General features: G+C 53.4%; 5 protein-coding genes across 7 annotated transcripts; 1 reads left to right on the plus strand and 4 right to left on the minus strand.

Annotated features, from left to right (window-relative positions):
* Positions 1-5,267: 5,267 nt before the first annotated feature.
* PDXP (pyridoxal phosphatase) lies at positions 5,268-7,664 on the minus strand. The gene is made up of 2 exons (XM_040062196.2): positions 7,052-7,664; positions 5,268-6,798 (listed from the first exon to the last, which is right to left on the minus strand). Exons 1-2 carry the CDS (start codon positions 7,626-7,628, stop codon positions 6,473-6,475), a joined length of 903 nt encoding a protein of 300 aa, XP_039918130.1. The 5' UTR covers positions 7,629-7,664; the 3' UTR covers positions 5,268-6,472.
* Positions 7,665-9,012: 1,348 nt separating this feature from the next.
* On the minus strand, positions 9,013-18,487 carry SH3BP1 (SH3 domain binding protein 1). The gene is made up of 18 exons (XM_040062620.2): positions 18,230-18,487; positions 16,421-16,463; positions 14,861-14,965; positions 14,415-14,491; positions 14,024-14,135; positions 13,850-13,926; positions 13,333-13,468; positions 12,791-12,859; positions 12,303-12,393; positions 11,920-12,062; positions 11,710-11,821; positions 11,533-11,614; positions 11,163-11,243; positions 10,939-11,055; positions 10,391-10,482; positions 10,087-10,216; positions 9,806-9,921; positions 9,013-9,397 (listed from the first exon to the last, which is right to left on the minus strand). The coding sequence occupies exons 1-18, from the start codon at positions 18,289-18,291 to the stop codon at positions 9,066-9,068; spliced, it is 1,977 nt and encodes a 658-aa protein (XP_039918554.1). The 5' UTR covers positions 18,292-18,487; the 3' UTR covers positions 9,013-9,065.
* Positions 18,488-21,921: 3,434 nt separating this feature from the next.
* Positions 21,922-30,808, minus strand: GGA1 (golgi associated, gamma adaptin ear containing, ARF binding protein 1). 2 transcript variants are annotated; one of them, XM_040062408.2, is made up of 17 exons: positions 30,662-30,808; positions 30,198-30,282; positions 29,817-29,892; positions 29,107-29,205; positions 27,773-27,896; positions 27,185-27,285; positions 26,031-26,111; positions 25,501-25,638; positions 25,272-25,353; positions 24,966-25,073; positions 24,544-24,699; positions 23,712-23,776; positions 23,397-23,575; positions 23,001-23,284; positions 22,617-22,786; positions 22,267-22,377; positions 21,922-22,094 (listed from the first exon to the last, which is right to left on the minus strand). In XM_040062408.2, exons 1-17 carry the CDS (start codon positions 30,690-30,692, stop codon positions 21,984-21,986), a joined length of 2,001 nt encoding a protein of 666 aa, XP_039918342.1. In that variant the 5' UTR covers positions 30,693-30,808; the 3' UTR covers positions 21,922-21,983. The 2 variants fall into 2 exon arrangements, with proteins under 2 accessions (XP_039918342.1, XP_039918343.1); XM_040062409.2 differs by lacking the exon at positions 29,817-29,892 and having other exon boundaries at positions 30,662-30,715.
* Positions 30,809-30,870: 62 nt separating this feature from the next.
* On the plus strand, positions 30,871-50,489 carry LGALS2 (galectin 2). Of its 2 annotated transcripts, none has more exons than XM_058420319.1 (4): positions 30,871-31,060; positions 48,688-48,770; positions 48,982-49,141; positions 50,289-50,489. In XM_058420319.1, the coding sequence occupies exons 2-4, from the start codon at positions 48,715-48,717 to the stop codon at positions 50,433-50,435; spliced, it is 363 nt and encodes a 120-aa protein (XP_058276302.1). In that variant the 5' UTR covers positions 30,871-31,060; positions 48,688-48,714; the 3' UTR covers positions 50,436-50,489. The 2 variants fall into 2 exon arrangements, with proteins under 2 accessions (XP_058276302.1, XP_039918344.1); XM_040062410.1 differs by lacking the exon at positions 30,871-31,060 and adding an exon at positions 44,518-44,620.
* Positions 50,490-51,204: 715 nt separating this feature from the next.
* CDC42EP1 (CDC42 effector protein 1) lies at positions 51,205-59,342 on the minus strand. Its single transcript, XM_040063278.1, has 3 exons — positions 59,068-59,342; positions 54,691-55,543; positions 51,205-53,651 (listed from the first exon to the last, which is right to left on the minus strand). Exons 2-3 carry the CDS (start codon positions 55,133-55,135, stop codon positions 52,858-52,860), a joined length of 1,239 nt encoding a protein of 412 aa, XP_039919212.1. The 5' UTR covers positions 55,136-55,543; positions 59,068-59,342; the 3' UTR covers positions 51,205-52,857.
* Between the last annotated feature and the right edge of the window lie 1,910 nt (positions 59,343-61,252).

Consider the following 61,252-nt stretch of genomic DNA (forward strand, 5'->3'; position numbering starts at 1 on the left):
TTGCTGGACATGCTGTCCTGGAAAACTTATAACACACCCAAAGGAGTAATGACAGAGATTTGAATTGCATCAGCAAGCAGTACTATGGGGTCTGCCTCAGAACCTGTGACTTAAAGGATGTGCCAGCCAAGACCATGTGCTACTTGCAACGGACTTGCTACAGCCCCCTCAGTCCCTGGGTTGACCTGAGGATCAGACATGCTCCTGTAGGACTGTTCTGCTACAGGGTCATCAGCAAGTGACAAGTGACCAAGGGGAAGACTACTTCTGTAGGAAGCTCTTCTGAGAATCCTTAATACCGGGCTGCCCCCACACATGACTGACAAGAAAGCAGCTCAAAAACCTGAACCAACAGGCAGATTTCCAGCAACATTGGCTCAAGGGGATTCAAGTTGCTTATGGCCAAACAGGAGTCAAACAGTGTGGGATTGCTCAATGACATAAGTCCTTTCAGCCCTGAAATTGTTGTGGGAAGGCAGCTAATGAGACTGTGATGAATTGCAAGGGAGTGAGCATCATGAAACAACCTAAACACAGCCTACACTCTCCACTGGAGGAGTTTGGCCACCCTGTCTCATGAGCTGTGTCAGTTTCCAGGTAACCAAGGCTTTGGCAGGCACACGGTCCTCTAGCTGTACCTGAGTGCCGAACAGCAGCGTATTGCCATTCTTCACACATCTACCCCCAGCCTTGGCAAGTGCACAAATAGGGTCTGGCACTGCTCTGTGCCACTCTCAGGCTCTGCCCAAACCCAGCTGAATCAAAAGCCTCCAAACATGAGGCCAGAGAAGGACACCAAGTCAGGAACACTTCTGTTTCATGAAGAAAGCCTTGCCAGGGCCACAATCCTGTTGCTCCAGCAGGTGGGAGATCTCTAATCTATAGACCACAAAGACTCAGCTTCCTCTGGCTTCTGTGCTGTAGGAATAAACTAACATGCACATAGGCAGCTGTAGTATGACAGTGGAGCATACCTGGAGGAAACAGAAACATGGATCTGAGTTGTTTCATCTTGCTTGAAACAGATAAAGTACAGAAGCAATTCCTGCCATAAATTTTACGCAGGTACCACTTTCTGTCCATCTTCTGTGGAAGCCAGGCTAGAGGTTCAGTGAGGGCAGAAAGGCTGGCACAGGACTTTCGAGTGACCTGATGGACAACCATGTCCATTTAAAGGAAAGGTTTCACTCATGCACAACGCCTGAAGAGAGCATTCCAGTGCTCAGCAATATCCTATACAGACTGGAAACTGCTAGTTGCTGGAGCTGCACATCCAGCAGGCTAAATCACAGGGCAGAACAACCTGGATCATTACAGGCAGCTGCCCTGTGATCTGGGAATGTTTCTGGCATCATATCTCCCTTGTCTCCACGCTTATAGAGCTGACAGTGCTTTGCTGCAGTGATGTACTGAAGCTACAAAGACCGGTATAATTCTGAAAGCTGGTGGAGGCTTTAACAGTTTTTAATGGCCCTCAGCAAGTTCAGCATCTCCCAGGGAGTATAAGGAACACCGAAACAGCTTCTCTGCCAGGGGCACTTCCAATACATTATACACACACAATTCCCAGGCAGAGTCCAACAACAGCAGCAGTTCCTAGATGTGCATAGCCACATAATTGTCCTGGGCTGCCTGGTGAGTTTTCTGGGGTCAGAGTCCCTAGAGTAAATGAGGCAGCAGTAAGGAAGGAAAAAAAAAATGGATAATGATAGAGAGATGGCAAAGGGGAACCTGAAAACCCACATTATGGTGAGGAGGGGACAATGCCTTGAGTAAAGAGTGAGGAGAGGGAAGCTGTGCTACAGAGGAGGTACTTCTAAACACCCTGCTGCTGGAGGAAGAGTAAATGCTGGTTGGTTCACTTGGGCAGGCAGTAACAGGCTGCGTCTCCTCACCTTCTCCTTCTCCTCCTCCCTGCTTCAGCTGCTGCAGGACAGGGTGGTGCCAGAGCTGCCTGCCTTGGCAGAGGGGGACTCTCACATAAGGTTAGACAAGTATTGAGTGAATTCCTAGGATCATGATCCTTTCTTGGCTCTGGAGGCACTTTTCCATGCAAAAATCCTCCTCTGTCCTGTCAGTCTCAACACCTTCCAAATTCTCCCATTTCTATTACCATGTCATGTGGCTGAACATTAACAATCTCCCAGCCAGGATGATCTCTAGTTCCTCATGTTAAAGGCATCTACTCACTTAGTATTTTTGGGCCCATTTGTTGTCTTCCTGAAGTGTCAGTCACTTGATGAACTCGACAATCTTCCATGATGAAATGGCTGGCTTGGCTGATGAGAGGAAAGCAGTGGACATATATCCTGACTTCAGTAAGGTGTTTGACATTGCCTCACACAAAATTCCCGTAGGGGAGATAATGGAAGTATGTGCTGGCTGAAGTAACAGTGAAGTGGACAGTGCGATCAGCTGAGCCCAAGGAATGCTGATCAGTGGCATAAAGTCTAGCTGGAGGCTTGTAATTAGGGGTGTCCCCTGGGGGTCAGTACTGGGTATTCTGTTTAGCATCTTCATTAATGAATTGTAAGACGAGGCATCAGTAGAGTGTACCCTCAGCAAGTTTGCTGGTGACACTGGGAGGGGCAGCTGACACACCAGAGGGTTTTGATCCCATCCAGAGTGACCTTGATAGTCTGGGAAAATGAGCTGGCAAGAGCCTCAAAAAAATTCAGTGAGGAGAAGTGCAAAGTCCTTCACCTGGGAAACAATAATCCCAGGGACCAGTAAATATTGGGGACCACCCAGCTGGAAAGCAGCATGACAGAAAAGGACCTGGGGTCCAGTGCTGGGTCAGTTCTGGGCTCCCTAGTACAGGAGAGGCAGAGACATACTGGAGAGAATCCAGAGAAGGGGCACAAAGATGACTAAGGGACTGAAGCCATGCCCAGAGCAGGCAATGCTCAGCAGGTTGGAGCTGACATCATCCAACCAGCAAGTCAGTTGCCACAGTAACTGCACTTATAGATGAAGGATAGGAGTTTTCTGGTGTAATGGAATGACTGCCACCTGTCTGGGTGTTGTCTCTGTTGCACAGCAGGAAAGGGCAATGCAGTTTCCTGAGGATGAGAAAATAAATACCTTTTCCTACATTACACCAAGTAGGGCTTCCCATCTGCTTCACCCTCATGCGTGCTGCCACAGCTCTACACTTCACAGCCCTGTCCTCCCTGGAAACTGCACTCCTTCCTTAAACACTCAACCCAAGAAAAAAAAGCTTAGTTAGATAAGAAGAAAGCAGCTGATGTAGGCAAGAACCATTGCTTTTTTCAGTTCAACAGCAGATGCTATCTGCGTCGCTACTAGACCTATCCCAGGGGGAACCAAAGCCTGAATCCCATGAGGCTCACAGACCCCCTACTGTGAGCGGCTGAATGGATGTCTGACAGGCTTGGGTAGGGAGCTCATCACCACCAGGGGTGCTCTCAGTCTAGTTTCCTAACAAGATCTGCTCACACGCACATTCATTGCATGCAGGAGAGACAGCAGCAGGTGGAAGCCACACAAAACCAAAGCATGGCAGACCTGATGGACCCCTACAGTGTTGCTCCATCCCTTCAGAGCAGAAGCAGCTGCACTGATGTTTACAGGACAGAAGTCACCCCTGCCTAATGTCCTCACCTACATGATGAACCAAGGGAAGGACATATAAACCCTTCTGTTTCAAGCCCACCTCTGCTTCATAGGAAAGCCCTCATGGAGAGACACACCAGATGCAAAGCAGCTACATAGTCACAAGAGATAGGGATCAGCCATCACCTCTGCTGAGCTCTGTTTTCACATGAAGAAACCCTACTCTGCAGGCTCACCATTTGGAATCTAAAGGACAAACTCCAAAGTATCTTTGGGGAGGGCCCAAACACAGGCTGGAACACTCTGACCTGCTACTGGATTTCCTGTTCCGCTTCCAGTGTGCTAGCCTGGGAGACTACACCCTCCAGCATCCCATCTGCTGTCTAGGAGATCTGGAAAGAACAGAGCAGACAAACGTTCACCCTCAAAGCACCCTAGAAAAAAGGGGACTTGTCCTGGGGATGTTCTCACTGTGCACAGTCTCCTCTGTACACCCACATGTAACCAACTCAGCCTGGGAAATTTGCAGCCGTATTGAGCATTTCCAGCTGTGGCCCCAAAGTCACAACAGCGCTTCAAATTTCAGCCTGATACAAGAACTGAGAGCTCAGGGTCTGGGTATCTCTAGACTGGTAATCCAAGTTACATCTGGTCTCAATGATGCAAGTGTTGGTTAAGTACTCATTAAGGGAGTCCTCTAGTGGTCTAATTGGACATGGGACAGACAAAAGACAGAAATGGGCATATACAAAGGGGACTGATTAAGATGCTAGGCAATCCTCAGAAAGCTCTTTGGATCTTCTTTTATGTCAGAAGGCTGTTTCCTAAGTTGTTTTGGACAGAAAAAACAAAGAAGGAAAAGGCACTCAGCACCTGAAACAATCCTAGGGACAGTAAGTTGCATCCTATTCTCCCACGTGAGCTGATACCACACTACCTTACACAGAGCAGTTATCAAACATTAACTGCTGATCTCTCAAGCGAGAGACGTGATGCTTGGTTGCCATCAACAGCAGTTAAAGGGGTCTGACAGACAAAGGGGATGATTGGCTCCTGTATGAGGAATGGAGGCAAAGTACATTTGAGTCACTTCCAACTTTTCTTACCCAATCCGTTTTCTCCCTCTGGGCTGGGACTACAGACAAACCCAGGACACGGCAAGCTGTAGTCCAGCTAAGGTAACCCCAGGGTGACAGCCACCTTCCTGTCACTTAAAGCATAGCACAGTCAAGAAGGGTCACAGTGAAACTTTACCTGGGCAGTTCTCAGCCCCCTCTCAGCAAGCTCTATGCACATAACAGAGCTGGCATCTCACCCCTACCCCAGCAGGGCCACACTGATCATTGGTCCACCTGGCTAGCAGAGGGCAGCCTTCGGGTGCAGCACAAGAGGTCACTGTTCCCCAGCAATGAATCCCCCATGCTGTGAAACACAAAGACAGCTGGCAGGGGTTGCATCGATCAATGTTCCAGTTGACCTGGCTGGACCCCTCACCTCCACTCCGCTTCTGAGGCACCAGTGATCCAGCAAAGGGCTCAAAGACACTATCCACCAGACTACCCACCTGTCTTGTCTACCCAGCAGCACCCTCTTGAGTGAGTAAAGGTCCTGCCATGTCCTCACCTGTGAGGGCTCAAAGATACCTAGGACAGTTTCATCTTGATGGGATCATGAGTGAAAAAAAAGAGGTCATTTCCAGCCTATGCTCACACTTTATTATATACAGAGACACGGTGCGTGTAAGAACATCAACATGGGACTTGGACAGTAAGGGATGCCCAAAGGCACTGCCTTCTGTCCCCTTGGTGCAACCAGTCAGCATAATTTATACAAATAATACAATATTTGAACAATAAATAAGTTTGATAAATTAAATAAAGACATTAAAAATGTAGAAAGACAAAGCAGCAAGGAATGATTTTGGACTGTGACACATTCACAGCAGTGACACCATCACTATCTCACCTGCACACCAGCAGCTGGAGCACAGACCCCCACCAGCACTTTTCTCTCACTGTACTATGACAAAATCCAACTGAGAAGGGGCAACCAGGGAGAGTCGTACAGTTCACTAAGTGCTGCATTGTCATGGTTTATATCCTTTACAAGCCCCTTGAGAAAGGGTGCTTGAAAACAAGGTACAACTGCAGACCCACTGTGCACAGTCACAGCTTGTCTGTTTGGCACAGGAAAAAAAACCTCAAACCAGTCTCTTCTGTCCTTCAGATGGACACTGGCCCAGTAATTACCTGGCTCGGGGCAGGGGGGTAGTGGGGGAAACATATCTAAGGAGTAGGGGAGAGAAGAGATGAGGCAATGGTCTCTTTCACCTGTGGGAGGCAGAGATGCTCTCATTCATGATTCCAGAGCTCTGGCACACTCCTTCCACATACCCTGGCACTGACAGACACCAGGTGGGTGACAATGCCAGCCAATCCCCTGGCAAGGAGGGGGTTACCACAAGGACTGCAGGGATGCAGCTCAGAAGTCAAGAGCTACAAGTCAGAGAACAGCAGTAAAAGGCTGCCACTGGTTATCCAAGGGAAAAAACCAGCCAGTCCCGAACCCCTGCAGGGGGAGAGACCACATAGACACTGGTTTCACACTACCCCGCCCCCCCCAGCAGCCTTGAGGCCTCCAGCTCTCTCCCAAAGATGCTGGCAGCTGGCAATGAGGGAGACAAGGACTCTGTCCATCATGGATAGCTCTCAGCAGAAAGGAGACAACTTGAAACCTGTCCCCTCCTGCCAATCCCCTTCCCATATTGCCCCCAAAGAAGGATGTTGGCATGTGAAGAAACCAGGAATTGAGGGAATAGGGCAGTGAGAGAGAAATGGGAACAGATGGAGATCTGGGATGGGGAACGGGACCCCTCTGCCCTCACATGTACAAACTGTTACTCATCCAGGCCTGGTATCAAGTCTGCAATACTGTCCACATAGTAATTGGGCACCAGATCCTTGGCAGCAGCGTTGTCGCTGGCCATGTAGGCCTGCGCCTCTTCCAGGCGGGAAACGCCTGTCAGGGTGAGAATGGTGGCAAGGCCGCAGTTCTTGCCGAAGAGGATGTCTGTCTCCAGACGGTCTCCCACCATGAGGGTGCGGGACGGGTCGACACCGAAACGCTCCACGATGCAATCAAACATGTATGTGTTGGGCTTCCCCACCACCAGCGCCTTGCGGCCCGAAGCCGTTTCCACTGCGGCTGTGAGGCTGCCAGTCCCTGCAGGGAGGGAGGGAGGAGGAACAGAAGTAGCTGCGGGAAGCTCAGCATCCCGGGTCCCGCCGCAGGATAGGCAAGCGGGATGCTGGCAGCACTGCTTCGGGAGCTGGCAGGGACGCGCCAGGGCATCCCTGCTCGTCCTGCCGCTCAGGGAACCGCCTCGCCCGCACCAGGGACAGCGAAGCCCACCCGAGGCCACCCCCGCCAGCAGCCCCTTCCCCCCGGGGCGGCGCGGGACGGGGCGCGGGCTCACCGGGGGTGCGCTGGCCGTCGCTGAGCGGGTGCCAGGGGTCGGGGTCGGTGGCCACCAGCAGGCACTGCGGGTCGCGCAGGTAGCCGCAGGCCTGCGCCAGCTTGGCGAAGGTGAACTGGTCGTCGTAGCCCACCAGGACGGCGCGCACCGGCTCGCCGGGTGCCGGCTCGTCCTCGCCCGCCAGGCGCAGCCCGGCGTCGCGCACCTCGCCGCGCAGCCCCTCGCCGCCCAGCACGAAGACGCGGCCGGCCCCGCTCCCGTTCCCGCCGCCGCCGAGAAGGCGCTGGCGGAGGAAGAGCGCGGAGCAGAGCGCGGAGCTGAAGACGTGCTCGGCGCGCACGCCGCGGAAGCCCAGACGACTGAAGCGCCGCTCCAATTCGGCCACCGAGCGGCGGCTGTTATTGCTGACGAAAAGGGCGGCCTTGCCGCTGCGCCGCAGCCGCTCCAGAAGCTCGGGGGCGCCGGGCACGGCGCGCTCGCCCGCCCACAGGACACCGTCGCAGTCGAAGAGCAGCCCCTGCGCCGGGCCCAGCACCTCCCGCAGCCCCGCGCCGCTCAGCCGCCGGCAGCTCGCCATGCCGCTGCTGTTGCTGCTGGTGATGCTGCTGTTGCCGCTGCCGCTACCGCCGCCGCCGCCGCCGCCGCCGCAGCCCGCCCCGCCCCACTGCGCAGCCAATCACCGCCCCCCGCCGCGACCCGCCCCGCCGCACAACCAATCGGCGCTCCCCGCCTCTCCGCCGCCACCAATGGGAGACCTCGACGCTCCGAGGGGCAGGGCCGGGCCGAGGCCCGGCCCCCAAAGTAACCACGGCACGGAGGGGGCGGGAACAGGCCCGGGCGCGCTGCCCATTGGCTGGAGCCGCCGTGCTCGGCCGGCGCCCCCTGCCGTGCCCGCGCAGCCGCGGAGCGCCCCCTGCCGGCCGGCGGGGCCTGTGGCAGCGCGGTCGCCATTACCGCCCGGCTCCGCGTCTCCGCGTCTCCGCCTCCTTCCCTCCCCGCTGCGGTCCCCCCGCTGCACCCGTCAGCACTTGAGACGGCCAAGTGTGCCCCGCTCATACCAGCTTGCGACTTTGACGCCAGGTTTTCAAATATTGGCAAAATATCACAGAACCCCTTAGGCTGGAAAAACTTTCTAACATCATCGAGTCCGGCCTAAGACCGACCACCACAGCGTCAACTAGACCATGGCAGTAAGTGCCACATCTTTCCTTAATCACCTCCAGGGACTGTCTGCACCAGCTCCCTGGGCAGCATCCCAGCGTCTAATCACTTTCTGTGAAAAAGTTCCTCCTGCTGTCCCACCTAAACCTTCCCTGGTGCAGCTTCTGACCTATGCCCTCTTGTTGCCTGGGAGAAGAGGTCGATCTCCACCTGGCTACAGCCTCCATTCAGGGAGTTGTAGGGGGTGATCAGGTTACTCCTGAGCCTCCTTTTCTACAGGCCAAACAACCCCAGCTCCCTCAGCCACTCCTAATAGAACATGCACTCCAAATCAATCAATCAATCAATCAATCAATCAGTCTATATCTATCTATCTATCATCTATCTATCTATCTTTATCTATCTATCTATCTATCTATCTATCTATCTATCTATCTTTATATATATATATCCATCTGTGTATTCCTGAGGCAATTCATTTTGAGGGAAAATGGGGCTGGGATCATGGCTAGACGTCTACAAATGGCCCCATGGGGCCAAGCTGCCTGTGCTGGCCCGAAAGCTGCAGGCAGTGTCTGGGCCTGCAGTGGGAGATCTGGGCAGGGATCTGGGCCCTCACTCACGGCTGGGCTCTGGCATGGACATAGTAGTGTGGGGAGGTGGAGACTGAGACAGGAGAGTGAGAGAAGGCAGGCAAAGCATGCCAGGTGTTGTGAGCCAAAGGAACAAGGTGGAGGACCAAGAGATGCTGTCCCTCAGGCCACCCTGGCATTTCCACGGCACCTGCTGTGTCCCAGGGAGGTTCCAGATCCCATCTCCTCGACCTGTGATTTCCCCATGCCCCTCACTCTGTTCATTTCTCTGTGGGGTGACCTTCTGGGGCGGATGTGGCCAGGGGGCTTCCTCCTGCAGGCAGCGGCTGTCCCTGCTCTGTGGTTCCGGGCACACAGTCCATGGCACTCGCTGTGTCAGCCTCACCAGTGGAAGGCTTGGGGGATGGCGGGGCATCTCGGCTGTGGCGGGGTGCTGGCTGCGGAGGGAGCGGTGGTGGGATGGAGGGGGCTCGGCCGGGCGCCATCCGTCGTGGCAGAGCTTTGGGGCTGGCTGCCTGGGCAGGAGCCATGCTCCAGGGCTGCGTCACAGGAGGTGGTGGCATTGTGGGTCGGGCTGGAGCTGGGCGTTTGCCTGAAAAGAGAGGTGAGGTGAGCTGGGGTCCTCTCCACTGGGATCTTTGCAGAGGGCAGAGGGAGCTGCAGACAGGTGGTCAGCCAAATTGCCCCTTGCCCAGCTTCTGTCCCGAAGACACGAGCGCACACCAGCTTTTCTGGGGAGTCTTCCCTCTTCCCTTCACAAACGGTCATGAGCTTTGACACCTCTTTACCGGAGGTGTTCAGTTCAACATTGGAGGACATACTGTGTCCATCCCATGGTCCCATCTTGGCTGTATTCTGGCCGTGCTGCCCTGGCCAGAGGCCTTTCCCTTCATTTGGTGGCAAGGACATCCCCAGTGCCCACTTGTGTGGGGCATAGCAGGATGATGACTAAACTGCAGGAGGTGGCATTGAGGGGGGGTAATTTCCCAAGCATCCTAACCTTTGCGGGTGGTGTTGTCAGTCATCGTCGGAGCTGGTGGCCCTGCAGCTTCTGGAGATGGCCTGGGCAGTGCTGGGGATGCTGGCTGGGACCTGGCCTCAGGGTCCCTGGAGGTGCTGTGCAGAGAATGGGGCAAGTCAGGCTTTGGTTGGGCATGGTGATCCTGGCTGCGAGGCACCTTGCAGCCGCCTGTGAGGGTACAGTCCTGATGTGGGATGGGAGGGAGGGAGGACATGGGGAGAGCTGGGACAGCCAGAGCCTGTAGCTCCCACCAGACTTACGCCTCTCCATCCAAAAGGGTGGGGGTGCTAGCTGGAGGGGTCATAGGAGTTGGCTCTTCCACTGGAGCAGCCTTGCAAAGTCCGGTGTTTGTGGGTGGCATGAACATGCCTGAGACATTGAAATCTACCTCTGGGTGAAGAGAAAGGAGGAGATCCTGTGAGTAAGCCACCCAGAGCAATGAGCCCACAGCAGGGAGCCAGAGCAGCCTCCCACTTCTCTCCTCCTGGAGGTGGAGAAATAGTCCTTTCCCTTCCTCTCCCTGTCACTCTCTGCTGTGGCCCACCAAGTGATGCCTGGCCCTACCTCCGGGGAAGAGAGTGTCCACGTTCTGGATGAGGGCTTCCACCACAGCCTGGATGGAGGAGACCGAGGCCAAGTCCAGTTGCAAGGGGTCTCTGAGAGACAGGAGTGGGAGAGGCATCAGAGAAAGGGTTTGGGGGCATTAACCCCAAATGGAGTTTTGTGTTCATTCCACAGGGGTCAGGGTCTGAAGGGAAGGCAGTCCAGCCAAGGGCCATGGCAGTGTGGGTGATTGGCCTTATTCCCTGTCCTGGGAACACTGGTTTGGTGTTGGAGGCCAGTAGCGTTGAAAGCCACCTATGTCACAAGTGCTTTGGGGCTCAGTCCATTCCTCTGCTACATTGCAGAGTGGCTAAGAGGACATGTGCTTGGTGAGGGAACATGCAACTTGGGGAGATGGGAACAAGGGATAGGACGTGAGGATGGAAGAAGTGTAAGTGTTTTAGACTAGCCTGATGGCTGCTGGATCAGCCTTCACTGTGGCATTTGCCTTCTGGGCACCCCAGCTGGGGCTAGGGAGCTGCCTCCCACCCCATCAAACTAGATCTTACCCTGTGCTCTGCTGCGACCACAGCAGGTTTGGGCCCAGCACAATGGCAATGTTGCTGGGGGTCATTTTATTCACCTCCTGGTGTTCAGCCAGCTTGGCTAAAAACTTGATCAGATACCTGTGGGGTGAAAGGAGGGCAAGTGTTTAGTAGGTAGGGATTTGAGGAGGGAATGGCTACCTCTAGTGATCGCTTGGGGCTGAAGAAGCCCTGTTCTGACAAAACACCTCAGATTGTTGTAGCTGTCTTGGGGCAGGCGGCTGCAGGTGTCTCGTAGGCTCTGTATGCGGCTATCAATGTCCTTTAAGCTGCAAGGGAGAAGGAGGAGCAGAGAGTTCAGCCTGTTCCCTGTGGCAGAGAGGGACACAGTGGACAATGAGGAAGGCCAGTGTTGGCTGCCCTGTGCAGGCCATAGCCCTGGAGATGGATATGTCCTGCTTTACTGGTTAGTGGAAGCAGGCTTCCATGGAGGCACTGTGTTTGTATCTCCCCAAATGAGACAGAGCACCCCTGCTCCAAGTGCCAGGAAGGATGGAGTGGGTTGCTGTGGCCTCTTTGAGACCTGCCAGGGATTTCCACCCCAGTGTCTGGACCCACCTGGCCACTTTGACCCATTCATCGTAGAGGTCGAAGGTCATCAAAGGCTGGGGCAGCTCCCGCAGGTAGGATTTCAGTGCACCTGGGAGGAGAGGGGGAGCAGTGGAGCTGAAGGCAGCTGAGGGATGGCAGGGACTGCCCGACCATGTCCCCCCACCCTGCCTTGCTGGCACTCACCAGCCACAGCATGGGGGTCTGAATAAAACTCCTCCAGGGCATTGGAGCCGCTGGCCAAGCTGCTCTTCAGCTTCCTCAGCACTGAGGCGCCCGCTGCCAGCCGGAAGAGTCCCTAGGGATGGGATGAAGAGGGGAGGGATGCATTTTGAGTTTTGGAGGGGTGCATCTAGGGGCAAGAAAGGAGATGAGGGGGTCTGGAACATGCCCTACCTCCTCCTTCATGCCGGAAGCCAAGAGCATCATGACGCAGGCTTCGATGGGAAGCGCAATCTCCCGGCCCAAGTTCTTGAGGTGTGTCTCTAGGGACACACCATAGTACCCTGCCACTGGGGTTTCTGTCGTGAAGGCAGGCTCTGGAAGAGGAAGGAAAATGTCAAGAGGGATGGTGGACACTAGGACCATCCAGCATTTGGCCATGGCAACATCCTGCTCTAAGCCAAACTTGGCTGGCTACCCAACCTACCAGCCCAACATGATAGGCAGCAGCAGGTACAAGGAGGGGAAATGTGCCTTTTCCAGCTTTGCTGGCCACACTTGTATCCTCCAGGCTCAGCTGCAGCCCTTGCCAGGCTGCATGGAGAACCAGAGGGTACCTGTCTGTCTGTGGCTTTCCCTCAGCTCTGCTAGAGCTGAGTCCAGAGATTCCAGTGACTGCCGGTGGTACTGGGCTTGGATTTCCAATAGCTGCCAGACAGGGAACAGGAAAACAGCATTCAGTTGGCACCAGCCCCTCTTGGAGAGGTGCCCATTCCCAGGACATTGCACTCACATGAAGACAGGGCAAGGAGGGAGCTACAGGGGGAGCCCACCTGGGGTCCCTGGGACTATGTTTTTAGTAAGGGGGAGAGGGCAAATTGAAGAGGGGTATCATCAGGACAAGCTGCTTGTTTGCACTTGGTGCTAGTGGTGGCATTAATTAACCTGTAGTGCATGGAGCAAGGCCAACTATAGGCACCTGCTGATGCCTTGATCTGTCCCCTGCCCTGCCCGGCGGCACTTGGTGTGGAGGGGGACAAAGCTGGGCTCAGACATGTTGCAGTCAATGTTCACACACTGGGGAGAGGTAAGACAGAGGACTTACTTTGGTGAAGTAGCTGGCATAGATGTCCTCTTTGGTGGAGAAATGGTAGAGGTCAGCCATGTACTCATCCTGGGAAGGGAGACACAAAGAAGAGCAATCTTCCATCCCCTCCCTGCACCCGAGGAAGAGGAAGACACCTTCATGAACCCCTTTCTTCTGGTCTGTGAGTGGTCTAGACAGGGTCTCTGGGTGCAGTGGGGCTTTCTCCTTGCCTCCATTAGTTGTGTTTGGGTAGTGGCAGCAACCTGCCCCATGATCAAGGTCCTGGCATAAGTGGCTCAGGAACAAGACGTCTCTGCGCCTTCACCTCCAATGAGCTCATGAGCTCTGCCGGATGAGGTGCTGGGCTTTTCAGAGAAACAGGGCAGAAGTGGAGAAAGTTGATGTGAAACTTCCCTGCCACCCATGACAGATCCTATCTCAGCTGGTTCCCAGCCTGAGGGGACCCCATATGCTCCCTGATTTAGCCCCTGGAGCCTCCAGGGGAGCAGGTCTGCAGCCCTGGAGCCTGGTCTGTAGGGGAGAGCAAGTGACCATCTCACCTTGCACTGCTCCACCTTCCTCTTTACCTCCTCCTCTTCTTCCTTCAAGATCTCCAGTTTGTTGGCAGCAGAAGATGCCCCTGGGCCAGCACCAGCTCCAGTGCTGTTACTGGAACTCTTGGCAGCTTGGTTCAGCCTTTCAGGTGGGAAAGAAGAGGCACATTTATGGTCTTGGTGCTAAGAATGCTGGGTAGAACAAGTGTGCAGACTTCCAGAGAAATCTGGCATGACAAGGGCTACCGCTGGCACGAGTTGGAATGAGGTGATCTCAGTGTACCAAGCAGCACTGGGGCACTTTGCTGCCTTTAGCAGCAGAACTGCCTGTCTCTCTGGTGCTATGGAATCAGCATCTGAGCCCAGAACAAGATGCACCTACAGACAGGAGCTAGCTGTGTGTTCCTGAAGAGCTATTGGAAATTGACTCCCAGGGCAATTATTCTCCTCTCTCCCCCAACCTGTCTGGGGGCTGCTGTGCTCTGTATATCCTGGCCCTCCAGGGCTGCATTGTGGCCCATACCGGCTCTTGATTGCGTTCCAGTCAGAAATCAACTTCTGGAGGGTCTTCTTGCGCTTCAGGATGGTGGGGAGCTCTTCCTGGGGGAGAGAGGGCCAGAGTGAGTGGGGGAGGCCTGGGAACACAGGAAGGACTGGTGAGGTTGGAGAGTGGAGCCAGTAGGGCTGCCAGGATTACCTCACTGAGCTTGTTGAGTGGCTGCAGGACATAGTGCTCCAGGGAAATCTCAAACTCAGCCACGATTTTGGCTAGTGAGCTCTGTATGCAGCAACCCATCTCCAGGACTTTCCTGCGTGGGACAGAGATGAAATGACTGTGAGCTGGAGGCATGCCCCTCTCTGACCCAACATCCCCACTGTACTTGTACCCACGTGGGACCCTGAGCCAGTCCCTGTCCCTGCTCTGCAATGGGAGGCTGAAGGTGCTGGCTGTGCCTTCTCCCAGTGCAACACCGCTGTTTGCTCTGGGGAGATGGTTTGAGCCATAGCAGCCCGAGCCAAGACAGTGTCACTACCAGGATCTGGCATCTTTTGGGGTCACCCTGGCACTTTCTCCGACCAGTACTTACCCAAGGCTGGACTCTGTGTCCAGTTCCTTGAAGCTCTCAGCCATTGCCGTGGACAGAGCCATCAGGGGCAGCTTCTTCTGCACAGAGCCAAGGATTTGGGATACAAGTGGTGACACCACTGTGCCTGGTCACACTGTGGTGCTCCTCACCACATGGCACCATGGGTGCCAGAGTTCACAGGGATTTGGAAAAGAACATAGACAACAGGGGCTTTGGAGGGTTATTCAATGCAAAGACACTGTCTCTTTTTCAGGAGTGTCCCCAGTTAGTGATGGTTGAGAGGGTTGCCCTGCTCTGCTCATCCCAGGCACATGCTGGGACCTGGGCTTGGCATAGCTTTGGGCCACTCTTCAGCAAAGCTGGCAAAGCAGGGGCCTGGCATCCCTATTGCTGGCAAGGAACAGAACTGGGGTGAGCACAGGCTGCGGTGGGATGATTTTTCTCACCACTCGTTTGTCCATCTCGGAGCCACATTGTCCCTGCAGGCAGGCTTGGAGCCTCTTGGACACACTGTGAGCTGCTCGCTTGGCCGGCTCAATCCTCTGCTCAATCTGGGGGCAGAAAAGTGGGACCGGGGAAGCCGTTTTGTGAACCATGGGTACTTTGAGGCCATTTCCCCACTGCCCAGCCCTGGGTGACAATGGCCTGCTGTGTTGGTTTTGCACAGGCTGGTTTTTGGTAGCAGGGGTCGTCGTGGAGGTGGCTTCTCTGAGAAGCTGCCAGAAGCTTCCACCATGTCTGGCAGAGCCAATTCCTGATGGCTCTGAAGATGGACATGCTGCTGGGCAAGCCTGGGCCAATTAGAGACAGAGGTAATGCCTCAGTGAAAACATATTTAAGAAGAAAATCAAAACAAAGTAGGGACAGTTTTTTCCTAGCCAGAGAAGGGAAGGAGGTGAGAACATGTGAGGGAAACAACATGAAGACACCTAGGTCAGTGGAGAAGAAGGGAGAGGAGGTTCTCCAGGCACCAGAGCCAAGATTCCTCTGCAGGCTGTGGTGGTGACCATGGTGAAACAGCTGTTCCCCTGCAGCCCATGGGGATCCACACCACAAGAGATGCAGAGATCCACCTGCAGCCCATAGGGGAGGTACCCACGCTGGAGCAGGTGGATGCCTGGAGGAGGCTGTGATCCAGTGGGAGACTCGATGGAGAGAGGGGGCCCTTGCTTCCAGGCTGGAGCAGCCTGTCCTTGGAGGACTGCACCCCGTGGAAAAGTGAGCCATGCTGCAGCAGTTTTGGAAGGATTGTTGCCTGTGGGAGGGTCTCATGTTGCAGCAGTTTTGGGAGAACTGCTGCTCATGAGATTTGGAGCCACACTGGAGAAGTTCATAGAGAACTGTCTTGTGTGGGAGGGACCCTGTGGTGCAGCAGAGCAGTGGAAGGACTCCTCTCCCTGAGCAGCAGCAGATCTCGGGTGATGAACTGACCAAACCCCCCATGTCTGTCCCCAGTGTTGGTGGTGGGAAGGAGGGAAGGGTTGGGGGAAGAAAAGGTGTTTTTAAGGGCTTATTTTACTTCTCATTATTCTCCTCTGATTTTGTTAGTAATAAATTAATAATAATTTGTACCTCTAAGTTGAGCCTGTTTTGCCCTTGGAGTATTTTCTCCTGGTCCTGATCTCAACTCATGGAGCCTTCATTAAATTTTTCTCTCCTCTGCCCAGCTGTGGCAGGGGAGGGTGAGTGAGCAACTTTCGTGGGTGCGTGGTGCTTGGCCAGTGTCAAACTACGACATCCTGCCACAGCCTGGAGCATCTGGTCCAGTGAAAAGGGAGCACATCTCCTGGTCAGGATTTTTGTGAGCAGCTGGGAAAGACCTTCCTGGTAGCAGGAGCCTGCCAATCCCTTAACACCATGGTCCTGAAATCACCCTCTGGCACGCGGGCAGATCCCAGCCCCATGACTTGGACGTGCTGGCAGGGTGAATGGCTGGCAGGAGCGGGGCAGGTTCCCACACCCAGGCACAAGCAGACACACGCCTGCCAACCCAGCCCATGCCTCACCTGCAGCAAATCTTCTGACAGGAGCTCAGTTGCTTCTTGGGCTCTGCAGAGGAAGGAGAAGGAACCATCAGCAAATGGGGACGACCTCCACCCAGCTTCTTTGGGAAGGCAGGTCCTTATGCATCCTACCCGCCTCTCTTTGGGCTCCTGGGAGCAGGAGACACAGACTATAGCCTGGACCATCAGCTACAAAGCTGTAAGTAGAATGAGCCTGGGAGGACAAGAACAGCAGGAGCAGGGCAAGGGAGCCAATTTTGCTGGCTGGTGGACACCCCATCAGACAGGGTTTCCAGTTCAGTGCACCTCAGTCAAAAAGTCTAGATGTGACCTGGTTTTTTTGAGTCAGAAGACTTAGCAGGGCCACAACAGGAGCAGGATGTTTACTGCCCCTGACTGCCCATCTCTCCCCTGAAGGTGAATCCAGGGCAGTGATGTTGCAGTCTGGCACGTCTTCGCAGGCCAGGGTAGTCAGCAGCTGTGGGACCACTGGTGCGGGAGCAAGGGTATCCTTGTGGTCAAACACAGGTCCAAAACCAGCACCAGCCCCTCCAGAAATGCCTACACAAACCCAGCTTTCTGTGGTTCTGCTCAAAACCAAATTCAAAACCCACCAGCAACCATGACCCTAAAACCTCCCTGATGCCTCCCATAGAGGAAGCCTTGCTTCACAGCCTGCTACCATCGCTATGTCCCAGGAACCCCATTTGATTTCCATCTGCTGCTGCTTTTTCCCCAGTTCGCCTTTCTCTCTTTTCACTGCCTGCCAAAGCCAATGTGGGACGAGGATGTGGAGCTGCAGGAAACATGGGTGGCTTTGTTGAAGGCAAGCAAGATCACGTGAGGTTGTGGTCCACAGAGAAGAGGCTCTGCAGCAGGTGAAGAGCTTGCTCTTGGACTTCACAACCTGCTTGAAACTTGCCTGCCTGGGATTAAGCAAAAGGGAGGTGCATCTGTCATGGAGATGAGAAATCTTGAGGGAAGAGGGATGGGAAGGGGCATCATGCTCCCTTCTAGGGAATGCAAGGAGAGCAAGAGGCCACCAGCATGTAGGAGTTGCTTCCCTGTGGTTCATTTGCTGGGCTGGCTGAAGGACCTCAGTGGTTCAGGGGCCGTGCTTAGTCCCATTTAGCCACCCAGTGCTGCGAACTTGTAGAGGTGGCAGTAGGAAAGGGAGTGAGGGGGCTGGGCAGGGAGGGCCCAGCCCTGTTATTTCAGTTCTGGGTTTTGCAAGGGGAGAGCTTTGGAAAGCAAAGAGAAAAAGAAGGAAATTACAGAGGTAGGATAGGAACAGAGGGTTTTGTGTGAAGCTGTAAGTCTGACATGGGTCCATCCAAGGTCCTCTCCTCCAAGGGCATTCTGGACTGCTCATGCTGCTGGGCTGGCTAGAGCTATGCAGGGCATTTGTTTCCTGTGGGGCACCCCAGACTCAGTGGGGAAGGCAAGTCTCAGCCTGATCACCCTCCTGGTCATTGCACAGCCAGGGGCATGTGGCTGAAAGGTCCCTCCCCATTGCCTCACTGCCCCACATCCTGGCGAAGCCAAGCTTGAGAAAGCCCTGTTTCCTGGTGAATGCAGTACCTGTGGGCCCTGGGAGAGGTATCGGGGCTTGAGGATCATTTACAGCTGAGCAGCACCAATGCAGCCTTCCCAAAGCCCCATAGCTTATGCTGAAGATGCTCTAAACCTTAAAGTTTTTCTCCTCCTTTCCCCTTTTCCCAGGCCACCAGCACTGGGAGGTCAGTCCACCCCCAGCACAAGCCCTCCAGGACCCACATCCCACTCCCTCCGATACAGTGGAGAAGTCCTTACCTAATGGTGGTGTTGGGATGGGACAGCTGCTGGCGCATTCGATTAAACTGTCTTTTCATCATCTTGAGAGTTTGGTGGAGACCACAAAAGCTGCTCTGCTTGGCTGTACCCACTCAGCTGTCCTTGATAATACCTGGCATTGGATGCCTGCAGTCCCTCTTCTCCCCGGAGCCACTGCTTTTCCCGGAGGACCTCTCCCTCCTTACTCCTCTTCCTCCTTCCCTTGTTCCCTCTTTTTCAGTTTCCCCAGATGGTCTCCTCCCTAGTCCCTCCCTGGAGATGCCCTGCCTGCTTTCTTTTCCCCTCCCTTGAGCTCCCTTCTCTCGCTCCCTTTCCTTTTCTGAGCTTCCTTCCTCCTACGTCTGCCCCTCTGCTGCAGATCAGGTAAGAACAGTTCGGAGAGAGCTCCTGCTCCGTTGTGTTCCTGTCACCACCCCACAAGCAAAAATAACTTCAGCCCAGCCTTAAAAGGGAAATTTTATTACAGCATACACATAACAAGGCAGGACAAGCACATGCCGCTGCCGAGCCCGAGTGTAGGGCCCACGCTCTTTGTTGCTCTCTGTCTCAGCTGGGGTGGTTCCCCTTCCTTCCCGTGCCCACCACCAGCTGTGCCGCGGGGCAGCCCGCGCCGGAGCCAGCTGGCTGTGCAGTTCAAACCGGGCACCTGATGTACACCCTGCCCTACCCGGTCACCCAACTCTGCCAACACTCCTCAGGCTCACGGGTGCAGCTCCAGCCTCTTTCCCTGCGACATCCCCCTTGTTGTGACAAAAAGCAGCAAAGCACAAGCAGCCAAAAAGCCACTCCTGCATCCCTCACCCTGCTTTCCTTCCCTGCCGTCGCTGAGACTCTCGGAAACCGCCACAAAGCTGCAGCCGACGGCTGTTGTCTTGTGCATTGGGGAGGTCCCTCCCCCCCGCTAGCAGAGTTCCTCCGAGCAGGGGCAGCAGCACCCGCAGTTGCACGGGGACCGCAAACTCCCGGTTCTCAGGCTCGGCTCTTGCCTGCTCTCTGCAGAGCTGCGCCAGAGCTCATCTCTCTCCCTCTCTCTCTCTTTTTTTTTTTTTTTTTTCCCCCCAAAAAACCCGTCCGCTTCACACCACGACGACCTTTGGTCCTGACTCTATGAGATGTCAATCTCACCTTATTTCTGACCACCTGTAGATAGGACTTCCCACCTGCACTAAGGGAGAGGCAGAGGTTGCCGTTGGCTGGCTTACATGGTTGGCAAAGGAAGCAGCAAACCAAGCCAAAATGAGAAGCGGTCAGCTTGTGGGCAGAAGAGGCAAGCAGCAAAGGAAGACGAGGCAAAGGGCCACTCCATCTGTCCCCTGAAGCCAGAGGAGCAAAAATTTGAGAGCTGCTAGGCTGCGTTTCTTGCCAAGGGTCAAGTTTGCAGTTACTGTGTAGCAAAGCAGTGCTGGCAGCTGTTTTCAAGCGGTTATGGGGTGACAGAGCACCATTCTCTCCCCGCCCAAAACACCAGGCTGTTCAAAACCTGTGGCAGAGCACATCTGATCCCCCACCACTGAGCCCTGGGGGTGCTCCTAACAGGCAGTTACTTCAAGCACCTCTTGCAAAGATGCAGCAAAGCCTCCCCAGATCCTCACTGGCTGCATCAAGTGGTGGCTAGGCCATTTCTTATATGCAGTATCAGAGCTGCTCCCAGCCCTGGGCTGCTGCTTGCTAGAGATCCCTCTTTGCACCTCTGAAATAAAACTGCCTCGTGGAGCTGCTTCCAAGTGCTGCCACCAGCACTGGTGAAGCCGCAGTCCTGTGGGGCATGGGAGTGAGCTGAAGCCCTGCTTCCCATGGGCTGTCAGGCACACATTCCTCCCCACTGCCTCTACATGGGGCATGAGGGAAGTGGGCAGCACCCAGTTCACACTGACTGCTCTCAAAAAAGGAATTGAGAACTGCCAGGGGAATTCCAGCATCCCTGCTCCCTGCTTATGGGAGCAGGGAAATCATTGTGGCAAGGGCCTGAGTGACTGAGGGACAAACTTCAGGACTGAAGGGGCAGGATTTGAGCCAGGTGCAGATAAACTCCTCAGGTGTCCAGGAAAGTAAGGGGAAAAAATGCACTCCTTGGATCAAAAGACAAAGGAGCAGGATCAGGAAAGAACTTTTATTTCCCATAAATACAGTATTCTTCGCGCCGGGCGTCTCATTTTAAATGTTTGTTTTCTTCCATTTACAGAATTTTGCACTGAAAATATATACAAGTCTATTCAAGAACCAAAGAAGATCTGCAAGGAAAAAACCCATACAAAACCCTGAAGAGATGGGAAAGGGAAGTAAGACACAGCTGAATCCCAGCATAAAGACCTTGCTCCCCCACTCCTTTACTGCCCGCTGTGCCCAGCTCTGCGACACATCACCTTCACTGCCCTGAGCCAGGAGTGCGAGGCATCCTGCTCATCTCCATCTCCCACATGCTTCCTTCTACCTCTGGCAAGCCAATGCAGAGCACAGCGTGCCTCTGCTTTTTATGATCAGGGCCTCTCCAAAACAGCTTACAGAAGGGAAGCAGGTCCTAAGTCCCATGGGGTTGGGGATTGCTTGGGATGTGCTACCCTCGGTCTCCTCTGTGCCTGCAGATCCCAGCTCTTGTGTCACAGTGATCAGGCGGCTGGGGCGAGCGCCCTCCCCCGCACAGGGAGCCAGGCCCGCCCTCAGCTGCAGCAAAGGCGCACAAGGCATAGCTGAACCCTCCCCCGCGCCCCAGTGCAGAGCTTTGTGGTGATGAGCTGGGCTCCCATCTCTCCCCCCAGCTCCCAGCCCATCCCTCACCTCTCCAAGAGAGGACACTGAAGAGCTGAGAAAACCCCTGCCCCACCGAGATCTCCAGTCCAGGCGGGGAAAGGAAGTCTAACTGCTGCTTCCTCGCCCCATCTAGCAGGAGGCTGCAGGGATACTCAACTGCCACAGCATGCCCGTCTGTGGCCACCGTTCCCAAAGCTTGCCAGGATAAAGCCTGCGGGAATGGTGTAGGCTACCCTGCTGTAGGGGCTCAGAAACCCAGCTGAAGGTGCTGGAAAGGCACAAAGCAAGCCCTTCCCAGCCCCTGAGACCCCCACCCTGGGGCCCACCTCTCACCAACAGCTCTGTAAGCAGCTAGAACAGAGATATGTAATGATCACTCCCACTGACCCCACCCCATCCCCCCCCCCGCCAAATCACGGACAGCTGTCTGCTCTCTGGTGCTGCAGAGATCCCTAGGCTCTGCCCAGCCTTGTTCCTCATCAGCTCCAGTGCAATCCCACCAGATGGAATCACTGGTGCCCAGCTCCAAGGAAAGGGCAAGGGGGACAAGAGAAAGCACCACAGAGCACAAAGTAGCTGAAGGGCTGAGAAGTGTGGAGGGGGCAGGCAAGGAAAGGGATCTTCCTTTGCTAGGCCTTGCTCTGGGCTAAGGTTGTTAAAGCTCCCTGTCCTTGTTGCCCTATGCACCTAAAGCAGGAAAGCAGGGTTAGAAGAGAAGCTGGACAGACTGGGGAAGGAGTGTCAACTTCAGAAGAGCAGGGAGGGCAACTGTTCACATACATGAAGCTTTCCACTCCACTTCTAGTCTTGTGAAATGAACATCTCCTGGCATCTCTGCTCTCCTCCTTGAGGCACGCTCCCTCTGGCCCTTGCCCGGCCATCTGGAGAATAGAGCGTGAGCACGGGCACCCACCCACCCTCCCATTTCCTCTGGCTGCTCCAGCCCTACAAGGAATCTTCAGTGTAGTGCCTGCAATATGTGGCCCTAGAGGTTTCCCCAGGATTCTGGTGGCGGAAACTGGTCCACATCCCCAATTTCATTGTAGGTTTGCTCTCCCATGGTGAAGGTCAGTTTGTACCGTAGCCTCACTTTCTCCTGGAGATGGGAGAAAAAGGATAAGCAGTCAGAAGAAGGGGAAGAAAGGTATGAGGCACAAACCATTCACATCTCAGATGCTGCTGAATAAAGGGAACAGGGATAGGATAGCGAGTCTTTGCCTAAGCACCAAGACCAGCCTCTGTTCATGCCCCAGGGACAATGCTGTTACCTTCTGCGGGTTAGCGAGCAGCAGAACTTGGGTGATGGCACTGGGGTGGACAATGGGATTAAATGCTGGCAGCTCTGTGCCTGAGGGAGGCTGTAGCTTCACCTTCATTATCTAGGGAGAGAGAGAGTGAATAGAGTGACCACATTCCTGAGAGTGACTTGGCAGTCAGAAGCCCCGCTCCCGTACTTGGGAAGCTTCCACTGTCTAGTCAAAGAGAAAAAACATTGTACTAATCTGAAGGTTACAGAATTTGCTCCCATGCCCACAGAGCTCTCTCCACCCTGGTTTTCCTACGGAAGTAGAATCATGCTTTGGCCCAGCCTGGGGACCTCAGCCCCAGCAGGTCTTACCTTGGGGACGGCAGACTGAAAGACAATATTGCGGATGGGCTGCGGGGCCGTGCTAAGCATAGAAATCACCACCACAAGCACATCAGGCCTCTCGGGCAGGGCATCCTTAGCGAAGTGGAAGAGGACACGGAAGCCGTGCTGATCATATACTGTCACAGGGAGGATGCTGCCTGTGGGAAAGGCAGGGACAGGCAGCAGTCAGCCAGGAGGAAATTGGCCTGACAGCACCTTCCCCCATCACCCTAACTCCATACAAGTGATAGACATCACTCCTCTTCAGCTTCCACAAAATCCAACAAGCAAGAAGTTTCTTCGCATTCTTCCCTTCCATGTATGCAGGGTTTAATCCCCCCATGCCTGGCCCCCTCTTTTCCCCCAGCTCACTGGGTTTGATTGACTCCAGAGGCACAGTGATGTTGGCCAGCGAGATCTCCTGGGGCAGCGCAGTGGCAGGAGGCCGTGGTGGGATTGCAGTACTTCCTGCTGGTGTGGTGGCAGCTTTTCCAAGTGTAGCAGGGGCAGGCAGCTCTGAGGTCAGAGGCAGCGTGGGGTTAGGGGAAATACTCTGGAGCACAGGCGGAGCACTGGGATTGTGGGCTGTGGTGCCAGAGCTGCTCCTGTTCTGCAGATCCCTCAGGGTGAGCCGAGGGGGTGGCTGCTGCTTCTCCCTGCAGGGGGAAGAGAGAGCAAGGAGTGGAACAGGGCACTGAAAATCCTGTCCAGCACTCCAGAAATGGAAACAATGGGGAGAGATGTGAGACTGCACTACCAAGTGCTTACCATCGCACTTGCTGAGATTCTGGAGGCAAAGACTGCTGCAGCAGTGTCTTGCCCAGGAGGTCCAGGTCATCCAGGCCAATGCTGCTAGGAGACGGTTTGGGAGAAGATGCACTAGCATCTGCTTTGACTGGTGGTGTTGCCTTGATAGGGGTGATACTGAGCTCACTGCTGTCGGATGACTGAAAAGAGCACACAAGAGAGCCCCCAAGCAGGGTTGCATATCAGCACCAACCATCAGATGTGGCATGTTTCCCTACCTTTATTTGTTGCTTTTACCACACTCCCCACCCTCTGCCCTAGCTCCCAGCACATTACCTGGAAGCTGTTCCAGCCACTGCTGTCACCAGCCTGGACAGGATGTGGTGCTGGGTCATTGAGGCCTGCCAGAAGCACAAGCAAACATGAAGCTTACCTACCAAATCAGTAAGAGCATTAAATGTGGCCTGAGTAAGATACAGAAGCAGCAGGGCAGAACCGTCAATGTGGTCTCCATCTCTGGCCCCCATCCTTGCATGGGGGAGAGCCAGGAGGGTGATAGTGGCTTTTTTCTGTCCAGATAGCTGCACTTATAGTTTAGTTCTCAGTGCAATTGACAAAAAAATGAATACTACTGAGCTGACTAATCTAACTAACCATGTTATCTACTTTATGCTGTTGTTCTCAAAAGCACTTGTCTTAGGAAACAGACACTTTTGTTATATAAAGCAGGACTCTAGAGCATTCTATGATTGGCACCTCACATGATTTCATGATGTGAACAGTTATGGGAGTCCCATGCATCTCTTGTCAGCTCATGACTTCAACAGCAAGCAGAAAACATGAGGAGCTGGGGGTGATCCACCCCTGTGATCCCATCTGGGGATGGCCATTGCATCACTCTCGATTTACCTGCTAGGTCAGTTTACCCAGAGCAAATCAGTGGGCACATCCCTACAGGCTCTCTCTGACTAGCCAGGAAAACACCACGGAACTGAAGTTCAGAATCACAGCTGGGTTTTCACAGCAGGGCTTTTCCCTCCTCTCCCTCACACTAAGTGAAGGACACCTCTTTGTCTTTCATTATTCACTTCTACCAGAGCTCTCTTTTATTCATGTTCCTGCCAAAGAACTATCCAGAGTCAAAGAGCTTTTGCTCTGGATTTCTCACCTAAAGACATGAGTTCATCATCCAGCAAGGAGACAGAGCCAGTTTGGTCAGGCACAGGAACTGCTGAGCCACCTGAAAGGGTGGGCAAGGCTGGGTAGGAAGGGCATGTTGCTGGAAGCTCCAGGCCAGACAGATCTAGAAGCGCTGAGCTGCTGCCTGCAAAAGGAAAAGAATCTGAAAATGTTATCCAGTGTGGTGAGGCTAGTTCCCATTCTTCCTCACACCCCCCTGCTCTCCCTTCCAGTTCCCTTTCTTTATGCACCAGTCACATCCACAAGCCATTTCCTTATCTCACCAGCCCCACTCTAAGCTCCTGCAGGTTTCCCCTTTCCACTTCTCTCAGTCTTCTCTTACTCTGCAGGAAACCAGCAACAGGGTCCCTCTGCTTGACCTTCCTGTCCCCATTCTTCAAGTCTCCTCACCTCGAAGGGGACTGGCCACCAGCTCTCCATTGATCTCTTCTCCCCGTACAAGCTGCTTGTAGAGATTGATCACCTGGGTCAGATTGTCATTGGCTTGCAGAATCTCCGCTGAAAGTAAGTGTGAAAATAGTGGGAAGAGTAATTTTTATACCCCAAGTCTGTCTGTTTCTTCAAAGCAAGGCACAAGTTGCTGCAAACAAAACCACTGCAGAGAGCATTTTCACCACTGTTGCTGCAGGCTGCACCAGGGTACATTGACACCCCAGGGCAGTCTCAGCAGGAATGAGAAAGGCCAGATATGTTTACCTAGAGCTTCATCATTGTCTTCTGTGTCACTAGCGAGCCGGAAAAGCATGGGCCTCATGCGCTCACAGCGCTGATACAGCTCCTGGGGGAGCAGAGAAACAGTGATGAGGTGAACATCCTGAGCAGCAGCATGCTCAGCTGGGTGTGCAAAATAGGCAATAGGATGAGGGGATACGGGTCACCCATTTCTGCTAAGCCCAAGGAGGATTCTGGGATTGCCTTTCCTCACCTTCATTAGGTCCTCATTGCTTTCCGTTGTCTCCCCCTTGCTGTAGTTTGTCACCATCTCTGTCAGCAGCTTCACGTTGTTGTTCACCTCCTCAATGGCATTCACCCTCTTGGAGATCTTCTCCATGCGCTTTTGGTCCTGGAGGGGAAGCACATGGGGAAGGATGTCCTAACTAGGAAAGGAGGAAGGCTGGGCCAGCCAACCACCCTGGACTAAAGCAATGCTGCCCTCAAAACAGCTCCCACTCCGGTGGAAAACTCCAGGTCTTCTCTGGGCAGGAGGATGCCAGACAGGGATGGAATTGCTGCAGTGCTGCAGCAGGGCTTGGGCCACAAAATGCACCCAGAGCCATTCCTCTAAGTAGCCAGGGGATAGCAGAACTCCCACAAGGACTCTTTCACAGCTGCTGCAGCCAAATTTTGGGCAGAAGCTCTATATGTCTGCATGAGGTCACAAAGCCAGTCCTCCTTTGGTGCCAACCATTGCCACCCAGACCATGACCCCCCAGCTCCCTTCTTCCCCCATCACACCTCCTGAACCATCTCCTTGATGAGCTTGTTGGCAGCCCGGAGATCCTCAGGATGGGAACTTTTCAGGAGGCGTGCCAGTGTCTGCAAAAGAGAAGGTACTTCTGAGCTCAAGCTGAGGGATGGCAGCCAGAGTCATTCTTGCAACACTAGAGCCAACAGTTCCCCCCATCCCAAACCTGGATCTGGCAGAGGCAATGGACAATTCCAACCATTTAGAAAGCCCAGCCACAGGAGCTTGTGGGCTTATCAAGAGACCAGGGAGAGAAGTATAACTGGCTTTCCTTTTCCTGCTGTAGTTCTGGTTATGCAAGCCAGGTCTTTCCCTGAAGATCCCCTGAATTCAAACCCTGCTCCAGCCTGCCCATTACCCGCCATGGAGAGTCTGGAGTGCAGCAGCACTGAGACAGGAAGAAAGCCTGGTTTATGCAAGAATTGCCATGGCATTGTAATGGACTCCTACTCGGACATCTTCACACGCCTCTTTGCTAGTAAAGAGAGAGAGCTCCCACTTTCTCTCTCTCTCCATAGTCAGTGAACAGTCCCACTGCCCATCTACAAATCCTCATTTGCAAACTCTGACCCATGGAGGCAAACTATATCCCTTGCAGCAAACTGGCATCACACTCCTGCTGCAGAACTAGACCCAGAGGAGCCCAATTCTCGCTTAAATGTATCAGCACTGATAATGCAGAGGTTTGCCTGACTGTGACACAGTTCTGAGGGAAAGACAACACAGGATGGGTCCAGGTGGTTTAAGTGGTTGGGCAATAAGCAGATTGCAGTGCTGGGGGTGGGGAAGAGATAACAGCAGTAGCATCTGGGGCTGGGATTTAAACCTCATGGCCAGATAACTCCGAAGTCTTGAGAGCTCACAGCAGCAAATGTCCCCAAACCTGCTTGGGCCAATGTCAGTGCCTCACACTTTGCACCATACTGCAGCTAAGTGCTCCAAAGGTCAAACAGACCCACATGTCCCACTCCTCTGGATGTTTCCTTTGTCATGATTTTGGAACAGGCCCTCAGCATTCATGTGATGCATTTTCTGAAGGACAGCATGTGGAGAAAGGACCTTGACTCTTCCACATGAGAGGGACATAAGGTACTAGAGCAGGAAGATGATGCCTACTGTCCCTCTCCTTACACAGAGCCCTTACCTTGGATTTTTCTTCATCATCAAAGATGATGTTCTTGGGTCGAGGAGGAGGCGGTGGAAAAGGAGCATCATCAGGAAGTTTTGGGTCACACTTCACAATCCCTGCAGTAGAAAACGAAGGAGAGATCAGGAGGACTCACCCTTTCAGGGATAACACTGCTACCCAGGTCTTTTTTCCCTAATGATCCACCATATGCAGCTGAGACTAAGGGTATGTGGGTTATCCTGTTACCCAAGATCCCGGATTGTGTTTCCATTCCCCATAAATATCCCCTCTTAGAAAATTCCAGCATATACTGCCAAAGCACTTGCAGCCCTTCAACCCCAGACCTCTCCAGTGCCCCATCTCCCAAAAGAGCAAGCAGATGTGCCCTCCAACTCAGCAACTCATCACCATCAACTCCCTCTGCTCAGCCAGGAGCCCCAAAGCACCTGCTCCTTCTCCTGACCCTGGTGCTGAGTCAGACTGATGGATGCCCTGGGTCTGGGCAGAGGAAAGGGAGAGCTTGTTTCAGATTTTACCCAGACAAAAAATGAAGGAGGACAAAACCATCTGTCCACCTGCCCCTTCCAGACCGCTGCCTCTCACCTTGTTTCTTCAGCATCTGGTAGGCTTCGGATATCTTCACCTCATGAGGCAGCCCTAAGGTCCAGCTGTACATCAGCTCCAGGATCTTTGACTTCACTTTTTCTGATGTCCGGCTGCCAAGATACTAGAGGAAAAGAGGTGGCATGAAACTGATGTGAGCTGTTGCAAATCTGGCCTGTTTCTCTCCTCACCCTCCCTGGAGAAGTGAGACCATTCCCAATGGCGCAAGGAGGAAAGAGGAAGCAAGCAGGAAAGCTCATGAGGGCCTTGCAACACATCCTATGCTGTGCCTGGTTTCCATCACAGGAAAAACAAGAGAAACGCTGCAGCAGCAGCTCCTCAGCAACACACAGGGAGAGGTGGGAAGGCTCAGGCAGGTCTCCTGTCACCTTGTGAAGGGAAGGGCCCTGCAAAAAGAAGCTGCTCAGTAAGGCAGCCCTTTATGAATGAGGGGCCAGCAGGGCTGGGAGAGGCGGGTGCGTAATGGTCTCTGAGGCAGGGCCCCGAGCAAGGTGAGCCCCAGATGACCAGCACCCAGCAGGCACCACTCAATCATCTTTCAGCCTTCTCACATGGGTCTGATGGGAGCACTGGTGATAGAAACAGTCTATGTGCCACCAGAGACAAGTGGCTCCAGGCAGAGGACATACTCTAGGGTGCCAAGCAAGAGGAGTTTAGGACGCTGCTGTCACCGTTCGGGGCTATTCATCATCACAGATCATAAGATGTGACTGGCAGACAAAGGTTTTCCTTAGTCATATTTAGCCTGTGTTCCCTTAACTCTACACTTGCTGATGTTCATCGCCTTGACTGAACAGGAGAGCCTGCACAGCTTGTTCTGCTGCAGTAACAGCAGCACCAGCAAAGGAGCTGGTAATGACTTGGTCCTTCAGCTGGACTCACCAGAACACCACTGACCAAGCCTGGGCTTGCCCTCCAAGTGTGTCTCAATCAGGCTGGGACACCCCAGAGAGACATGGTCCTGTCAAAACTGGGGGAGGTTCCTGAGTACATGCAGCACAGACAGAGCCCAACAGGGATGCAAGGAAGGTGAATCCAGGCATGCACATGAGCTCAGTAGTCTCACAAGTGCTGGCTGCACCATGTCCAGCTGGCCTTCAGCTTCCTACAGCTTTCTACAGGAATCAGCCTGAACAGAGGAGTAAAAACTCACTTCCCACCAAGAAACTCACTGGGAAACAAGAATTAGATCTCCTACTAACACTGTCCTGTTTTGCCCACATCCCAGTGGGTGTCCGACCCTTTTGCTCAGCCACCACTTTTTCCCGAAGCCCTCCTGCCACAAGGCACCAACACAATGCTGTGAGACCCACCTTAGGGGACACCACCTTGATGAGCTCATTGAGGAAGCGGAACTTGCCCACCTCATCGTGGAAGCGTTTGCCACAGCTCTTCATGCAGGACTCCAGCACCTGGGGAGAGGGGCCAGGTGAGTCCCAGCATGGGTTCAGGAGGAGGATCAGGAGCCAGCTCCTTCCTGCTTCCCCCTCACCAGGTACAGAGCCTGTAGCTACTGACACACCAGCAGAAAGGGACATCCCCTGTTCCCTCCCAGGTAGTCAAGCACCCTCCCACAGGGAAGCAAGACTCTTGCCTCTGGGGCCAGCTTTTGCAGAGATGGCTCAACAGCCCTCCAAAGGGATACCCTTAGAGAGGCCGTAAACACCAGGGTTTCAAAGTGTGGATCCACAACATGACTGAGAATCACTGAATCCTTTAGGTTGGAAAATACCGTCAAGATCATACAGTCCAACCATTAATGCAGCACTGTCAAGGCCACCACAAAAGCCAAAAAGCATCCTATTCAACTTCAACAGGCTATGATCTTTCTAAGAACAAAACCTTTCCAAGGAACCTCTCCTGACTTGTGGAACCACCTTCAGTCCCTCTCCCACCCAAGGGCCCAGGTGCTCCAGGGCTTTCTCAGAGGGAATTCAAAGCTTCCCGTGCTTCTCCAGTCAAGCTGGAGCATCTCCATGCCCTGCCCCTCGATCTAGTTCTACCAGCCTGCAGATGCCCTTACCGTGAGGGCCTGGATAGCTTCCCATTCCTGTGGAGACTGGATCTTGTGGGCAAGAAGTCGGGTGGCAAGTGGAGGACTGGAAGGAGTGAGGGGAAAAGAAAAGCTCGCCGGTTATTGACAAAAAGCCTGGTACCTGCATTTCTGTCTGGGAATCCAGAGTTGAAAAGCATGTTGCAAGTTGAAGATGCTGATACAGCACTAAGACACCTCAAAATCCGGAGGAAACCTTCCATTAGTGGACCAATACCCCCCCACTACCCCCACCTTGAGGGCCTTCATGCCTATTCAGCTGTTGGGATAATCCCACTGGATTTTGCTGGGTGGGAAATCATAACCAGGCCTGCGACCTGGAGAAGCCTGTAGAAAGGACAATGCACTTACCCCTCTAGCTCCTTATTGAGCTGCTCACAGAACGCATTGATACCATCCCAGTCCAGGTCCTTGTTCAGGGGGTTTGTGGCTTTGTCTGCAGGCAGGAGGAGGGGACGGTGAGGAAAAAACCTAACAGGCTCCCACCCTGTGAAGGGTCACCATTGACCCCACTCCTTCCCTGCCAATTTCAGCGGGTGCAGCAGCAGGGGGTGACGTGGGAGGACAAACACACTCGTATCGTCTTGCCCCTTCCCACAGCAGCCCTGTGCATAAACTCTCGCCCCCTCCTCCCTGCTGACCCACCGTATCCCTACTTCTGTCTCGGCCCTGGCGTCTCACCCGCAGCCCCTGGGTGCGTCCACGGCCACCACGCGCGACGCCCAGCAGCCCTCCCTCACACCCCTGCGCCCACCACCACGCCCGCGCCCTCCCCGCCCCATTGCGAGGGGAGCGGTGGTCGCAGCCGCACTCACTGATGCGCGCTTCCAGCGTCTCGGGCTCCATGTCGGCGGCCCACGGCTCCTCACCGGGGCAGCGCCGCTCCACCGCCGCCCTCCCGCCGGGCCCGGCGCGGCCGCGCCATGAAGAGTCCCGAACCGTCTGGACACAAAGACCCGGAAGTCAGCCGTGCAGAGCGCCGCTCCGCCGCCAGCGCGCCCCCTGCTGGCCCGCACTCCCGCTCCACCACGAGCTCACCGCGCAGGGGCAAGAAAGGCGCGGGATGCGGAAGGAAGCGGAAAGAAGCGGAAGGCCCTCCCGGAGAAGGACACAGAGGGCAAGCGAGCGCGGGGCGGGGCACAGCGCCGGAAAGCAGCGGCTGCGCGGAAACTGGGCGAGCCGGTCCCTCCCGGCAGAACCGGTGTTATTGGCAGGTGAAGCCATTTCCGGTACAGAGAACTGATACTTCCGGTACAGAGTACGGGCACTTCCGGCGGGCGGCGAGCTGCGTGTCCTTTCAAAGGACATGGGGCCGCCCGGTGTGGCGCATGCGCAGTGCGCGACCACCGGGGCCGAGGAGTCGAGCCGGCGTGGAGTGCTGGCCAGTAATAAATATAAATGTAAAGACAGCAAGTACGGTTCCCTGCACTGTACTGTGAATAGCAGCTGATCTGGCAGCGCTTGGCCTGGCCCTTCTGCCTGGCCGAGCAGCGTGTGCGGCAGGCGGGCGGGGGCGGGGGGTGGTTGCTGGTGCTCTAGAAGTCGTTGGAGCATTCCATGAGAGCAAACTCCGGTTGTCCCCGCTTCCCGTGTGGCTCTGGTGATCTAGGCCAGCGCAATTGTGACACGCCTGTTTTCTCTGTGCTCCAGGAATCCTGGCAGGAGCAGCGCGGCTTCTCCCCCACTCGCTCCTTTTGCAGTTTCTTTTCCTGCTTTTCAGATCCCGAGCGACCTCGGGGAGCTTTGGGGAGCGCCTGTGTGAGGGGTGCCCGGTGAGGGTGTCAGCGGCGGGGTTTGGGGCTGGGGCTGGCCGGAGCCTGGCGATAAGAGTACAATGCAGCCCGTTCGGCCTTCTGGGCTCTGATGTGGAAACAGGCGTCTGAGCCCGGCGCTCCCGTGCTGGATTACTCATTTACAGTGCTACGGTTGACGAACTGCCCTGTTGTCACACCTAATGGCTTTTCCTGATGGATAGCCATTGTTTTGGGAAGGGCTTTTTGGTCATTAAAAGCACTTTTTGGCGCCTGAATGTAGTTCTTTTTTTAACTGTTACTGCCTTGCATCACAAAGCCCTTTTAAAGTGCCTTTCATAGAAAATTGCAACATCCTTCCCTTTGCTGTGTTCAGGCACGTTTTACACAGGTTATTTTAATCTTATGAGTCAGCCCTGCCTGTCACTATTCCTTTGATTTTTCTGAGAATCCTGAAGTCATCTCTAGGAGCCCTCCAGGTCATGTACGATCTGCATAGAAGGCACGCATCCCTCCATCCTCCCGCGGCGATGCCTCTGAGTGAGAGCTTTTGCAGGCTGATGTTTTACACAACCCCCTTTTGCTCAGGTTTCGGTCTGTCTGAGTCTTGTTTGTTTTCCGTTCTTTGGCAACACCCAGTGGTTAGCAAGGCCAGGATGAATGGAAGGCTGCACCTCTTTTCGGCCGGTTGCCAGCAATGGCGAGTGAACTCGTGCATAACAACAGTCCTGTCAGCGGTGACCTTGCTTTTATTTCTCACAGATTTAGGAGTCTCTTTCCCCTTTGGTACACCTGCTTCCCATATAACAAGGACCCAAAATTCAGTCAATGGAAAAAGAGATCGGAATCTGAAATATTTGCCCCCTGTAAGAGCGGCTAGATGATGTGTGAGGAACAAACTTTATCCCCTCGATTTATTTTTGGAATTTTAAGCTAGGTTTGGACTGAGTGAGGCGCTCAAAGTTGTAATTAACACCGCTCCAGAGGGAAAGTACTGGAGCTACAATTAGCTTGTAGCCGGTTGTGGAGAAAAGTGATGCGAGCCAGAGGCCTGGACGAGCACAGCTCGTGGGGTCAGAGTATGGCCCTGTGTTTGGCAGAGAGATGCGGGTCCCTGGTTTGGCACAGGGTGCAGTCCCAGGTTTGGCACAGAGGTGCAGTCCCAGGTTTGGCACAGAGGTGCAGTCCCAGGTTTGGTGCGGGGGTGCAGTCCCAGGTTTGGTGCAGGGGTGCAGTCCCAGGTTTGGCATGGGGGTGCAGTCCCAGGTTTGGTGCAGGGGTGCAGTCCCAGGTTTGGCATGGGGGTGCAGTCCCAGGTTTGGCAAGGGGGTGCAGTCCCAGGTTTGGCATGGGGGTGCAGTCCCAGGTTTGGCAAGGGGGTGCAGTCCCAGGTTTGGCATGGGGGTGCAGTCCCAGGTTTGGCACAGAGGTGCAGTCCCAGGTTTGGCAAGGGGGTGCAGTCCCAGGTTTGGCACGGGGGTGCAGTCCCAGGTTTGGCACAGAGGTGCAGTCCCAGGTTTGGCATGGGGGTGCAGTCCCAGGTTTGGCATGGGGGTGCAGTCCCAGGTTTGGTGCAGGGGTGCAGTCCCAGGTTTGGCACAGAGGTGCAGTCCCAGGTTTGGTGCGGGGGTGCAGTCCCAGGTTTGGCACGGGGGTGCAGTCCCAGGTTTGGTGCAGGGGTGCAGTCCCAGGTTTGGTGCGGGGGTGCAGTCCCAGGTTTGGTGCAGGGGTGCAGTCCCAGGTTTGGCACAGAGGTGCAGTCCCAGGTTTGGCACAGAGGTGCAGTCCCAGGTTTGGTGCGGGGGTGCAGTCCCAGGTTTGGTGCGGGGGTGCAGTCCCAGGTTTGGCACGGGGGTGCAGTCCCAGGTTTGGCGCAGGGGTGCAGTCCCAGGTTTGGCACAGAGGTGCAGTCCCAGGTTTGGCACGGGGGTGCAGTCCCAGGTTTGGCGCAGGGTGCAGTCCCAGGTTTGGCACAGAGGTGCAGTCCCAGGTTGTCAGGCCCCGCAGCAGCCGCCCGCAGAGGGCACCAGGAGGCTGGGGAGCGCCTGCCGGAGCAGCCCGAGCTCAGTGAACATTGCTGCTGCTGCTGCTTGTGCGCTGGGGGTGAATCCCAAACAGGCCAAGTCCGTCTCAGTCGGGAAGGAAATGCCTCACAGGAGTGGACGATCTGCCTGGGACAGAGGTTTTGCACCCACGAGGTTGTCTTCTGCCGGCCAGAAGCACCCTGTCACCCCCCTCTCTGTCCCAGTGTTTAGTTTCTCTGCCGTGTGTGTTTATGTGAACCCTGCGATGTTTTCAGATGTCCTTGTGTGTGCTTCCTCCTGGGTGGTCGGCTGTGGCCCAGGACGTGAGCTTCCCTCCTTTCCCCATCACATTCCGCTTTCATTGGCAAGATGTTCTGCCAGAGACCTTTCACTTTTCTGAAGCTTGGTGCTGTGGTGGTTTTTTTTGGGTTTTTGTTCTGTTTTTTTCCCTGCTCTCTCTGACTCCAGCAGCCAGTTCCTGGGGAGGTTGGCTCAGTTTTTGCTCTGCTACTTTCTCTTGGAACAAGCTGGCGGCACCTCTCCTGACATCGCCTGGGACCCTGCTCCTCCCTACGAAATCCTCTGGATTTGCAGCCCTGCCATTCCCTGACCTTGGCTAATCTCCTTCCTTTTGCAATACTTTTAAGCACCTTTCCCAGCAGAGGGTTGCAATTACAGAGGCAAGTATAGAGTTGCATACTTCTCTAGAGGGAGAGCAGGTTTGAGCTCCTTTAATCTAATAGGAAATGTCTCCTTCCCTTTCATATGCAGCACTTTCTTGTATGCAGTCATCCACCAGGATTGCTCCCTTCCATTTCTTTCAGCAGTTTCCCTTTCAGCTGTAAGAAGACCTGTCCCCGGTGATCAAAGGCATCCTTCTGCAGCTACAGGAGCAGAATGAGGAAACAGGATGCTGGATAAGGGATCAGAAAACCTGCTGGCTAGCTCTCTGCAATTAAGCATATCTTGAAGCAAGACTCAGGGAAATACCCAGCTGTGCGCTGCCTCAGTTTCTCTGGTTGTAAGCATGGGGGTATAATTTCATTTTCTTCCTTTGGGGAATTGCCTTGACCTCTGTACACCAATTTTCCTTACTGCATTGGTTCTGTCATTAGAGCAACTGGCTGGGTGAGACAAGTCAGAAGCAAATAGCAGAGTTAGAGGTGAGCTGTGCAGCTCCCTGTTTCCTTGTGTTCAAGCCTTACTTCCCAGCTCAAGGGGTGTCTTGATCCCTTGACTGAACAAGCAGCAGTGCCCTTCTGGACAGTGTAGGGAGTGAAAGTGTCTCCTTACACCCTGGGGAAGGCTCAAATGGCTTTGCTGATGTTGATAGTCTCTTTCCAACAAAGTCCAGGGCATTTGGGGTGTGTTCTGAGAATATGGGAATGCTCTTGCTGCTGAGGAACTGTATCTGCAGCAGGCAAAGATGAAACAAAACTGATGGGATGGAAGCCCTCGTTGTAGCTGTGGCTTGAGAGCTAGTAGATTTTGTAGCTGGAAGTTGAACAGGGAGAGGAAGACCTGCCATGTTAGAGCGCTGCTTGAATTTCTAAGGCTGGAGTACTGAGGGTCCTGAGCCCGCAAGGGGGAGCCTCGATGGAGTCATTGACAGCATTACTGATGAGATCAGCTCCAGCCTGGAACAGATCCATGACCAATACTGTGCACTCAGTGCTCAGGAGTCGGCAGAGGCACTGGAAAACGTGGACAGAGTCACCCATTCTGGCTTTACCCCTTGCTTGCAGTGTTGCAGCTGGCAGATGGAAGTGGCATGATTGGAGAGCACAAGTATTGGAGGGAAAAACGTTCAAGAGCCTGGATTTTGCTGAGATGTAGTTTGGCTGTAAAGAACAGCAGGAAGGAGGAGAAGAACCTTATTGCAAAGGCATTTTTCACTGGCACCTAAGCATGATCTGAGCAGAAATCAGCGACATGAAGCTAGGCATCCTGAAGCAAATCAGGGAGCCCTGCTGCAGCAAATCCCCAAGCCTGGATAATGAACACCTCCCTGCATTGCGGTGACAACGAAGTGTGACTTAGCGAAGCGTTTGCTGGGGCTGTTTAATGGAGTGCCTGCCCGGGGAGCTCAGAGATGCAGTCCTGTGCAGCCTCTCTTTTCCAATGCGGCTCAGAGAGGAGGCATTCCCGTTGCACAGTGCCCCCGTTCCAAATGCACGTGTACTCGGCTGTGCAGCTGGCTCAAGTGTGGCGTGATGAGCTTGAATAGATGGGTTTTGGCCCAGGCTTGAAAATCCCCCATTGCCAGCAATCCCGTTTTGGCTGCAGCTGCCTCAGGTTCCCTAGGAAACTCCAGTGCTGGTTTAAGTCCTGGCTGTGAAACAGCAGGAGTAGGCAGTCTGGCTTTTCTTCCTCCCTCCACGCCTGACTGCTCAGTCTCTGCCACTTGGCACTACCGCCAGTTTCTGCCCCGCTGCTGGTGCTGGTGGGGAGCAGCGGGGCAGAGTGATCCCAGTGCTTGGGCACGGTGGACGTGGAGCTAGGGTTATAAAGAAAACTGTGATCCAAGAGGAGGGGAGGGAGACGCTGAGTCTACATATGCAGATTTCCCAAGGGTGGATCTGGCTTTTCATAGGCTCCTTTCTAGTCCCTCTGGCTTCATCTGTCTTAGTAAGTGCAGGAGCAGGGCTGGGCCTGCGCATTGCCTCAGGATGATGGCTTATGTGGTGCAGTTGTTAGCACCCCCCCTGCCTTGGTTTTAAGCAAGGCCACAGTGCCCAGGCATGGCTGGGGGAGTGGGTGGGCTGGGGACAGTTCCCAACAGAACCCTGTTGCCTTGATTTTAACCCTGCAGATGGAAGCTCTTCTCTGCTCCTTGGCTTTACGGGCCAAGAGTGAAACAGCTACACCCTGAAAGCCCAGGTCCTTCAGAAGGCAGGTTTTGAAGTGCAGTCACCTGCAGCCTGTATATTTATCCCCTAATTTTCCAGTGTTTCCCTTGTCACAGATTAGGGAATGTCATGTAACAGGTTGTGGGTGAGTGTGTGCGATGGGAGTGTGTGTGCCAGACTGAAACTGGGAAATGCTCTGTCTGCTGGGTATGGCTGAAATGTGGGTTGTGACTCAGTGTCCAATACTCCATGCTATGCATCACTGGCTGCATTTGACCTTCTGTCATGTGGGGTGGGTAAGATATTAGGAGAAAATGTTGCTCAAGCAAAAGAGGTCAGTGTGGGGGCCTGCTCCTGGATGCAGGGATCAGACAGGCCTGGTCACACAAATATGTTCAATTTGCCCCTCTGGCTCTCCTGCCTGAGGCCAGCAGAGCAAGGAGCCCATGGAGCACCTACTTCTGCAAGAACTTCCCATGCACACACCTATGTGCTATTTCCCCTGCCTCCCCAAGCTACATCAGATTTAATAACTCAGGGAGCTGAACGGGGTAGAGCTCCTAAATCCTCTATTTAATATGCTGCTGACAGACCTGTCCCTCAGCCAGAAGATGGAGCAGGTGCATTTAACCAGCCTCTGCCTTGTCTCCACTTAGAGGGGCTGTGTTCAAGCAGCTCACTGTTCCCCTCAGCTCTGCAGGCTTTTCAAAGGCAGTGTCCATGTTCTGGACCTTGCTGAAACCATGTTGCACTTTTCCTGTCCCTGATGTGCAGCCCAAGCCGCCTCATCTTGGAGGGGGGGAGACGATCCTAGCAGAGGCTGTTCCTCTTTTTACAGAGGCTACTCCTCCTCAAACAGAGCAGCTTTGCATCTAGAGTAGCCTGGTTCCCAGCAGCGGTGCTCTGGCTGAATTTCAGGAGGAGGGTGTTTGCTGGGATTTGATAGGGTTAAAAGCTGTGGTGTCACAGCATGGTTCAAGAGTGGGCTATGAGACTTCTGACTGCTGTGCTTCTCCTGTTGGTGTCCAGAGCTAGCGTGAGGCACTCTTCAGCTCACCCTGAGCTGGCTCTCAGGGAAGCTGTGTCTCTGACAGAGCTGTTCAGGAAAGATTCCCACCCCTTTCCCAATGAGGCTGAGTGTATAATAGGGATGTTCCTCAGGGATGATGTTGTAAGCAGTGCTACGTGCATGTTCAGGACCAGAAAGCAGGTCTCCACTAGCTTTTCCCTGCTGTCCTGCAGCAGACGTGGATGTGTGTCCCATCTTGACAGAAGAGATAAGCTATCTGTGTGCAGATGGGAACTTGCCTGGCGGTTGCAGCCACCTGTTGTCCTCACATGGTGCTTATCAGATGTCCTAGCTTGGGAAGTCTGTTTGAGTCTGTTTGTTGGCAACGTGTTGGAGGCTATTCAGCCTTTGACATGATAAGATTAGTCTGGGCTGAGTCGCACTGAAGGCATTTAATTTCGAATACTCTTTTTTCCTCTCTGGAGCAAGCATCCTCCCATCCCGGAATCTGACTGCAATTAAAGCCTAGTGTTTATTTTGCTGCTGGAGGCTCTCTGGGAGGGAAGCTGCACAAAGAAACTTGGGGGCAGCTAGAGAGACACAGCCAGGTTCTGGCCCCTGTGTGTTGCCAATGGTGAGGAAAAAAAGGACAGCAGGAAAAGGCACAAACTGGAAGGAAGAGAAAGCAAGCCAGAGAGAACAAAGAGCTTGGCATGATTGCTGGGAATGTGAAATAAACATCCATTGTGCTCAAGTGAGGGCTTATGTACTACTGGCTACATGGGTCAGAAACAAGAGTAGAGGCTCATGGGTGCAGTCCAGAGAAGGGACAGGATGCCTATATGGGACAGGGTGTCCCTTAGTGCCCAGTGCTGGAAAGGGAGACGAGGTGTCCCATCAGGGATTCCCTGCTCTCTAGAGGAGATGGAATATCTCAGGGCAGTGGTGTGGCCCAGCTCTTTCCCTGTGTCTCACTCTGAAGGTCCATGGGTTCAGGTATTTCTGGTGCCCTTCCCTCTGTAAAGTGGAAGAAGAGGGATATGGATAGTCATTTGTGTGGATTTGGCCTTTTCTTAGATCTTCTTCAGATGCCTGCCGTTCCCTCTTTAGATGCCCATTTCCTGCACCGAGTCAGTCATTTGGGGATTTGGGCTCCTTTTTTTCTGCATCTGGTTTGGTTTTTACTGTTTCATTTTGCAGTGCCATCAAAGGGAGTTTGTTCAAGCTGATTTTGCAGCAACAGATAGTTTTGATTTGACAAGCCCTTCCTCTGCAGACCTCAGTCATGACCTTAGGTCCAGGCTGGGTTGCCCCTTCAGATGCTGTCAAAGCTGATGTGTGGTAAGGTGGCTTGCTGCTTCCCAGTGGAGATGAAGGACACTTGGCTTTAGTGATGTGAGCATGGGAGAACAGACTTTTCTTTTTGCTCCCCTTCTTTTCAGTCTGTGAGCTGTTAATTCTTGTGGCTTTTCAAAACTTGCTATTTCTCCCTTAGCATTTCTTTCTCTCTCTCTCTCTCTCTTTTTTTTTTTTTTTTTTTTTTTTTTTCCCAAGTGGATGAGCCACCCTTGGCATTGTGCCTCATGCGTGTGTGTGACTGAGATGGATTATGCTTGTTTGAAAGATTCCTGCAAGCCCTCAGAGTTGTCCAACCTGCCTGGGCTCAGCGCTGGAAGCCATGAGAAACACACTGAAAGCGAATCCTACAGAGTCATTGTCCCTGTGCAGGATGGAGACTTGGCAGTCACTCTCACTTCTTGCCCTTGCTGTGCTGTGGGGTTGAATCCAGGATGGCTGCTCTGTGGACAGAGGTCCCCAAGGACCTTTTGTATAATGGTGCAATGCTGCATTTCTTTTTTGCTTATTCTATTTCCAGCCAGCTGGTCTCATGCTGTCTGCGTTGTGGGAAATGGTCCCCTTGAAGTCATCGAAGTTGGGCTTGGGGCATCTTGGAAGTCCCATGGCTTCCACTGCAGGAAAGCTTCTGTTCTTTGAATGCCTCTGGTTTTCAGATTTAATTGGACCCACCCAAGGGCTGATTTTTTCCAGAGGCACTGAATGCCTCAGTACCTCCTGCTGATAGTAGATGGCATGATGAGAGATCAGCAGCTTTGATACTGCAGCTGTATCAGCTAGGGAAGCACAGCTTCCTTTTAGAGCAGGTTTGCAAAGTCATTTGATTTGATTTTGTGGCTGTGGAAACTTTAAGATGAGAATCCAAACAGGAGGACTTGATTTTGGATGTGAACTTGGGTGTCTGTGCCTCAGTTTCCTCATGTGAGGGAGCTGCCCTCTTCCTTGCTCAATGGTAAGATAAAACTGCTGTAGATGGTAATCTTTTGGTCTAAGACACAAGTGGACCATAAGACGTCATGAAGCTGATCCTTTGTGCAGGGCTCTTTGGAAGATCCTTTTCCCATTAAACTAATAATAACTCGTCTAGAAGATGCAGGTAAAGCTGGGTGATCCCAAAAGTCCCAGAGAGAGGGAAGCTGTGAGCTTTCTATTCATCTTCTCTTTTCCCATAGGGAAGCTTTCAACACAAGTGAATTTTTTATCTCTAGGCATGTTTTTGAAAGCCTTTCCCACAATCTGCATTCCTGGCATGCACCTGTGAATGAAAGAATTAGAGAAATGAAGTCTGGAAATGGAACTGGGGGCACATCATCAGTCCTCTGACCTCCCTTCTTCACCCCCTGCCAGTTGTCTTCATTCTCCTGCCCCTCAGCCAAGCTGGGGACCCAAAAGACATGACTCATCTGGCTGCTTGGGTTGATAAAAACGACCCCTTATGAACTAACTTCCTTGCAAATGAACAACCTTTCTCCCCTTCCCTATGCAAAACTCAGACCAAACAAAAATGTTTCCACGGGTTTCAGAGCTGCCTCAGAGAGATATCTCCTGAAAAGGTACAACGACATAACTTGGAAACCATCCATCAGAGCACATCTGAGCTCCCCCACGGAGATGGGAGATGCCAGCCACTGTGGCACCACCGCCCTTCTGATAGAGGAGGGAGAGAGATGGAGTCTGAGGCTGTACTTGTTCCCTATGCTCTTGATCTGCTCCACTGCTTGATGCACATTCCTTTCTCACCACTGCCCCTAGCCCCAAAGAAAGGTGTGGGTTTTCCATCACATTTTAGTTCTTCAGCTATCTTAGTCCTTCCTCCTCCTTTCCCCCCACATCGTTGAGAAGAGGAATTGCACCCTACAGCTGAAGAGGGGTGATGTTCATGGAGAGCCTACTGGATGATGATGGCCTCTAGTGTCTTGCTCTCTGGTTTAGATCATAGATGTTACATCCGTACTTTCTACAGGTGCTCTGGATGGTGCACTGTGAGAGAGCTGAGGCAGGAGGCGTGACAGGAGATTAACCTCTAGTCCTTTTATCCTTTCCATTTTACTTTATCTGAATGTGGAGACCATCGCTTTTACTAGAGTACCTTCCTACTCTGGGTAACATCTTAGGCAGGAGCTTAGTGCTCCTGGGCACTTTTTCCTTGTGCTCATCCTTGCTTTGGCTTCTCCTGCGTCTCCTGGACAATTCTCTCCTGTACACACCCTTCAGATCCACAGACCTGCTTACCCAGTTTCTTGGTTACCTCAGTGTTTGGCTGAGGTAAGTACACTTTGTTCTTTTGGTCCTCCTCTGTTAGGAAGCTGGCTGGCTTTCAGAACTCAGGGATCAGTTGACTGTAGGTTGCAGCACTCTCTGCTGAGACACCAATCAACACTTCTTGGCTAAAGGTGAAGCCAGTCCTATTCAGGAATTTCTGTACTAGCAGGTGGAGGACTGAGAATCTCCGTTAGGAAGTGGTGGAAGCTTCTTCTCAGTCTCCTGAGCCCTGGCCTCTGAAAATCCACCCCAGAGCCCTCTAAGGCAGGGGTCATTCCCCCCTAGGCTTAATGAAGGGAGGAAATCAAAGCAGAAGCAAAGCTTAATCACAACTGCCATGAGGAACCACAACCAGGGCCCAGATGAGGTCAGAGAACACAGTTTAAATCAGGTCACTGCTTGAGATTTATTGTGGGGAGTTTTTCTTTTTTCTTTACTCCCGCACTGAAATCTTTCCCCAGAGGCTATTCAAGGAAATAAATAGCCAGTGGAAAGGGACAATAGCTTGCTGTGGAGTACAAATTATATGAAGCAGTAGGAAATAATAGCAGAGTAAGCAGCTGCTACTCCGAGAAAGAATGCATGGTTGGTGTCTCCAGCTCCCTTTGCCTTGAGCAGACACTGATGCCTGGTCCAAGGCACAGGCTCCCTTGGTGCTTGGAGTGCAATATTAGAGAGGCACATTATCTGTGTTGCAGTGTCATTCGCCAGTGCCACTTCTTTGGTGCCTAGTTAGCACCAAGCTTTCCATAAGGGTGCTAAAGGGATCTCTCCCCTCTTCTTGCAGAGCTTGGCTGGTGTGGGGACAGTGGCACATGCATCCATGCACCTAGAATGGCTGCCTTGCCTTCCTCTATCTTCCTCATGCCTTCTGGATTGAGCATTATCTCTGGTGGTGACCTGTGTCAGTCCTGCAGGGGACTGTTCTTAGCTCACATTGTCGAGAGAGAATGTGTTGGCCGCCCTCCTCTCTGAGCCCCTTGCAGCCCTTCCTCAGAATACTGTTGAGAGAGATGGTGGGGATGATTTTGGCATGTTGGTGTGGATTCTAGGGGCTGTCTCTGCCACAAAAGGCACTGAGAATCCTCTAACCACTGAGTCTACCTTTGCTGGGAAGTGGGGAAGTCTGTGGTTTTCCTCAGGGCTTCACACCTAGCTGGCTTATCTCCTGCCCAAATAAGAAAATAAAAAATACCGCTGCCAGCAACGATGATGCTGCCAAGGATCTTGGCAGCCTGCTGGGAGGGTTGCATTCAGTCTGTTCTCAACAGCTGTGTGGGTGCCCTGTTGTAGTGGTGGCAGCTCTAGGCTATGGTACATCAGGTGCTGCTCTCTGGAGGCACCCCAAGGGTCCTGAGATCCCGTTAGTGCTCCTGAGATCACTGAGGTGGCCTGAGATCACCTCAGGACTAGCAGGAAGGCTGGGAAAGATTGTTGACCCCAAAATCTACCATGTGGGATCTCTGCAAATAGAGCTGCTGCATTTTACAGGGTGAAAGCACTCTGCAGAGGACCTGCAATTCCATCCTTCTGGCCGAAAGCCAACATGCTTGCATTAGGTTCTTCCCTCCTTAAAATATGTTTGGGTTTTTTTGTTTTCTCCATGCAAAATTGCAGGCCTGCCTGCTCCCTGTTGGAAGCTTGCCCTGCCCTTTGGGTCGCATGCGGCCCCCACCCTCACACCAAGTGACTACTTATTGGGTCTTTGCTGTCCCTCTGGGAACACAACAAATGCTCCTCTGGTCACAGTGATGTGAACGTGGGTGTCCCATACCAGTACAAGCCAACTGCCCTCTGGCCTAGGTGAAAATCTTGGGGGCTCTGGAGGGGTACTTCCAATCAGGTATCCTATTTATAGGATCATCTCTCTGGGGAGTGAAGGGTTCCTGGATCCTTTGCACCAGTGGCTGCCAGCTTCCACAGCTGTTGTTTATGCTTTCCTTACTGCACAGATCTTCCACCTCTTTTGCAGATGCTCTTTAGCCGGATTTCCTCTTTCTTTGGGATTTACATTCCCATGCTATCGTTTCCCCAGGCTTTCTTCTTTGCAGTGTCAACAGGGAGGTATCAGCCTGCACCCGTCACTCTCCTTTCATCAACCCAATTGCCACCTCCAAAATTTTCCAACTGCAGTGGAGAATTTTGACTCTTCTGGGGTCCCTAAAGTCTCATCCCCTGCCAGTGTGGGGAGCACATACCCCTGCATGAGGGAGACCATCTGCACTGGCTGGTGTCTGACCATATGGAGGCTCAGCTCTGCAGATGAAGGAAGTCGCCAATGCTGGCAGAGCTGCTGCCTGGCTTCCCACTATTGTTCCCTGTGGCAAATAAAAGGGGGTGAACGCCCCTGCTGAGCATTGTAGGAGGGGGTAAATGTTATCTTGATAAATCTCATGGCCCTTCTCTGAGTAGCTCATGCCTCTTTCCTGCTTGTCTCCCTCTCTGCATATGCTCACATCTGTGGTATTGTGGCTCTGCACTCAACTCTCTGCATGGGTAGTTTTACTCCTCCCTCAGACAGAATCACAGACTGGGTCAGGTTGGAAGGTCCCACAAGGGGTCATCTGACCCAGACTCCCTTCTCTAGTGGGCACATTGCACAGGGCTGCCTACTGATGGTTCTGGAATATCTCCTGTGAGGGAGACTCCACAACCTCTTTTGGCAATCTGTTCCACTGTGCAGTCACCTGCACTTCCTCAGGTTCAGGTGGAACTTCCTGTGTATCAGTTTCTGCCTGTTGCCTCTTGTCCTGTTGCTTGGCACCACTGAGAAGAGCCTGGCTCCATCCATCTGACACCCTCCCCTTAGATACTGATAGACATTGGTGAGGTCCCTCCTCAGTTGTCTCTTCTCAAGACTGAACAGGCCCAACTTCTTCAGCCTTTCCTCATAAGAGAGATTCTCCAGTTCCTTCATCATCCCTGCAGCCCTCTGCTGGACCACCTCCAGGAGCTCCATGTCTCACTTGTACTATCGAGGACCCCAGAACTGGACACAATAGGAGACACATGCTGCTCTCTCTCAGGCAGCTGTAAGGAAAAGGTTATTAATTTGCAGTATATGCCTTAAACAAGGGCTTGGTGGTGAACTTGTTGCAGAAAAAAGGTCGTGAGTGCCTATGCACAACCCACGAAGGAAGCAAGGTTTTGGTTTTGGCTTTGCAGTTCAGATCAAAGTTCAACTGTGGTGTGTTAGATAAGAGGTGAACTGTTGTGCCAGTGCAAGAAGTGGGGTCACAAATAGGACACTTGGGTTTTGAGATACTTGTCTCACAAAACCCCCAGAACAAGGTCACCCCTCGGTGACCACTGAAGTAAGATCTGAGTATGCGCGATGGCAGAACCATGTCTACTCTGACCTCACGTGTTAAGGAGGAACTGAAAGTCACTTCTGCCTCTACTTTTTACCCAAATAAGCAACTGCATTAGAATTATTGAGGAAATAAAGTGAACTGGGTGAGACCCTACCACCAAGAAGCCCAAGGCACAGAAGGACCAGTGGGAGGCTGCTATATCCATGGAGGTGACTACCTTCTACTTGCCCTATCTTTCTTCTTCTCCCCCTCTCTCTTTCTCTCTCCCTTTCTCTTTCTCTCTCCCTTTCTCTTTTCCATATAAGATTAAATTTATAAAATAAAGTCAGCATTGTTGAACTAGCATTTAGTCTCCTTTGCACCTTAATTTGGGCAGAGGACTTCAACAGCGAATTGTGACATTTTAATTGGCATTACCGTTCTCTGACCCAAAGTGCCAAAGTGCCGTTTAACAGTTCCAAACTTTTACTGTTCTCTCCATCTGGTGGGAGATTCACCTTCTGATGGAGATCAACCAAATTTTACTGTTACTTTTATTGTCCCTCTGTGGGTGACAGCTTTCTCCTGCCTGGTGTGCCCACATTGTCTCCATCTGAGGGAGACCAAAGGAAAAACGGTTACCAAGGGTGACCACTGTAATGCTAAAGTTTTACTCTCTCCTGGAGAAGTTTGGTAGTTGCCTCTCTCCTCCAGGGTTGGAATGGGCATAAACTAATTGTGATAATGTACAGGCAATAGCTGGTCACATTACTAGTTTGCAGGTTGAATGAAAAATGGGATGAGGAAAAGGTAAGTTGCCCGTTTAAGGTAAGAAGGTAAGTTATTTGTGCAGTTTTTGGAGGTTGTTTATCTTGTGTGCAAAAGGAAATCAAAAGCTTCCTGCCACCTGAAAAGAGTTGCAGATATAAAATTTATGATTTTGAAGTCAGAAAATTAGGTTCTTAGAACTGTCTTTTGAGAAAGATACCCAGGAGAAATCGTAAAAACTAGTAGGTATTCTTTTAAATAAAAATGAGCGATTAGAAAAACTACTGTCTGCAGCTGAAAGATGAGAAAAACAGATGCAGAAAAATCTAGGTAAATTACTTGATAAAATCCCGCATGAATCATGCTCTAATTCAGTCCGGCACATCTATAGGGTGGTATATTGTGAGGATCCTGAAACAGGGGATGGGGACATTTGGTACAATGATGATGATTTAGAGGCAGATTCTGACCCTACCCCAAAAGTGGTAAAAGTTCAGCCTTTAATTGAAACTGAAACTGCAGGCGAGGGGGCTGGAGAAACCCTCACTACTGTTCCCTGCAGAGTAAGACACATTGCTGAAAGAACATTCTAGATGTTCAGGGGAATACAAAACTGAATACAAGATTCCCTTATGGGCAGAGATCAGATCTTGCTGAATAAGGAAGAGACAGAAAGATTCTGGAACATGGAGTATTTTTAACTACTACCCTAGGTAACCGTAACTACTCATTGACTATGAGAGCTGCATGCTGGGCTCGGGGCATAGGCTCACAGGACACAGGAAAGCCTACTGCTGTTAAAATCTACAGGATTCTCAGATCTGGCAGCCTCTGTGCAAAAGGCAGCCTGTGCTTAAGCAATGTATGAAAGACATCAATTAAGGCAATTCCTGACCGTAGCTCCTGTCAATCCAGCCAGATTAACTCCTCCCCTTCAACGGCCTTCCAGATAGGCTGAAAATGTTTGTGTCTAATGTCCAAGATCCCATACAAATGGATGGCACCATGAATATTGCTGCAGCAGTGGCATAACCACCTAGAGACCAAATTCACATACCTACCTGGTATGACCTCACCCAGGAAATAGGGAATTATGGGATGGGTTGGAGCAGCCTCTGGGAAGCCCCCTGAACCCCCGTGGTGAGTCTGTCATATTTACACCAGCAGAACAAAGACAAAATCTAAACCAAGACTTGATTAGATTAACAATACCCGTTGCTGTCTGTGTTACGCTTGGGAAGTGAAAGATAGTTCTGGAAAAATCCATCAAATTAGTATCGGACAATGTCCTCCTATTAAGCCACTGTGCACTGGTTAGGCAGAGACTGAGTGATTCTGTTTTATGGTTTTTCCAGGTTATAGGTATCCTGCATGTTAGAAACTGCACACAGAGATGAGGATTCTCCTATTCCAACTCTGAACATCCACAGGGGTTTTTTGCTTTTGGATGTACTATGTTTTGGGGGTTTTAATTTGTGTATGTATCTGTAAGTTTTGTTTACAAATTTAACCAAGTAATGAAGGTTAACAAGTATGCATTTACAAATGGTGTTGGAAAGATATGCCTTGGTTTTATATGTTTATACTTAACGAAAGTAAGCAATTACTGCTTGTTTGCTTTTGCCTAAATATGTAGAAGACTCCCTTCTCATGGGTATATTTACTGAGACTGGAATATCCATGATACCTTCTGGATAGCAAATCCTTACTCCCCAGATAAAAAGTGAGTTACTGTGCTAATTTTGCTGCAATATTTGAGAAGGGGACCCTGGGCTCTGTGCTATCCCTGGATGGCAGGGGAGCAGTGTGATGTGAAGGTGTGTACAGGTGTGCCGTGGACACAGCAGTGTGGTGGGAAATAGACCCAATGCCAGAAAACACCATCCCCAGCACTGGTTCCTGCTCGTTCCATGCTCAGCCCATAGAGCTTTCACCAACAGTTTCAGCATCCTCCATAGCAAACAAATTTCCCAAGCCTACTGGACTTTATGACCCCTTGCTCATGGGAAACACCTCCAGGGGAGGGGTGCTTATCAGCACTTACTTTTCCTTTCTTCAGGATGTTTTAAGGAAGTGTAGAAGCTGTCTCCCAGCTGTCTGTGCAGCAGCAGGATGACTGCATTCAGGTGGTCTCTGCAGGGCTTGGGAGGGACACTGAGGGTCTACTGGTATCCTGAGCCTTGACCTCCTCCTCCTCTGTCTCCCTTTTCCACTTGGCTTTCGGGGCCTTACAAATCAGGGACACTGTCTACTGACTTACATCGTAGCTCTTACCTGGGAAGGAGACAGCAGGGGTGATACTCCTCTGTGCGGACAACACTGCCGCATCTATGGGTTAGGGAGGGTGGGACTATTGAACCTGATGTGGCCTGGTTTGTGACTCCTCAAGATAAAAATTTGGGTCTAGATGGGGCTGGGATCGGAGGTTGCAGAGAGCTCCCACATATGGGTACTGCGATCCACACAGCTGAATCTAGAGCCACAAGAAGGGAAGGAACTTGGAAGCCACTGTGTCACTCCTGCAAAGGACACTCCACAGCTCGTGCCATCTAGAGGGGATGTATTGGTTGCCCTCTCTTCCAAGGACCTTTGAGCCCATCCTCAGAGCACTGTAGGGGAATGATGGTGGAAACCATTTTCGTGTGCTGGTATGGATTTTGGAGCTGCCCCTTGCCACAAAAGGAAGGAGCTGGGATGTTCTTTTGGGTGAGCTGTTACACACGGGAAAGAAGTGAACGCGGTGGTCACACCTCCTTGGTAACCTGGGATGATGCTTGTCCTATGTCATGTCTAAAGTAGCACCCCTAAGGGCTGTGTGTGATAGTCCTTCCACTGGGAGCCCACCAAGGAGGCTGGGACTTGCTTTTATTTCCTGGAATCCCTTGTAAGAAGTGGGAAACTCTTACCTTGGATCAAAGTCTTCTGGCTTAATAGCAGCCGTTGGCGCTTTGCAGAGGCAGGGGTCATGTTAATATGTAAGCCACTGGGAAGTTTAGGGTTGTAAGGCTTCATGTGCAAAGCATTTCTGAGATAAGCTGCTGGTGTCTCCCTGCCTGGTTACTCTGCCTTCTGGGGAAGATGCCTGTAAGGGCTGCTGCTCCTGTCTTCTGTCACCCAGGGTCCTCAGCTCAGCAAAACTGAGTGAGACTGGCAAGTCATAGCCACTCTCACCACTTGCATTTCTTGGGCAGCATCGGCTTTTCACCAAACCCTGGGCAGTGCCCCTCTGCTTTAACCCTCTTTGTATCTCTGCTGTCCTGCTTTCTTCTCCTGCTGCTGAGGACAAGCCTGTTTTCCCTTCCTCTCTCTCTGATACCTCTTCTCTCTTGTGGGCTTCACCCAACCCACTCTTCTCTCACTGAATGAGAAGTTCCTGCAAGACCTGCACTGAGGGGGGTTTTGGTCATGAGAGGAGCACCAGCTGACAGCAATATCCTGGGTGGGATGTCTCCAAGCAGCCTCTCAGTTGCAGTGGCAAGTCAGGCAGAATGGCTGAAGGAGCCACACAGACTATTTTTCTCTGCCTTAGGGAAACATTGAAATCTTAAACTTGGGTATGAAGCCTGGGAACACCCTGAAGGTGAAGGGCAAAATATCTGCTGATGCACTTGGGTAAGTACAGAGAAACCAACTTGGCATGCCAGGGTTGAAGGTGGGCTGTAGAGGAAGGTGGTTTTCCAAGGTCGCCAGATACAAAATAGCACATTGTTATGCCACCTGCAACACTGACAGAGGATCTGGGTGCTAAGATGTGTGTTGTATGTGAAGTCTTCCAAGACCCTCTCCTGTCCAAGCATATGACTTTCCTCATGCTCGTTTACAGCTTCAGCATCAATCTTGGCAGCAGCTCAAGAGATCTGGCATTTCACTTCAATCCCCGCTTCAATGAGTCTGTCATCGTCTGTAACTCCAAGTACTCCGATTCCTGGCAGACAGAACAACGTGACTGCCACCTCCCTTTCTTCAGGGGCTGCACTGTCAAGGTAAGGGGTCTGTGCCAGCATGGGGTTATGGGGTATGTGTGGTGTGGTGTGTGGAGGGGTTTGGGGTGTGTGGGGAATGTGTGGTGAGAGGAAGCCCCTGATCAGCAGATTCCCATACTATAATTTTCCCGGTCCTAACCCAATACCTCCTGCTCCCTCACAATGGCCCCTCATCACCTGGGTTTTTGATCCTGAATGCCATTTCCACCCCTCATTCAAAACTGCAATGCTGTTTCTGGGAATTCTATGTGAGTTCTGTCTGTCTCATGCTTTGTAAGTGCTTCCTGGCCCCTCCCTCTGCCCAGCAGGTGAGTGTACCTGGGGCATGTGTGAAAGTAAAGGGAGTCTCCGAGAAGCAGGATCTTGCTGCTGTCTACCTTATTTCTCTTCCTCCCTTCTATGTAAACACGGGCTTTAAGGCAACCCAGAGTTCAGAGCGATGTCCAAAAGCCTATCCCTCAACTCTTCTGTCCTTATTACTCCTGGACCCATGCTGCCAATCTGTCCTTTCTCTCTTCCTACCAAGGCATGCTGTCCTAGTTGCTGCCTCGTCTTATCTGACGTCCCAAGTCATTACCAGGGCTGCATTTAGGAATAGTCCAGTTCCTATAGCTGTGGAGAGAAAGCTTGTTTCCTCAGACAGAACTGGCTCTTGCAGTGAGGTGATGGCTTTGGGGAGTATTCCCTTTAGTTTGCAATGACCAGTGATGCATTCTTGACCTATCTGCTTGTGCATGCTTATCGGCAAAGCTCCTTTTTCTGAGTCCTGGTGAGCTGCTGAGGGCATTGTGGGGTCAGGTTTATTCTGCCCTATTCAGAGCAGAACAGTGGTGTACACATTCCATATGCTCCATAAAGACATGTAAAGACATACATGGGTTTAGCTGCTCTGAGTTTACAATCTGAGTAGCTGAAATGGCCTCGGGAGAGATCCTGTCCCCAAACATACTGTGTATTCCTGCTTAGACCTTGATATCAACTGCTCATTTCCTGAATCACCCTCACCTCAACCTCCAGCACCTTGCTTAAGGTTGCAGTGAACAGGTCTGACCCACCTATGTAACAGTCAGGCCTTCTGCCTGGATGCTGACCTCTGAATACCCTCCTTGCCCCCAGTTCCTGCCCTTCTTTCTCTTTTTTCTCCCAGTTCTTCATTGAAATGCTATCAGACAGATTCCGTGTGAAACTGCCGGATGGTTATGAAGTGTACTTCCCTAACCGGCATGGCTACCACAAGATCAACTACATAAGCATCGCAGGAGGCTTAAAGATGATCTCCCTCAAGCTGAGCTGATGGGCACCACTTCCTAGCTCTAATAAAAACCCAAGCCAGTGGAAGACTGCTTGTTCCAGCTGCTTTGTTTCTGTGAGAGCTCCATGTCTCTGTGCAAGCCACTGACAGAGCACCAATAGGAAAGAAGCCATTACCTGGATAATGCCAGGTACCTTCCAGGTCAGAACAGGCTGTGGGGTTGAAGGAATAGTAGGTAGGCCAAAGCAGGCTGTCGGTGGGGTTCAGGATGAGGACACTATATGATTGCTTGGGAAATGGTTGTGTAATCTTTTTGCAATGCTCCATTTCTTCCTGCAGCTGAGCTTTTGGGAAGGAGGGATGGTGAAATGGGAAGGAAGGCATAAATGTGAACAAAGTGGCATTTGGTGCTACAAAAGTGCATAATTAAAAGGTGGCATGGGGACAACAGCACAGGTGTGCCCCCAGCCAGCATTCCTGCCACAGATAAGGGATTGTCTACAAGTCTCCCTTTTTCCTGGCCTCACTTATCTGCTGGCACATTCCAGTCAGGTTAGCCATTACTCTGACATTTCCACAGCAGATCCTACTCAGTGAAAATGAGGCAGAGAAGGCAGTGGGATTTCAGCTGTTATGTGGCTCCTTACCCAGGACTACAGGGAAACAGTCCTGATTATTACATGCGGCTGCCCTTGCTGCCCCCTCTGCACTTCCTCACTGTCCAAGATGGAAGGATTGGTGGCTGGGGCTCCAGCAGACATAGCAAGGAAGACAATAAGATCACAGCAGCCAAGGGGACACACCAGAGAAGTTATTATCAAAACTGTTTTAATAGGACAATAATAAGTGCATGGGATACAGAAGGGAGGCAGAAGATAATTCCACAGATATGGGTCTTTGGTCTTGTATTAGGGTCTGGGAAGCAGAGGGCAGAGGGGAGCTCATCCTGAGAGCCCAGGCCCCCACCCTGGAAAGTGCAAGGGAGAGTAAGGCTGATCCTGCTGAGCTCCAGCGGACAGACCTGGGGACTTCTTGAAGCTGATGCCTGGGTTGCTGCTGGTGGCTGGCATGATGCAGCCGCTTGGGGAGGCTGGGCCTGCCCTTAACCTTGGTGGCCTGGCTGCAAGTGGCACTTCCACGTGCAGCATGTGCACACCCCGGAGCTCTTTATCCTGCTCTGAAGAGCTTCCTGGCAAAAGCAGCCGGGTGGCGGGTGAGCTGCGTGGGAGCAGAGTCCTGCAGCCATGGCCCAGCATCTCCTCCCACTGCACACCCCCTCCTGTCCCAGAGAACAAGGAGGGTCCTGTGAGGGTCCCTCCAGTGACCTCAGCCCCTGAGCACGTTGGCTCCACACCATGGCACAAAGGCGCTTCTATGAGGGCCAGTTTGCACACGGGCCTGCACGGGGGCAGCTCATTCCAGGGTGGCAGTGTCACCCAGGGCCACTGGGCGAGGGACATTAGCCGTTGTCCACATTACCCTTGGGAAGGAGTGCGCTGCAAAGAGGGGTGTGTGGGGGGGAATGGGGAGGGGGATAAGGATGGAGACACAAACTGTGCCACCACCACCACGAGGATGGTGGCACAAACTGAGTGGCTGCAGAGGAGTCTCCTTGTTCTGAGGCAGGGGGAAAAAGAAGGGATTTTTAGGGCCTGAACTGTAGAATTGGGTGACCTGACAACCTGCCTTTGCCATCAGTCATCCAAGAAGTTTCTCCCCTCTCAGTTGCTGAGGAGAGTGGGGGGTCAAGAAGGAAGCTGTCGTAAGTGATGCCCAGCAGCAGGAGACAAGTGGAAAGATTCCTGATTAGTTCTGTGCATGCTCTCACCTCCTGAACACTGAGCACACAGTTTTTTTGGGGGGCAGAGGAAAAGAGAAAGCTCAGCTTTCTGGGGTTTGCCTGCCCCTTGGGACCCCAGCTGACCTTCCCCTGTTGATAGATGTGCTATACTGAAGGGTCTTGCACCAGCTGGAGCTGGGGACACCCCATCCCCTACATGCCTGAGCTATCAGAGGGAATATCTCTGGGGAGGCATGCATGCCATAGCAGAGGATGGTCAGTGGAAGGATGGAGTATGTCCCCAGACATGCTAGTGGAGCCAGGTTGAGGGTTAAGAGAGAGGGTGCTGGGGAGAATGGGATGGGGTAGGAAGGATTCGGGGTTCCTTTGGCACATGGGAATATTCCTTTGATGTCTAATGGCCATGAGGCTGGAGAAGGGGTGCTATGCCTGGCTCTGCGGTGCCCACTGGCCCTCTGCAGCAGCCTGGCCCAGCCCCAGGGCCCCCCCAGGAGATGGGCTCTCCTCCTGTCCTCCCCAGCCTCCCCAGTGCCCCCACTGGGCAAGGAGATCACTCACTGGGTCTGCTGGTGACACTGGCACCAGCGGGTGGGGCACGGGGAGGAGGGCAAAGACCCCCGCACCAATGTCTCTGGTGGGGCCTGTGATGGGAGGGGTGGCCATTTACACCTTGACTTCATCGTCCTCTTCCTCCTCCGCATCGGCATACTCGAAGGAATTGCTGCGGCCCCCGCGGGCACCGCTGTAGCTTTCCTGCAGGCTGGAGAGCTTGGTCTCATCCTCCTCTCCTTGATTCCAGCTGGCCCCAGGGGACCGGCTCTCCCTTGTCACTTGTGAGCCCCACAGGCTGCCGCTGGGGCTCTCCCACAGGGTCTGTGTCCGGGCCTGCCGGGGACCTTCGCCCTTCTCCGAGCTCCGTGGGGTGCTGGTTCCACCGTAATGGCGAGCCAGGACCTGGGCTGCTCGGTCAAATTCTCCAGCCTCAATGGTGCAGTCGTTCCAGTGGCCCTGCCACGGGGACCCTCTGGGCACTGCCGCCGGCCCTGACGCCCAGACAGAGTTCTCTCCAGCGCCTTCAATGGCACGTGCCTCTCCATTGGCATGGACCGACAGACCCGGCAGCGAGCCAGCCCCTGACAGGTTGCTCTGTCTGGAGTGGTCCCAGAAGCTGGATGCTGCCTTGTTCTCTTCGTGGGATGCGTGCACTGCTGGAGAGACCCTGTCCTTGGTCCCCTCTTCACGCGGGAGGTGTGGGCTGTCCTCCCCCACCTCGTTCCCATTGGTTTCAGAGAAGCTCATCACCTGGAGGAGCTCGCTCATCAGGGAGGGCCCCAGGTCTAGGCGGAAGGACAGCAGGGAGTCGGAGCGATCCAGCTCATCTTCCCCAGCATGCGTGCTCTCTTGGGCCTTTTCCAAGCGAGGGACACGAGGGATGGTACAGAATCCAGACTCCAGCCCTGTAAGGCAGAAGGTATGGCTGGTGAGGCAAGGGAGGAAGCCTGATTTACTTCGGCAGGGGATAAGGGACACTGCTGCCAAAGCGGCTCAGGTCGTGCTCCTGTCAGTGGTACTGGACTCTAAAGGACAGGTCAGTGTCCGTGGATATCTCCAAAGCCCAGAGTTACAGCAGAGGGTCTCCAGGTGGGCTCTGGGCTTGGTAAAATGGCAGTGAGGGCTGAGCCAGGCAGGTGAGACCAGGAGATGGCAGCATTGCCTCAGCCTGCCTTTCCCTCTGAGCCCGGCCACCTCCCCCGGCTGCTGCAGGCACCCCAGATCCAACCCCCACCCTGAGACATTCTGCTCCAGACCTCCCTCTTCGGGAAAAGCTAAGCACAGCCCAGTGCTGTGAGGCAGGAGAGGAACCACACAGATGTCCTGTCCCATCTTTCCCACAACCCTTCCCCAAAGGGCACCCTGGCTGGCAGGGAGGGATGTGGACGCAATGAAGAAGGGTGGATGGAATTCCTAAGGAGCCATACATGGAGATGTAGAGGTTGGCACAGCTAGAGACAGGGTTAGAACATCTGTGTGCAGATGGGAAAGGCCATGCTGTGCGTCCCCTTGACCTCACAACCTTGGAGTGGGAATTGCTCCACTGTCCCAGCACTTTTTTGGCCTCCTCAGGGAGGCTGCTCAAGTGAAAGGTGTAGGGCTGAGGGCAGATGGGGGGCACTCCCTTACAGCTACTCCACACAGGCTGCCAGCTGTGTGGGGCTACAGGAGAGGGGGAGAAACAGAGAAACCATCCCTGCCCCGCTTTGAAGGACACCCTGGGAGGAGACCCTCCAAAGGCAGGAGCAAGGACCATGGTTCAGAGCAAGGTTAGGATTATCTGCTTGGAGATTTTGTCATGACCAGGCAGTCTTAAATATCCCATCCCTCCTTAAAACCCTAGGTTCCTCCCTAGGGGAAGAAACCGTGGCATGGAGCAATGGAGAAGGGCTCCAGAGGATGCTCAGTACCTGGGCACCAGCCTCTGCCTCACGCTTCACTCACCGTAGGCCTGGTGTGTTTTGGAGCAGCTGTTTGAGGCACTTTTGAAGGAGAACTTGCTGGTCAAGCCCCGGCCGCCGCTGCCTCCATCATAGATGCCCTCATTGAGCTGCGGCAGTGAGATGGCGTTCTTGATGATGGGTGAGATGGCCGGGGGCGTGGGTGAGGCCTCCGCCTGGCCGCCGCTGCCCCGTCTCTTCAGCGGTGTCCGGCGCACGTGTCGCAGCGTCCGGGCGAAGAAGTTGTTTGGTTTGGCTGCGTCAGCCCCGCCGTGGTTGCTGAGGAAAGAGGTGTCCCCAAAGACGTCCCCACCGCGCCCCACGTGCATGGTGTGCCGGAAGTCGCCCAGCGGCGGGCTGATCATGTCCGGCGTCAGCTCCGACTTCAGCCGCCGCTTGCCGTGGGAGCCTGACACCCAGCTGAGCACTGGCAGCTTCCCCAGGCTCATGTTGCACCCTTCACCCTGCCTTTGAAAAAGCTCCAAAAATCAGCCCTCGCCAGGCTTCCAGCACTGGGGTGGTCTGTCACATCCCCAGCCTCCCCATCGCTTCTGCTCTGACACTCTTGGGGTAACAGTTCATGTCACTTTGGCTTTCAGCAGGTTTCCTGCTTCCCTGCACTACGTCGTGCTCATGAAATCACCCTCAGAGGGTATGTCCTCAGTGGTCAGGACAGTGGTGGCACAGAGATGTCTGGGTCACCCCCGGTTCTGCGGAGGTCACTGGAAGCCGTGTCTGGTCGTGGACTTAATCCACCGTCTTCTACTGCCGCTGGGTGAGTAGCAGCCAGTCACGGATGGGGCAGCAGACAACGAAGAGAGCTTTGGGTGGACTGGCAGGGCAAGAGCATTGGCCACCTAAACAAGGCAAGAGGAACAGTGAAGCGTTTGGACAGGATTTTCACAATCCCATTGGCTGTATCCACAGAACTGCCTGAGGAGGTCAAATGTAGTACATAAGGCAGGAGCAAGGTTGCTACTGGCTGCCTTGCCTGGCCCTCCTCTTGGGGAGGAAGAAAAAGTCTTTCCTACAAAAAAACATGTGCAGTCCCTCACCTTGCTGACCTACCTCAGTATGCCTTCGTTTCCTGTCTGCAAAGCAGCTTTGCCAGACCCACGCCACAACACAGGCTGAGGATTTCCCTCCGAGGCAGAACCTCCTCCCAGAGCAGTGCCCTGCTTGGCTGCCCCAGCTCCTGGGGCGAGAAACCTCTCCCTCTTTTTTGCTATTCAGATGAACCCTTAAGGAGAGGGCGAGGCCTGGGGCCCATGTGCTTCTCAGGGAGGAGTGGTGGGAAGCAAAAATGCAATATTTGTATATCGCTTTGTTTGTCCTTCATCGGCTGGGTCCCCGGGTGCTGGGCAGACATGTTGGAGAAGCAGGGAGTCGGCAGTTTGGGAAGGGCAGCTGATTTGCAGACAGGGGAAACTGAGACACGGCAAGGGAGGTGACTACCTGAGGCTGGAGGAGAAGTTGGGTTGGGTCCCTGTACTCAGGCAGATCCCCGAGGCACTGAGGGGCAGCAGGAAGCAGCAGCTAGACGCACGGCAGGGTAAATGACCTCTCCAGTCAGTGGGGAGGACTCTGAGATTGGCAGATCCCCTGCTGGTGTGCACAGCAAATGGAAGAGGGTGGGTTGGGGAAAGGAAAGGATTTGGTTGTGGTATCTCAGAGTGTCAGTGGCCTGGATAGCCAGTTGGGGACGTATCCTTCCCTGGGTTCAGTTCTGTGGCTGGGGCGTCGGGACAGCTGAGTCCCTCCAGCAGGGCTGGCTGTGGAAGACAGCATGCCAAGAGGTGATGCAGGAGCCTCACATCTCTTGATCTCCATGTGGTGGGACCCCCATTGCTACATGGCTTCCCCTGCCATGTCCCCTGCCTCTCCCGCTTGTCCGTGCATCGCCTTGGAGCAGCCAGGTGGTGCCAGGATGGCAAAGGCTCTGGTGAAGGAGCGTCCTGGGCATGAAATTGCTTTTCTGGCTGGCTGGAGGCATTTTTGCTTTGCCCTGGCCTTGTTTGCTCACCCGGGGCCCCTCTTATCTGCCAGGGGTTAATGACTGAGGAAGGGAAAACAAACCTCCCCCAGCAGAACCCAGCACCATTGGCTGCCTCCCCGGGGTGGCAGTGGCTGGTGGCAGCAGGGACAGAATGGTGGCAGGTTGGGTTCCTGCTGGCTCCCTGGCTTATGCAGTTTAAGTCTTCCTCCTGCCCATAGAGGCCATGCAGTGCTGCCTTGCAGCCAGGACAAACCAGGCATGTGGCAAATTTGGGGTGAGGGGACAACTGGGGAGCCATTTCCTTTCTCTGGCAGAAGTCCACCCATAGCCACTGGGTCAGGGCCCTCCTGGACTGCAAAGGAAACTACTAGGGTGGTCCCTGCAGCACAACTGGGGTCTTGGGACCAGAAGGAGAGAGATGAAACCCTATATTTGAGTTGTCCCCAGGATCTTGCAGGAAAGCAAGTGACCCTGGGAGAGGGGATTAGGTGAGCTACAGCACTCAAGTTTTCCCTTTCCTCTGCACATTGGAGCCCCTGAGAAACCCAAAGTGGGGACTGTCCCCTTTAGCATGTGCTGCACCAGCCAGGGCTACTCTGAGGGGGAACCCTCCTACCCCATCCCAGGTCCCCCACATAATACAGCTGCCCTGCACACCCGTATGGGAGACATCACACTTTGGGATAGGGTGGGGAGGCAAGGAAAAGGGGGGATGTGGGAGGAGAGCATCCCCTTGTTCCCTATCTGGACAACTATTGAGTGAGGGAGTGGGGTGGAGGAAAGTGTTTCTCCTTCCTTGTCTCTTGGTCACCACAGGGAAGCAAGCCAGCAACTCCTGGCCCCTGCCTCTCCTTGCCTGCTGGCAGGCAGCAAGCACTGGGAAGAGGAGGGAGGGAGAGAGTGAGAGAGGGAGTGAGAGAGGGAGGGAGGGAGGGAGGGAGGGAGGGAGGGAGGGAGGGAGGGAGGGAGGGAGGGAGTGAAGCAGCTGGAGCCCAACCCTACCTGGATGGCAGGTTTCTGACAGGCCTGTTAGGCTTTTCCTCCTTCCAGTCTCCCCCTTTCTCTTTCCTTCTGCCCCTGGTGGCTCCTTGCCCCTTTGAGCCCTCCCCTTCACCAGAACAGACTCCTCCATGCCAGGGAAAACTCGTGATTCTGTGGGCAAAGGGTGACCTGTGTGCTGTCCTTTCCTCCACTGGGCAAAGGGACCCCTCTGCCCAGCTATCTCTCTGTCCGGATGCCACCGCTTCAATCTGGCAGCCCTCTGTGTTTGCCAGTTCCTGGCACAGCAAGCCCACAGCGCACCACGACCTCCCCTTCCCTGGCATGCTCTCTCTGGCTCCCTTCTTGCCTCCTCTGGGAAGCCCCCTGCCTTCAAAGACGCGCTGCCGGCACCTCCTCCTCCCAGCCTGGCCTCCCCCATTTCCCCCCAAGTTCTGGTTACCACTGGTTTTCCACTAGCTGGGAATGGCCAGAGCTCTTCTGCTTGCTGGGAAGAGCGGAAACCAGAAAGGAGGGGGGAAATAATCCAGATGTCTAGTTGGATAGAGCTGCTGAAAGCAGCCTCTTCCCTCTCCCAAAGGGGACATACTGCAAAAGAGGGTGAGAAATTTGGGGTGGTCTCAACAGCAGGAAGAATGGGTGGAAATGGCAGTGGGTGGCCAGGAAGGCTTTCCCAGCCTCTCTGAGTAATGAAAAACCTCCCTTTCCCCGAAGGAAGGGAGGCAGAGTTCCCCTATTGGGTGATTGCTTTGGGATGAGGAAAGCTTTTGGGGAAGGGGGAAAGGGGCTTGGCTGGCTGGGTTTGGCCTCTTTCAGCTTCCCTGGAGCAGTGCCGGGCAGTAGGCAGACGCCTAAATCTGACTCCCGTGCTGCTGGCTACTATATATATACATAGTGATATCTCTGTATAACAAGGATATTTTTCCAAGCAGACATGCTGAGACATAGAGAGAGGCCGGAGCTATGGAAGTGGGCAGTTTCCAGACATCCCTTCCCTGCCCACTTATGAAAAAGTGCTCCCTTTCTTCTTCCACACCCCCAAAACCGAGGTGCCGAGAGCCTGTGGGGCTTTGAAGGGTATCCAGAGCAGGGTCTGGGAGACAAGAGTCCTCCTGCCTCCCCCATCCGTGGGACCTTCTTCTCACTCTCTTTCCTTCCCGCTTCTCCCCCCTGTCCCGTGTCCCCTCTCCTCACTCCCAGTTTCCTGTTGCATTCCTGCCTTCTGCTCCCTTTCTTTTTTACCATCCTTCCAGTCTCTTATCGCCTTGCCACCCCTCCCGTTTTCTCCCCTCTCCGAACACCCTCTTCACCCTTTTCCCTCTGGTCCCAACCACCCCCCCTGCCCCCAGCTCTAGAAACCGATGAATCAAAACTTCCAGGATTTACCTCTTTTGAACCAGGGTTATTATTTTTTCCCCGTCCTCCAGACGAAAAGTTGCGAGACCCTCTCTGCAGGCCCCTGTAAGTTGTTCCAAGGGTTGGTTACTGGTGCTGCGGTCCGGAATGGAGTGGGGGAGAAAGGGAAGGCGTTGCCCCCCTCCTTTTCCCACGGCTGTCCCCCCCAGGCTGGCTCTCCCAGGCTGACGCCCTGATGCCACGGGAGAGAGGGAGCAAAGCTGGCGGGGAGGGGACGTGGGAAGGAGGAGGGCGGGCTGCAGCACCGCTGAGCCAATCCTCGACTCGGCAAGGAGACCAGAGAAAATGAGATTTATTCCAACTATCCAGGACAGAAAACTTCAGGAACTTCTCTGCCGCTCCCCTCCTCCTCCCCGCTTCCCCAGTGCCATTTCCCGTCTGCCGGCATTGGCTGCCTCCCGCTCCCGGGTGCCGGCTTCAATGGGTTTGGGGGAAGGGGGAAGGCCAGGTTGCTGTCTAACCTCGTTAGAGGAGCCTGGCTGCAGGGCAAAAGAAAGGGTTTTGAACCCTGTGTGCGTGTGTGTGTGCGTGACCCCTCGGGTATCACATAAGGTCCCTTGATCCCATATTGGACAGGAAGTTCCCAGTGGTGTAGCACTGCCAGTCAGGACAGGGGTCTGTGGGTGTGTGGTCATACCAGGACCTGTGGGTAGCATTGGGTTGGGCATTAGCAGGATGACAGCCTCCCTGAAGGCCACGTGGGCCAGGCTGGCATTTGTTACAGGGTCAGGAGAAGTGTTACGGCATCAGGACAAGCGTCATACCAGCGACAGTGGGTCAGGCTAGGGTGAGGGGGTGGCAGCGGGTAAATGCAAGGAGGTGCTCTTTGGTGGCACCAGGGAGTTTCTGCCCTCATGTGGGACACCACATCCCTCTGGCATCGTATGTTGTCCCTCGATGGTCCCAAGGCAGAAGACCCTATCAGTGCCAAAGAGGGGGAACCTGCTGGTGGCTGTAGCATCGTTAGTGCCATTGGTGACCCTCATGGCTTTCAGGCTTGGCCTGGTGGCTCTTCTGGGGACCACTTTGCCACGCACAAGCACCTATTCAGGTCCCTGTTGAGGAGAAGGGAGGTGTCTCTGTTGGTGAAGGCAAGACAAGACTTGCTGGGGTTAAGTAGGGCTTGGCTGAAGGGATGACAGGATGTCTGCAGAGGAGATGTCAAAATGGAGCCTGGCCATTCACTGGGCTTGGGTGGCTTATGCTGGGGTGCCCAGGCAGGAGCACTTTATTGCTCAGAAGTTTACTAAGTTGTAGTAGGGTTTGGCACTGTTCTCTGGCTTCTTTTCTGTGAAATGGAAGTTGGAATTTCTGCCTTCTGTGGAAGTTTTCTCCATTAGGAATTAAGACTGTATGTGCATGTTGGTGGTACTTAAAGTGGGTCTGTGTCTTGGAAGAAGATGGAAGCTTAGCCCTGATGGGAGATGAGCTCTGCCATAGCAGAGGAATAGCAAGGAAAAGGAGGAGAAATCATGGCATGCATCCTCCTGGCTTGCCAGAGGTATGGTAGGCATTCCTTCCCCTAGGTCCTGCTCAGTGGAAGCTAATGGGGGTGGTGAGAGAGGCAGGAAAAACCCTTTCTTTGGGTCTCCTCTCTCTGCATGGCCTGCCAGGGCATTTCTCCCTACCCTGCCTGAGGGGCTCTCCCTCACCCCCATCCCTATGCCCTGCAGCAGAGGCTGCATCAGGAAGCAGAGCCTGGGCGACAGCAGTCACCTCTGCTGGGGAATGCAGAACAAATCTTTTCCAGATGGGACAGGGGCCACATTCTGCTTCTTACAGCACGGCCGGCTCTCCACTGCCTCCTTCTCCTCGCTCCTACTCCAAGCATCTCTGTGAAGCCAGGATGGGCTTCATTTCCAGGAAAGCATCTGGAAATGCCTTCTCTTCAGAATCCTTCCCCAAACCTTTGATCTTGCAGCCATGCCAGCTAAGCTCTGACATTTGTACTTCTCAGTCTAGCACAGAAGTCCTTTGGGGACCTCCAGGGTCAGGGTATGTGCCAGCTCTGGGTGTCAGTACTCATCCTGGCCCCTGGCTGCTTGGTTACACCCCCTTCTTTCACATACAACAGCCTGGAAAGTCAATCCATACAATCCTGCTTCTCAGCCTATTTATCCACCTCGGCTGATAAATGAGAGGTGGCTGTGAGGCT

This window comes from Hirundo rustica, chromosome 4 (genome assembly GCF_015227805.2).
Source record: "Hirundo rustica isolate bHirRus1 chromosome 4, bHirRus1.pri.v3, whole genome shotgun sequence".
Classification (NCBI taxonomy): Eukaryota; Metazoa; Chordata; class Aves; order Passeriformes; family Hirundinidae; genus Hirundo; species Hirundo rustica.

Excerpts from the sequence above, each read along its gene's own strand:
- PDXP (XM_040062196.2), bottom strand. The coding sequence starts at position 7,628 with ATGGCGAGCTGCCGGCGGCTGAGCGGCGCGGGGCTGCGGGAGGTGCTG. Across the intron at positions 6,799-7,051 it reads CGACGGCCAGCGCACCCCCG|GGACTGGCAGCCTCACAGCC; the intron begins GTGAGCCCGCGC and ends CCCTCCCTGCAG.
- SH3BP1 (XM_040062620.2), bottom strand. The coding sequence starts at position 18,291 with ATGATGAAAAGACAGTTTAATCGAATGCGCCAGCAGCTGTCCCATCCC. Across the intron at positions 16,464-18,229 it reads CATCCCAACACCACCATTAG|AGCCCAAGAAGCAACTGAGC; the intron begins GTAAGGACTTCT and ends CTTCCTCTGCAG. Across the intron at positions 12,860-13,332 it reads GGAAGGTGGAGCAGTGCAAG|GATGAGTACATGGCTGACCT; the intron begins GTGAGATGGTCA and ends CTCCCTTCCCAG.
- GGA1 (XM_040062408.2), bottom strand. The coding sequence starts at position 30,692 with ATGGAGCCCGAGACGCTGGAAGCGCGCATCA. Across the intron at positions 30,283-30,661 it reads GACGCTGGAAGCGCGCATCA|ACAAAGCCACAAACCCCCTG; the intron begins GTGAGTGCGGCT and ends TCCTGCCTGCAG. Across the intron at positions 27,897-29,106 it reads TCAAGGTGGTGTCCCCTAAG|TATCTTGGCAGCCGGACATC; the intron begins GTGGGTCTCACA and ends CTTTTCCTCTAG.
- LGALS2 (XM_040062410.1), top strand. Across the intron at positions 48,771-48,981 it reads ATATCTGCTGATGCACTTGG|CTTCAGCATCAATCTTGGCA; the intron begins GTAAGTACAGAG and ends GCTCGTTTACAG. Across the intron at positions 49,142-50,288 it reads TCAGGGGCTGCACTGTCAAG|TTCTTCATTGAAATGCTATC; the intron begins GTAAGGGGTCTG and ends TTTTTCTCCCAG.
- CDC42EP1 (XM_040063278.1), bottom strand. The coding sequence starts at position 55,135 with ATGAGCCTGGGGAAGCTGCCAGTGCTCAGCTGGGTGTCAGGCTCCCAC. Across the intron at positions 53,652-54,690 it reads CAAAACACACCAGGCCTACG|GGCTGGAGTCTGGATTCTGT; the intron begins GTGAGTGAAGCG and ends TCTGCCTTACAG.